We start from the raw sequence: 72,089 nt of genomic DNA, 5'->3' as shown, positions 1-72,089 counted from the left end.
GTTGTCATGATGAATCTGTTGTGGGATAGGGTGAAATTCTCCGACTAATAGCATACATTTTCTCTCATAAGGATTTTTATGACTGGACGACCAATTATATATGGCGAACACTTATAGGCTTCATCCGTCATCACCAGGATTGTTTGTAACGTATATTCTGTGCTAATTCTCATGTAGCAGATGAGCCGTGGAGAGAGAAGTCCATAAAATATCCTCATTATTGTTGTAGTAGTCATTAAATGCTGCAGGAAGACGAATGACAGTGACACTCACCCTCCAGCTCTTTAGAAGAGAAATTGCTTCATCTCTATCATGCCTTTCACATCAACAATAAGAACTGTGCAATCTGGAGGTGGGTTGCAAAACCCACTTAGCAAGTGCTGTATTCTCTCCAGGTGCTATAGGTTTAAGACATAATCATATAGCGAATAAAAGAGCAGCATATGAGTAATTTAATTTGGTCTCTTTTTTTCAAATGAAAAATGAATTGAAGTAATGGAAGTATTTGCTATGAGCTGTGACAGTATAGAAAGCTTGGCACTTGAATGAGTGGCTCACATTTAAGAGTAATGGAACAATAGGGCTTTTCACACTCGAAATAGCTAACCCTGGGTCATTTGAAACCCTGGGTAAACTATAGTCTTGGCTTGTCTTGTATCCTGCACATAATTTACTTGGGGTTAACAATTAGTCCTGGGTATTCATAAGCTGGCGTTTCACACTGTACAAATCTACCCGGTTAACATTCCTATTTAAATATTTGCACTGTGCACTCCAGCACTGTGATTCTTTCTATTATATATTCCTGACTTTATAATGAAGTTTTCCCTCACTGAACTTTTCGGACTATTAGGGTAAAAATAAAATGGCCTCTTCTTCATTCCAGTTGACACACTTTCCAGCATTTAACATTTTTTGACTCAAACACTTTACTCCATGATTTACTTAGCCTCAAGCCATCCTAGACTTTCTTCTTTCAGACGAATATAATCAGAGTTATATTAAAATGTGTCTTGGCTCTTTCAAGTTTTATAATGGCAGTAAATGGTGGTCAAGAATTTGAAGCCCAAAAAAGTGCATTTATCCATCATAAAAAGTGCTTAACACAGTCCCGGGGGGCTAATAATCAATTGCTACCTGGAACAACACTCTTGTGAACGCGCGTATGACAGTTACGCTTTATTGAGTTTTGAATATGGATATATTTGTCACACAAACACATTGATTTGCTTCAGAAGGGCTTTATGAACCCCTGGAGCCATGTGGAGTGCTTTTTATGATGGGTGGATGCACTTTTTTGGGCTTCAAAATATCAACCACCATTCACCATTCGTCTGAAAGAAGAAAGTCATATAGACCTAGGATGGCTTGGGGGTGAGTAAATTATGGGGTAAATTTCATGCGTGGGTAAACTATCATTTAAAGGGCATTGTGAAAATCCCTAAAGACTACCACGCTCTTTGACCAACATAGGCAGGCTCTATGGGTCCAGCTGACTACGGTCCACCTGCTTAAAACACACTTACTTTGATTTACCTTTAGCAAATAGAGCTAATGTCCTTGAGTACTCTTAGATTCTGTGTCATGTGTCTCTTACATCAGCGTTTGATGTGGGCAAACAGTGGGGGTGTCGAGGATTCAGCAAAGCCCTACACCTATGTCCCCAGTGATCGTCACATCTCCAAATTCCCAGTTCCTCTGAATCGAAAAGCTTTAGTCTTATCTATAAGGGAAAGCTTAGCAAAATGATTGGTTGGACTGGAACAAAGGAAACATTTGACAGAAAGGAATGTAGCGCAAAGGGTATCCCAAATCCCAGATAAGATATTTCTTCATCTTGGCTTTAAGATATGTACACAGCTGCTTCAGGTTACAAGTCTTCGGGGCGGGGGGTGGCCATTTGCTTATCTTATATGTTCATGAAGGCTGTGGACTAATCTTGAGTTTACATGGGGAACACATATGATTAAACAGGGAATTGCTGGATTTGCTGAGAAGGTCAGCACTTCTAAAAAAGGAACTGTAAAGATTCCTCAAATGCATTCAGTTTTTGATGTGGCTTTCAAGCGTCTCTTTGCTGTACAATTCCTTCATCCACAAAATGCAAAAAGCCTTTTAAACTGTTAGAAAGGGGGAAAGGGATATTTCAAAAACAGTAAATTTTGTTCTTTTGAACTTTCCATTCAATGAAGAATCCTGATAAAAAAACAAAAAAAGATTAGACAGCAAATGTTTTAAATATTGATAATAATAAGACATATTTCTTGAGCACTAAATCTGTGTATTAGAATGATTTATGAAGGTGGATGTGACACTGAAACTGGAGTAATGACTGCTGAAATTATAAATTATAGATCAATACATAAAATACTGTATTTGAAAATAAAAACAAAATATTATAGCTCATTCTTTCACAATCAAACAGGAACCGTACATAGTTCACTAAGATTTGAATTCTGCTTTAAATAAAACATTCCACTTTTTTTCTTCAAAACCTGTGAGCAAGAAAGCCTTATTGGAAAGACAAAGATGGCAGTCATCACATGAAAAGATTGTAATTTGGTGAGCAGTGTAATCCAGTTACACATTTAGGCTTTGCTGGATAAACATCTGAGGTGGATCGGTTGTTGCTGCCCAGGGAGTTGATTGTGAAGCCAGTTTAGTAATGACTTGTTTCATTGCCATGACAGCCTGGCACAAGTAAAGACAGTTTGTCCCCTACCTTGGCTGTCTGAAGTGATTCTCAGACCCAAACGCACACTCATCACGCTGAGACCAACCATCTCCCCTGAGTCCACATGCAGACTTTGCTTAAACAAATAGTGAATAATTGAATAAATCTAAGAGTTTATTGCAATATGCTCATTGCTAAACACTGAGCTGATGTAGATTGCAATACATGCAAAACGTATAGAGTATTTTTATGTATCAAATTAAAATCAGTTTATGTGCAATTGTGATGAAACATTTGACTGGGAACTAACCGGCATCTGACCGCAGATAATGTTTGTTGTCAAGTAGAACAATCAGAGCTCTTAGATTCTCAGAAGTACCTCAGCATCACATGCAAACACATAAACACATCTCACCACTGCACGGTTTTTGAAGCATAAGTGGTAATTTGCAACTGTGAAGGGGAGTGAAAGTGGCACTTCAGTGGGCTTTGACCTCATCAGTCCTAAGGGTGTGATTTGATGCCATTGTGTGTACGAAGAATAATAATTTGCTGGTATTCTGGGGATTTTGGGTCTGATCTTTCTTGGTTTCTTTTGCTTACCACCAATATATCCCCGAGTTGACTCACAGGAAACGTTCACTGGCTCTGTCCTGCTCATTTTCCTTTTAATTCTCTCCTCACCTTCTCCTCCTTCACTCTCAGTGGGAGCTCATACTAAGATGTGGCTTCAACTACAGAGTTTGTTTGTTTGCCTGTGTTTGAATTCTGTTTATTTTCCACCTGTTTTTATTTACCCCAGAAGGCACACAGTAGAAAACTTCCCCCTTTAGAATGCACGAGTCAAAAATTAGTCAAAGAACATATCATTTGTGGTGCAATTAGATGGATATGATACTAATTTTATATGTTAAAATAGCTTCTGCTAATTATTATTTTTCTTACTAAATATAAATCTAGACATAAACATGATATTCAGCATTGCTTAATATGTTCATAATTCTGACCAGCTTATCAAAAATATGTGGACACCCACACTTTGGATATTCAAGTAACTTCAGTGAAGACAAATCTAGTTCCTTTTAATTAAAAAAAAAAAAAAAAAAAAAAGTGAAAAGACACCTTAATTGAGACATCCCTACTCTGTCAGCTGAAAAGATCTCAAAGAAAATGATGAGATGCATGTACTTTTTGAACCACATATTTGTATGTGTGTATATATAACTGTGTACATTATATATAACTATTATACATTAAATACTTATTTGCTGAAACTGAACTGAAATCTTAATTGAAACGTGCCATTAAGCATTATTTATTCTCTCCTCACCTTCTCCTCCTTCACACTCAGTGGGAGATCATACTAAGATGTGGCTTCAACTACAGAGTTTGTTTGTTTGCCTGTGTTTGAATTCTGTTTATTTTCCACCTGTTTTTCTTTACCCCAGAAGGCACACAGTAGAAAATTTCCCCCTTTAGAATGCATGAGTCAAAAATGAGTCAAAGGACATATCATTTGTGGTGCAATTAGATTCAGTCTTAATTGAAACGTTTCATTAAGCATTATTTATTCTTAAAACAAATGTTTTTTTTTTTTTTTTTTCAATAACTGAACATGTCAAGAAGTGTAAAGAAAGAAAGGAGTGTGAGATGCTGCTACAGTATATGCTTTAAAGTATATGTACTACAAGCTAATAATAATAATAATAACAGCAAAATATTAGTTATTTACTTTAAACAAGTGTTGCAAATTTTCTACATTGTACTACACTTTTTATATTTGTATATACAAATAAAGAAATAAGTAAGGCTTCCAAAAAAAAAAAAAAACCTTTTCACATTAACTACAAAAGGTCTAATTCAAGATAATTGTGTGATTTAGTGAACATGTCCAGTTTTAAATGACTTCACTTTTGAGAACTGATTTAATTGACCTAGTTTATAATAATACATTTGAAATGCCCAAGCTAGAATTAGGTTAATAATTAGCATAATTAGATACAACTGAGATTCCAGCTTGTATTGGCTATTTGATATTATATATTTGATAATCACGTCTTTTCACTGATCATTTTACTCCCTGATATCGTATATTGGGTCATGTCTTGTGTAGGGGTTGACAAGGGACCGTAACAACCCCATTTGACAAGTCAGAACATTTCCAGAAGTGCTGATTGTGGAACAGACATGCCAGATTACTATCTATCACATCAGTATGCATAGTGTGCCTACTTATTAAGAGTTTGAAGGATATATGTTTTAATTAGCCATACCTCTAGCGATTAAGACCTGAGAGACAATTATATTAACTAAAATGTTAATTAAAGTCACAAAAAAATTCTTAATTGTTTTCACACCGCTGGTCCTCTGTGAGTCCAGAAATAATTCTCAGAAGCTTTTCCCCAATCCGGCATATGCTGGCCTAAATATGCTAACTCCCATGTCACAACGGCTGCTGTCACACGTAGCACTACCTGTTCTGATATGGGAACACAAAGAATGTCAGGACATTTCATACTGCAGAACTGGAACAAAGTGGAAAGCTACAGAAAAGTCACTATTGAGCAGTTATGAGGGATCATTTGGTTTATACGGTGATGTAAAAAGGTTAAAAAAGATTAATAATATTCTAAACACAAACTTAATATGCAGCTCCACAGTACAGTAAAGGCATCAGATATCAATACCATGGTTCCCTATCTGTCGGTCACTACGAGTTATGTCGTGACGACATAGGGGATTCACTTGGGAGCCCCAATCACCTCTGACTTTAAGATAAAACACCAATTTCATCTTTAATTTGTTCCTGGTTGGCGTTACGGTGCTGCAGCGGTGTCCCTCGCAGCAGCGATTCCCCTGGGCACTTTAACTGAAAGAGCAAAATTCTAAAAGAGCAAATCACGGACGGCTCGCGTCTTTTTCAATTTGCCGTTCCGTCCATGTCCTCTTGGTTGCGGTCGTTACCTGTTTGCGGATGACGGACACGATCGTTGTCTTCAGTGTCTGGGCATCCAGCGCGCTGAGGATGCGTTCGTGGATGACTGTTGCGCCTGTTGTGGGTGTATGAGCATGATGCCACTGCGATCTCGCCTTTCTTTTCTGAAAAGATTGGCACCCTCTGCCGCCACCTGTCCCGGTCTCTCTGGCTCGAGCAGGGGACCGCCGGCTGGCACTCTGGGAGATCTGAGGGTAACAGTAAGAGCTTCTCCACCGGACACGTCCCCACGGACCTCTTACTCCTTATGCAGCGATCGTCCCGTCCGGTTCCCAAGTGATTTTGCTGGTTCGAAGATCAGATATCAATCGCAGCATCGGGGGATGGGCTTTCATCCTCCGAGGATGAAGGTTCGGCGGGGCTGCCCCCTGGACCAGGAGTTGACGGCCATGCTTGCCCGGGCAGCCGTGAGTATCGGGCTGGAGGTCAACAGACCGCCCAGTCCCAAGCCCTCACGGTTGGATGATTGGTTTATTGAGCGGGTCGCGGCTCACAACCGCATTCTGCTCCGGTGCCTTTCTTCCCGGAGGTGCATGAGGAGCTGACGAAGTCATGGATGGCCCCTTTCATGGCCAGAAGCTGCTTGTCTCCCTCCTCCGTCCTCACTACCTTCAATGGCGGGCCGGCTAGGGGGTATGAGGACATTCCCCAGGTGAATTCCCCAGAGCAGTTGGCCAAAGCTTACAGCGCTGCGGGCCAGGCTGCCTCTGCCTTGCATGCCATGGCTATCCTGCAGGTACATCAAGCCAAGGCACTGAAACAAATGCACGTTCCCGTGCTGAATCGACACCTAAGAGCCTCTCGCCCCCCGCATCCCAGCCGGCCCCGAAGTCCTCCAGGAAGTCAACAAAGCGGCCCTGACGTGGGCAACCCGGAGATGTGGGATTTTGCTCTTTCCCAGGAGACGACGAGGACAGCGTTGCTCCTTCCCACGGAGGAGGGCCAGGTGGAGAATCCTTTGTTTCTTTTTGTTTCTGTTCCCACCTTCTCAAAGAAAGAGCAATTTCATTTTTCTCCGGGTTCTCAGGTTCGCGGGCTGACAGTGTGCGACGCGCTGCCTCCCCACTCTCACTCTCGCCCATGACCCATCTTGCCAGCGGCCAAGAGAATGCGGTTGGGGGACGCAGTGCCTCTGCACGTGCTTCTAGCCAGTCCACCCAGGGATGTAGGGAGTTCTGCGAGGATGGGTCAGAACGCAGTGCCTTCTGTACCATCCAGCCCTACTCCCCTTCGCTGCACCACTGCGGGTACGTCGATTGTTACTTTGGTACCACTTGCACGGTATCTGGGAACATGGCTTGCGCAGCCCACCCTGTCTCGCTGGCACATTTGCACATTTCGACTCGACTACACGATTCAGTTCGCCAGGCGACCTCCCAAGTTCAGTGGCATTCTCGAGACTTTGGTGGCAGTCCGAGACGCACCTGTCTTGCGTGAGGAGATTGCTGTCCTCCTGGCAAAGGATGCAATCGAGCCGGTCCCTCCAGCCGAGATGAGGCAGGGGTTTTAAAGCCCCTACATCACCAAAAAAGGCGGTGGCCTTCGACCAATCCTGGATCTGCGAGTCTTGGGTCAGGCCCTGCACAAGCTCCCATTCAAGATGTTGATGCAGAAGCGCATTATCAAATGCATCCAACCCCAGGACTGGTTTGCAGCGATCGACCTGAAGGACGCTTACTTTCATGTCTTGATCCTTCCTCGACACGGACCGTTCCTACGGTTTGCGTTCGAGGGTCGGGCATGGCAGTACAGGGACCTCCCCTTCGGGCTCTCCCTGTCCCTCTGTGTCTTCACGAAGGTCGCGGAGGGCACCCTTGCCCCAATACGGGAAGTGGGCATCAGGATCCTCAACTATCTCGACGACTGGCTCATTTTGGCCCGGTCACGAAAGCAGTTGTGCGATCACAGGGATCTGGTGCTCCGGCACCTTAGCCAGTTGGGGCTTCGGGTCAACTGGGAAAAGAGCAAGCTCTCCCCTGTGCAGAGAATATCTTTTATCAGTGTGGAGTTAGACTCGGTGAGTATGACGGCACATCTCACGGACGAGCATGCCCAATCAGTGCTGGACTGCCTGAGTTCCTTCAGAGGCAGGACGGTGGTTCCGCTGAAACAGTTTCAGAGGCTCCTGGGGCATATGGCATCCGCAGCCGCAGTCACGCCACTCGGGTTGCTTCATATGAGACCACTTCAGCACTGGTTGCACTCACGAGTCCCGAGAACCTCCTTTCTCAGGGGCTCGCCACCATATGGCACCCACGTCCAAATCTGTTGAACCTTCATGTGTGGCTCCTGGACGGGACGCGTCAGACTTGAGTGGCCTGCCACAGACTGTGGTAGAATCCATCACTCAGGCTAGAGCTCCTTCAACAAGGCAAGTCTATGCACTGAAGTGGAGTCTGTTCATGAACTGGTGTCGTTTTTCCTCCTCCAGTAAAGTTCCCTGGATGGCGAACCCTGGTGGAGTTCCTCCAGCACCCCCAGTGCCAAGCTGTAACAACAAATAGGGAAGACTTGAAGCTATCTTTCTGAATGTTGGAATCCCTTCTGTTAAGAAATTATGTGGGGAAAGGACAGCAGCTTGGCTATTTCCAGCAGCGATGTACTCACCTCTGGTCCCTGCGGGTACCAAGGTCAGCAAATTTGCGCTGGGGCGATGGGAAGGTTGCGACCTTTGCGTGGCATTTGTCTGTCACACGCTTGCTTGTCAACATTTGCAATGCAGTAAGATTGTGACGGGGTTCAGGTTGTGGCGCTTTCCATGGACCCCTATGTCGTCACGACATAACTCGTAGTGACTGACATATAGGGAACATCTCGGTTACGTACATAACCCTTGTTCCTTGATGGAGGGGACGGAGACGTTATGTCCCCATGCCAAAATCTTGAACCATCGCTGGTTGCCAGGGACACGTTCTCGGCTCCTCAGCGGAAAACCTGATGAGTGGATGCACCTGTCACCTATTTATACCCGTATGCACGGGGAGTGGCTCAGGTATGCAAAATCCACTAGCCAATATTCATTGGCGTTTTCTCTTAAAGTCAGAGGTGATTGGGGTTCCCAAGTGAATTCCCTATGTCGTCACGACATAACGTCTCCGTTCCTCCATCAGAGAACGAGGGTTACATACGTAACCGAGACGTACTTAGGAATATACCAAGGCACTAAAATATTACCATATTCAAGTGCATTAGACTGTAGTACCTCAACATACTAAATATCACCATGGCAGTACCAATAAATAAATAAATTCACAAATTCAAAAATTAATTCAAATGAAACTCAAAAACATGTTATATTAAATAATACAATGCGAGGGGTGAGAACCAGAAGGGCATAAGTTAAATTTTTGGTGAAATGGAGATATATACATCAAATGAAAGCTCTTAATGAGCTCTTTCTACTGGCAAAAGTATTGTCATCCATGAGTGTACAAATTTGTGTTATAAACAATTGAAATCAGTACACAAAGTCAGATCAAACTGTGGTAAAATTTTTGTTTTGGCCCTTCTGGTTCTCACCCCTCAAATGGTATACTGTGGTACTTTTTTGTTATTGTTTCTAATTCCTATTTGACAACAAACAGTATATAAGTTAATATTAACATAACATAATAATATTGAATGGTAATATAAAATAATAAATAAATTTGAGACTTGACGTATAAAGTTGGCAAAAAGGAGCTCTTGCCATTATGAATTCCAGACATGATTCTGAGAGGTCAGACGCATTAACAGTTTAAAAAGAAAGAGAGAGAAAAAAAAATTCTGCTGCTGGACTTGTATCCTTACCGAGCTTTGAGGTAAATGTTGGTCCTGTGTGACTGTCCCAGGTGTTCTGTATGTATTTTGTGAAGAACAACAAAAACTGTGCAATATTGTTGGAGCACAAAGATAAATTTATCCCTGCATCCCTGTGGGTGAGGGACACAGAGCAGAAAAGCAATACGGCCCTGAAGCTTTGCAAGGATCCTGCTGTGAGTTATGGAAGCTAAGCTATTGCTAGTTTCCTGTGACACACCATAAATCATGGAACAGGTTTGAACTTTTTTATTTATTTTCTCCACCTTCGTATTTTGCCCTCCTGCAGCTACAACCAAGAAGGAGCAACTTCTGTGGAAGGGTTTGACATGTTATCTGCGCAAAAATCATCATGGACAATTCCAGAAGCCCTTTGTTCTAACTTCCACCCAAGGTCAAACACTGGATGTTCTCCCATCGTCCTTTTCTCTCTCTTCGCAAACTCTCTCTTGCCTTTGCTTTCATAGTATCTCAGCATTTCAGGCTTACAAGCTTAACAATCAGCTTGTAACAATCAAACAACAGTAAATCTTCTTGCATTTCCTGTTGAAAGCAATCCTTTAAAGCAAACAAGACGAAATCAGACAGAGCAGTTACAATTCTTAATTGAGGGCTTAGTGCTGAATGACAACACAAAGAGAATAATGGCTTATGCCACTGATCGAAGGAAAAAAAAAATATTAAGCAGGATTTATTTAGTTGCACAAAGCAGAGTACATTAACATCACAAAGAATTATTTTAGCAAAATGCAAAAGGCTGCCATTTTCTATCATTTATTTGACAACAGCTCAACTTTCTGTCATTTCAGGCATATAATATTAAACAATTATAAGTAATAAAAGCAACATATACTTAATAATAATAATAATAATAATAATATAACAATTAGTAGTTAGTATGTACAATTAGTAGTAGTAACAGTGTTACTAATATAATAATTATTGATTGCAATACATAATAAAAAAATGTGTACTTGTTATAAAATAACTGTGTAGGAAAATACACATGTAATAAAATATAATTAATAAAATATGTATATATTGTAATTATAATCAAATTATGTGATGATAACTTTACTGCTAATAGGCTAATATTTGCTCACTTGTTCATAAAGCACTGTTAAGCACTATAAAAGAGATAAAGTGGAGGTGTGATATGCTTCACACCCAAACACCCACATACACAAACAGTCAGAGAATCTGTTTGTTGCAGATTGCCCCTCGGCTATGGAATACAGATACACAGCTGCTATGAGACAATGTGACCCTCTTACAAAATCATTTTGATCTTGAACCCTCATTGACACTGGAATTGATTTTGGTAAGTATGCATTGTTGTTTTCTCTGATTAGTTGTAGTGTTTCTGACTTTTACACAGAGAGTTCACTCCTATTCTGAGCGTGAATCTGTCATATGCAAAGATAGGTTTCTAGGACTTTTGAGCATTTTGTGTAGGTTTGAATCAGCCTCCTCCAGTCTTCTCTATCTCAGGTACATCACAGTGCACCCAACCACACTTAATGCTTGCAGCACCAGTGTCAGGAAGGAACTATTGATTCATAGTTCCCAGGGAAGAATCTGACACTTTTTGTATAGATCCTTGAGATACGAGTCAGAGCGGCAGTCTGCCCCTCCCCACCCGCTCCCTAGACACTGAGGAGAGACAGAGGTTATAGGAATCACCCAGGCCCTGTTAGTGGCACCTAGAGGGCCCAAAGGGTGGCAGGATAATCACCAGAAGAGTCAGGCTAATGACAAGTAGGTTTGGTTGAGAGAACTGTTTAAAAAAGGCCTACTGATCGAAATAAGCACCACATGATTCCAGAAAACTACTCACAGTCCTTTGTGTGTAAATGCGAAAGTTATCTTTATCCGTCTTGTGCTTTCTGTATTTATCAACAAAGTGTAACTTCCCTTTTTCAGCGTTGCTGGTTCCAGAAGTATTTTATCCAACTCATTTTCCCCATAGGGATATTGAAAACGTCTCTAAGACATGAACCGAGCAACCAGCTACAAGGTGAATAACAATAATGCAAACTTGGATTTGGAGAAAAATGTTATTGAAAAGCTGACAAAAAGACAGAGGTACAAGACTGTGTTCTTAATGGAGGAATTAACTACAATCCCATGAACCCGAATGACAAGGGACAAAATATTCTTATATATCCACCTTATTCTTGAACGAGGAAGGGGCGAGATTTCCAGTTCATTAGCCGCTATAGGGGAAGAACAACAACGTGCAGTAAACGATAAAACTGTTTGCACTACAAACTGGTGTGTTCATTATTAAGATAATACATTAAAACAACAAGGTAAGACACACCAATTTGCAATATCAAGCAGCAAAACTAGCTGTTTTGTACAGCTAAAAATACTTTGACGCGGATGAGACCGGAAGCTAGACCCATAAATATTACAAATTGCCATGCCCATTTTTTACGGCAATAATAAGGTGAATAGAAACAATATATTTTAGGTTTATATAGACTATTTGGTAACACTTTAGTATAGGGACCAATTCTCACTATTAACTAGTTGGCTATTAGCATGCTTATAAATAACCTATTGGCTGTTTATTAGACATTATAAAGCACATATTCTGCATGACCATATTCTACATCCCAATCCTACCCAATACCTAAACCTAACAACTTTACCTTAATAACTATTAATAATAAGTTGTTAATAGTGAGAGTTGGACCTTAAATTAAAGTGTGACTGACTATTTAAATATTTTAGTGTTTTGAAAGGCAAGGGGCATTCGATTACAACATTTGTGTTGCTTCATGGGAGTGGGCAGGGCTCAGCAGACTTTCGGTGTGGTTTGCTTGCTGCAAATCTCTGATTGGTGGGATTCTTTACAGCATCATAGTTAATGCAGTTTTTCACAAGGGATTTCACTGTTAAACACGATCATTTAAAACTTAAGTTCAAATAATGTTGCACTCTATAAGATGGTTAAGTTTCAAACTAAACTTTATACAATCCACACAGGGCATTTTTCAGAAACAGTAAACCGCATTCCAAAACAATCAGACGCGTTGGTGGAAATCTGGCGATTGCAATTGGCATGTATCTGTAGACCACTGGTTGGAAATCACTAATCAGCTAACAAGCGGATGCCACCCGCTGCTAGTGTGCCTCCGTTCGCACGTAATCTAGTTCTTTGACAGAACACGTCTAGAGACATGACAAGAAAAACTCATGCAGAGTGACAATTTTTCCTACTCGGAAGCACAGATAGCCATATCCTTTCTGACAATAACACCGGCGGAATAAACCAAAACCAGTATTTTTAAAGGGCATGTGTTTTAGCTGCTTGTTAAAGAGGACACCCAGCAGGATTCCACGGAGGATAGCTAAGGGCTACGGTTCCACAGGGAACGGTTTGTCATCAGAGGCTATTTCCTGTGCTTCACTTCATTTCGGCAAATGTAGTCTTCCTGCATGGCGAGAAGAGCCTGCAGCAGTGCTCTTCTGTTTATTTCCAAGGCCCTTCAGGGAAATTGGTGTCCAGTCTCATTCAGGTGGGCTGAAGTTCAGTTTTATGTAAGACTATTTTTCTTTTCATTCTTTTTCTTTTTTTTTTAACAAAGTGCACATTGACCTTTCAGTGTGCGGCTACCCTGGGAGAGGAAAGAATGCAAGCCTCTCTGCTGGGAGACAATGGAGAGACCTACCACTGGAAAGCACAGAAGCCGCCGGTGAAAAGCTCTGCATGTCTCTGCGAGTGCGAATGCAATTCATGTGCTGCACTGCATTCGTATTCAACCTTTGTTTTTCCATCATGAGCCGTGTTACAGCGGTTATCCGTCGCAAAGCGCCGATACATTGTGTTCACACAAATTTCTTATCGCCATCGATCATTTTTATAAAAAGAGCATTTATTTAAAAGTTTTTGCTTCTTAGATTGAAGCACATAATAAAGCAACAGTACAATGTTCATAAAATATAAGTGTGATGCTGTAATATTTTCCTTACATGTTGAAATACTGATATTTGTATGTATACTAAAATAAGAACTTTTAAAATTGTACAAATAGTTACCATAAAATCGACATAGAAATTAGCCATTTCTCACTGCGACAAGACAGACTGCTATTTTCTCACCAAGGAGAATAACATAAGCCATTAAAGAGAATGAGAAATGAAGAAAACTGAAAAAAGTATAGTCATAATGATATCATCATAATGAAACAAAAAAAAGAGAGAGAAAAATTTACATAAACTGATCGGTGTAAGATTGATCCTCAAGAGACATATTGTACTGTACATACGTTATAAGGACTTTAGCTTGCTTTAGGATATAGCTTTCAAGTTACAAAAAATGCACTGCGTTGCAAGAGTGTCCATTATTTAAGGCGATTTTTGAGCTCACAGGTCTTTCTTTGTGATTGTTCGTAGATGGAACTGGGCTGAAGGGTTTTTTTTTTTTCTTTACTTTTTTTTTCTTTTATTCTAGATGACAGAAACACACTGAGTCTATTTTTGCTGGATCCATCTGCTTCCAAATATATTCATAATATATATATATATAAAAAACTAAAAAAAAAACTAAACAAAACAAGAGGACCTGTTTGGACAATATCTCCAAAGACAATATGGAGGCGCTACAGAAGTTACAGAAGTCTTAATTTGCTGACGTTCACTCCAGATTACTTAATAAGGCAACTGTTTTTGTTTTTATTTCTTCGTGAGCTCATTCACAGTATCAGCAAATCCATGTCTCTCTGTGATCCACATCCATAACCTCAAACCTGTAGGAACCTACAAACATCAAAAGTGAAACGTAACGTTCTTCAGTTCTTAAACAACATTGTCACATATTTCTTCATTTCATACACACAACAGAGACACGTCCACCACAGATGTGTCTGTGTGTCTTTATCTTTTTTTTTTGTTGTTTTATTTTGTTTTTGTAAAATTTTTATTTCTACCCTTCTGGCTCCCCCATAGCACATTGTGATCGTACCTATGACACTCCCAACATCTAGTATACTGTGCGTATACTTACAAACAACCTAGAGTTTACTATAAAGTGAAAAACTCATGGAATACTTATAGTAAACTTCACAAAACACACAATTAGTGGAGGAGGGCCGGGTGGGAGGAGATGAAAAGGGACCTATTTGAGCGAACGTTAAGAGTTGTCATCAGCGGAGTCTTTGGTGCCGTAAAGATCGGCAAGTTTCTTGAAGCGCGGCCCCCAGCTTTGGAGGTAGTCGTAGTCCAGGTCTGAATCTGTGGTCACCGACTCCAAGGAACTGAGAGAGCCGGCGATAGAGCCTCTACCTTCATAACCGTAGATCTGAATGGAGTCATACGGGGGCGCTGTGGGGTCATTGTCTGCGTCAGAAATCCGCGTTTTGATGAAATCATCCACGTCTACGCTGTTGCCAATGGGCCTCAGGCCGGGGCGCATGGGATACTGCAGCTCGGGCTTGATGTCCTTACGGGGCAGGAAGCCGTTGGCACCGTCTGGGTTCTGTAAGGTAGCAATGTCAAACGCCTCGGTGTCCTCCTCGCCACCTCCCTCATCATCATAGGTGATGATGTTCTCCCGAATGTCTTCCTCCTCAAATACGATCAAAGGCTCCTTTTTCTGGCGCCGCAGGGCCACGAACAGCACCACGATCGCTGCAGACATGCAAACAAATGTCAAGCCAATGCTAATAGCATCTCTCACTTACGCTGGAATCGCTACGATGCTTCTGTATATAAGTAATCACATCAGAAACTTTTTTCTCAAATGTAGTTGCTGGAAAGATTTGACTCTGAAGATGAAGTGTTCCCATTAAATGCAATGTTTTAATACTGCTCTTTGATAAGCGCACATAACTTGAGTTAGCTAGTATGTTTTAAGAAATGATGAACTGTAATATTACAGCTCTTGAATATAACTTGACATTCTTTACACATTAGAATAAATACAAAATCCCTCCTAAGATTACTAACTTTAAGTGTTTTTTCCCCTTTATTTGAAGAGCTCTTTTCCAAAACGCTATAAATCCATTTTAATAGTTTTCATGAAAATTAAATTTTTTACCTAGACCCATACATTTTGTTAATATTCAATTTATCCTGTCAAAATGGTCTGTTGGCTCAGTCTGAACATGTTAAACAATGATTGTTAAATGAAACAACAATATTGTCGATTATAAATTCAAAGTTTATTTATTTATTTTTTTTTAATCCATCCTTTTTTTCATAAAAATGTTGGTTTATGTCTTTTTAAAAAAAGGTCGTCCGGTGACAGCTTCTCGGCCTGACAGAAACCGGTCGCAATTAATGCGCCACCTGAGTGACGAACCTTCTTTTTTTTTTTTCTTTGTCCAGTCGGCGTTTTCTACCCCCAGGTGTAGGTCTCACTGGCTCATCCAGACCATCAAAAGTGTTATTAGAGTTTAAAGCACTCATTTTGAAGACTGAGCACAAACAAACACTTCAAAGTGTCGCCATGTTGGATTGCATCGAACAAATTCTAATTGGTCGAGAGGACATATCGCATTTAGGCTAAAAACAGGTTCGGCGCTTATAGCGGTTTAGAATGGAACTGCATCTTGCAGTACATTTTAAACAAAGAAATATAGCGATTTGGCATGAAACACTGATGGAGCAGTGAATAGGTCCAGTACACAGCAAAATGGCATGACAAACTCTTTTTTTTTTATTTGGGGTTTATCACGTTTTGGAAAAGAGCTCTTCATTTCTTTCTCTATTCCTTTATGGCTATATATATATATATTTTTTTTTTTTGTATTTGTATTTTTTTTTTCAACAGGTGTATTTGTATTTGTACTTCAACAAGTGACAACTTAAGTTTGCCTTACAATTACTCTGAAACATTCGTCTCTCTGACAATTTCAAATATTACTTAAGTAAACAATCATCTTTACAACGTACTTAGGCTCAGAATGCTTTAGGAAAACAATTCCTTAATCAGTTTATAGAGGCAAGCAAAGTAAATAAATGATGTTCTCTGTAAACTATCTGTTGTATAAATACTTTACACTTCTGTAGTTGTATGAGTGTAAAATAATTCCATTGTGTTTTGGGGTAAAATGCAAATATTGACATGCATCAGGTCTCTATAAGATGTTTAAACCAACCAAGCTAGACCTCTATTATTTCCACGTGGTTGCTTCGCTTGTGTATTCATATACAAATATAATTAGGCTTACCCAGTAGAATAACAATACAGGCCAAGATGGCAATCAGAGCTCCAGTGCTGAGCCCTGCTGACAGGATGAAAGGTTCCACATTGCAAGAGAGGATGGTGTCTTTGCTGTCGCAGCTGCACACACGGATTATAAGAGTATTGGTGCTGCTCATCGGGGGTACGCCGTTGTCATTGATCTCGATGGGAAGGTGATACACATCCTGGGACATTCTGCTGAAGCCCTTCCGGATCACAAATATGCTAGCAGTGCTATCTGTGAAAGCAACAGAGGAACATTGATGGAATGTTTACTTCAGCTGATGAGGAGGTTACAGGATTTTAGTAAAACAACAACAGAGTTGTAAATGCGCTGAATAGAATTACAGGAAAGTTCTCCGTTCCCTGGAGTTTAGGTGCATGAGAACTACCCACAGCCACCGGTGAGAGTCAATGAGGTGTGAATCCTCCAATATTAAATTCATGTTTAATATTGAGAACATTTATCAGCTTTTGGAAGTGTAATCAAAGTTAGAGCGGAGGGAGCGGTATTGGTTTTATTTGCAACTGGGAGGGATGGATCAGTGCCAGCGCATTTCCCTGACTCAGTGCAAGGTCACGCTCAAGGCATAGATGGAGTGAGTTCATTTAGGGGCCTGGGGTTTAGTCATTTTCACTCCCTCTGGCACCACTTTCTTCAACCTTCAGTGGCTCTGTCAGGGAAGGCCACTAATGATATGGCTACAACGCTCATATAGCATGACGCCGTGGACAGGCTCGATCAATCTAATGTTATCCATTATAATTCTATATCATATTCTGTCAGTGAGATTACCATGGGCTATGTGAAGTATCAATTTGCAACATTTGAACTCGAGAGAGCTCCTCTGGGTCCTTGTTTACGATGTTGTGCTTTTGGGCCACCTTTATTGGCAAATGCTGTACACTGAGAACTCTCATGGAAGCCTTCATTGTGCCAGGAAGGGAGCATGAATGTGTTGATCATGTACGCATGATGTGTGACAAAAATATTGAGTCTGATATTATAAACACTTTTTTTTTCTTTACACTGTCAAAGTGAAACCAAATCAAATTCTTCATAAATCATTATCTGGAAAATATTCTATGGAAGACTTTTTCTGCCACTGAATATTAAAAAAAAAAGGTAATTGTGACTGTTTATCTCACAATTCTGACTTTATAACAACCGAGTAGGCACAGGACATCAATATAATGTCAGGTTGACGTTGGACACGACATCGGACTGAAGTTGCATTTTGGTTGAGAATGAAAATCGGGTTGACGTCAGTATTTGATGCCAATTTGATGTTGACTTGAGCTGACATTGAATTTTGGTCACCTGACGTCAAGACCGATGTAACCAAATATAAACGTCTTATGATGTCGTGTGCCTGCTGGAAGCAATTGCGACTTTACATCCGCTGACTTTAGAACTTGCAATTGCAAGTTTATATCAAGCAATTCTGAGTAAAAAGTCAGAAATGCGAGATAAAGTCGCAATTAGCTTGTTTTATTTGTTTTTTTTTTATTCAGCAGAAATCGACTTCCATAATATTCAAATAATGTGTTTAAAAATTATGGAATAAGTTATTTTAAACTTTCAATTAAAAAATAATACATGTAAGAACGTGTTTTGACTTTTTTTAAAAACATAAAAAAACAAACTTGCAGACCCTAACTTCATGGCTCTAAACGGCAGATATTTACAAAAAATTGCAATTGCTGGATGATGATTAATTCCCTCATTTAAATGCAGTTGGCATTCTCAAAACCTTGCAGATCAAAACCAGATCTGATGCATTTTTACTTTTTCATTATTACTAAACAGATAATATTCTATACACTTAATATTTAGAGTTCATGCACATTTATAATCAGCAGGCCTTCATTACGTCCGTCTGATAAGAAGAGCAATGTCAGAGCCTCTGTGCAGAGAGTGAAGCATAATGGAGCTTCAGATAAATGGGTGGGCAAAGCTGTTGAAAACTGTATCCATTTGAAAGGCTCCGGATCCTGATAAAACCAGTCAATCTGAGTAGCCTAATCTGTCTCCCTAATATTGTTGGCTTTTGAAATGGCCTGCTAAAAAGTGCTCATCTCCTTTCTCATTAAAGCAGACAGAATGGGAAAGACAGTCATTTCTCTCTCTCTTTCACTCCCTCAACTTCTCGGTTCACATCGGTTCGCTTTATTAACCAAGTAAAAAGCCTAAACAGATCTGTGATTGTAAACATTCACCCTTTAAAAACAATTAATGCATATTTCGCTCACTCAGGCAATGAATATGTGGAGTTACTGGAATCAGCTATTGGATTTCATGATATTTCCAATCTATTGGTGGTCAACGAGAAATATAGCCCAATCAGAAATTAGCCAATGGAACAGAGCAGCTCAGTCAATGACGTCAATTTGTAGGCCAACCTGGAAGGCTATTTCGCTAAGGAGTCCCTTGAGATGTTCAGAAAAGCAAAGGTTTTCGATTTTTGAGTAAAATGAGGTCTGTGGCAAAATACAGTTAAATTACAATGAGCTACAGTTTGATTCTATAAGCACAGCAGCTTCCACTGTTTTTAGAGTGTAATTTTTGTAAACAAAATCGGAAAATCTGAAGTAATTCTAAAAAACGACTGGAAATATCAAATCCGATGTATTAAAAATTCTAAATCTCTTCCAGTTATGACTCGAAATTCAACAGCTCTACAGGTGGAAACTAGTTTAGTTTGTTAGCATATGTTAGACTACTAGCATTATCATATCATAGAAGTCATACTGAGCAATCTAAAATAACACCAAAGCTCCTTGAAAGCAAAGTAAACACGATTTACAGTTTCGTTGAAGCATACATAATTCATCTTGTAATCTACCAAGAGCCACCACATAATGAGTTCATATAAAAACAGCAAATTCCCCTCAAACTGAGCACCGCCCAGTCACGACGACACTCCTCGGAGAGGCTCCTCAACTGGCTCTAACTTGAGGCTTCTTGTTTCCCAGCGACTGACTGACTCTCAAATTACAGTAGGTGGGGCTCTCATATATGTTCTTCAGACCTGTGTCTACCTGTTTGAGGAAAGACTATTAGACTAAAGTATGGTGGTGAAGGTTTTCTGGGCACACCAAGCAGTATGCTTGAGAAACAGATAGAAATGGGGCTGCCTACCAGCTGGGCCTCACCCACGTTTCGAATCCACAGATGGAGAAGCTCAAACGAGAGCGACGCTTCCATAATTAATAAGAGAGGAAGTTGACTTGAGTTTGCCCACCTCATCATGACCTAATTATCAACACGAGGTTGGCTGGGTGACATCGCAGACACTCACTCCTACACATGGATAAACTCATTTGGTTTGGAAAGAGACTAAAAACAAATTGTGTTTTCAATTGGCGTATTTCCTTAGGCAGTGTACTTGGCTTGAAAGAAGCAGTTATTCAGTGCAAATTATTCTGTTATGGGGTGTTTTGTGTGCCACACACCTCTGTTGTCCTTGAGGGAGAAACTGTGGTTGTTAGCGACCTCAGGGGCCAGGCTGAAGTGGAAGTGCTGGCGGTGGGCCATTTCATCCTTATCTGTAGCACTAACTGTTTCAATGAGCTGTGGAGCAGAGGGTTCAAATCAGGTCAAGTTAAATTGGTTAAAATCACCAGGGCATGCCTTTAAATAAATGTATGCCTATTTTATCTCTCTTTCTTTTTTTCTCTGTCACTCATTCAAACTTGCAACTGGCCGACAAAAAAAGCGAACAGTGAATTGATTAAATTTAGACATGAATATAATCTTTTATAGTGTTCATTTAAAAGTTTTGATAGAAGTTGTGACCTCTTTTAGGAATTAGCTAATTCATTAACCGTTTCCTGTACCTATTTAAAAGAAGTCATACATTTCACAGATACAGGGATCAAATAAGAGACATTAAGTTATCTAAGCCAACATTTCACCACTAATCTATCTATCTATCTATCTATCTATCTATCTATCTATCTATCTATCTATCTATCTATCTATTTAACATTATCTGGCAACACTTTACAGATTATTCACTAATGTTTTAAAATTTGGAGTCAATACAGTATACATATATATTTTTATGCTTTTAAAAGCAGTCTCTTATGATCACCAAAGCTGCATTTCATTTTTTTTTTTTTTTTAGATCAAAATAGAGTAAAAAATGCAATATTCTTAAATTTGTAGTGTCACATGATCTTTCAGAAATTATTCTAATTCACAGATTAGTAACTTAGTAACTTGATGCATCCTGGCTGGATAACAGTAATTAATAAAATCTTACTGATCTCAAACTTTTGAATGGTAGTGAATGTGCATATGCATTAATAACATAAACACTCTATTAACTAATATTAATGCATCTTACTGTAAAGTGTTGCTAATTAAGTGCTGAAACATATTTAATTGGTCCTCAAATAAACAATTAGTTGATTTACCTTTCCAGGGCTGACATTCTCACAGACAAGCACTTCATTTTGTGTGGCAAACTCTGGAGCATTGTCATTCACATCTTTGACTTTGATATTGACTCGCACTTTTGCATCTTGGTGATGGCCACCTGGAACAACAACATAATTCAAAATGAGACACATTTTTAAGATTTATTCCTTAATTCAGTGTGCTGTAAAAACTTTAGTTAGCCCTTAGTGGAAGGACATGAGTGACAAGACAGATCCACAGTTGTCACACTTGAGAATGATTCACTTACATATCCTATTGAAATGATCAGGTTTAGTAAATCCCTTGATATTTTGTTTTCAGACACAAGCATCTTCCACATAACAAAAAATATATATTTTCGATGTAGTTTTCATGTTTTTAGACATTATTTTTTGATGATTGAAATTATCAAAGACAGTGGAATGAAAGGGAAAATGTATGACATAGAAACTTTGAATTTAACCAGAACAAACACTAACTGCACCTCAAGGAAATTACATGCACAAAAAAAAAAAAAATATATATATATATATATATATATATATATATATATAAAACATTTCAGGGCCAATTACACAGTGTTCTCTGAACTGAGGGTATCATTTGAAGTTTGAAGAGGTAATCTGTGGCTGTCTCCTCTGAAATCATGCAGGAGGCCTGGCGACACTACAACCACATAAGAGCAGGGTGGAGGGAGAGCTGGGGAGCTTGGTTAGGGAAAAAATGAGAAACACGCAAGGCTACTCTGTTATTTAAAAGCCCAGAAAAGCGCTGAGTGACCTACCAATCTCTGCAGCACTGACAGAGATGTTGTGCCAAGTCTGTGCTTCCCGATCTAAAGGCCTTGTGGTCTTAATAATGCCGTCCTCAGTATTAATGGTGAAAAACTCTTCCAAGTCTGTGTAGCGTGGAATCATATATCTGGGATGAAAGAGAAAAAAAAATATATATAAACTTTGGGGGGGGGGTGCTTTGTTTGCTTTTAAACAAAGCACTGATCATACTGCTGTACTGACAAAAACAGCCAAAGCAAAAGTAATCTGATTCTTTTTACAGGAAGTGGTTGCTACCTGATTGGGTTGTTCATGATGTCGGTGTCTTTGGCATGCACACGGCCGACCAGAGTGCCTGCTGGGGCGTTTTCCTCCACCTCAAAGTTGTAGCTGGGAGCCATGAAGGTCGGGGGCTCGTCTGCATCTTCTACTGATATTTTCACAATGGTAGTATCTTTGTATGGACCCCAGGCAGCGAAACGTGGATCCACATGTGGGTTGGAAGCTTCTACCTTTAGTGTGTATGATCGCTTGGTCTCAAAGTCCACAGGCTGAAAACAAGAGGTCAGGATACAATTTAGTTATTCACTTTGATGGAAGCTGTCAATAGAGAAAAAAAAAAGTTTTTTTTTTTTTTTCAGGAATCACTCTACATGTTCGAATATGAAAATGACCCCTGTGTCAATTGATTCTGGACTACATGGAGAACCGAAGGTGAATTAAAAGATAAATGAGTCTGAGCAATAAAATAACCATTAATAGATTACCAATAAATCAAGTGGAATGAAATAGGAAAAGAAAACACTAGAATATAGCTAACCAGAAAAAAAAAAAAAAAAAAAAAGAAATAAAAGGAAAAGTTTAAAAGAAGCAGACTAGAGGGCACTGTTGTTATACATTTGGAAAGGAGACTTAATCCACAAAGAAGCTTGAATGAGAAAGCATTCGAATATCAAGGCTCTTGCAGATGTCTTTCAGTCACAGATTGCACTTTTTTACAATTCTCAAATGGCACAATTCTAATGCAATTTAGGTTCAAGCATATGAAACAAGATTGAAAAAAAAAAAAAAAACACGTTCAAAAGCAGCCAGTCATTTGGTCCGCTCGTGTCCTCCTACATCGCCAGTTTTCACACGTCCTCTTGTTTTCTGATTAGCCTGTCTCACCCGTCACACCTCTCGGTCACAAATTACCAAGTGAGAATTACACATAAAGGGTACATATCAACTCAAACACACACTCACACGTACACATGCCGGCTAGCTGTGTGTTGATTGGATGAAAGTTGTTTTTCTTGCTTCCTCATTCTCTTCTCTCGCATTTTCTTTTCTTTGGATCTCTTTAATGGAGCTGCCAACGCTGGAAACAAGTATGACCCAGTTCTTTCCTCCAACAGGTTGGAAGCTAGTCTCTGTTTATCCTGACAACAGCAGTTCCCCCTCTTTCTCTTTTTCCCCTACTACAATCCTTTATTTGGCACCTAATAATTCCCGTCTGAACCTAATCAGGAGCAGATAATATTCACAATAATGCTACGTCTCCTCTTAATATTCAGCCTGCGTCGCCTGCCCGCAGTTGAAACAGAATACTTGATTAAAACCCTGGCAATTCCGTCAGTAATTTCGACTTTAATTTTCAACATGCTTTGAAGAGCAAAAGGTGATGATTTCCCAAGAGGTGTATCAGCGAGGCATTGTGTTATTGAGTGAAGCAGCATTGCATCAAGCTGATTGTTGTTGGCATGCTGTATTGTCTGTTCTCTCACCCTTCTGCGTGATTCATTCCCTCCTTATACCCTTCTCGGCAATCTGAAAAAGCACTGCTGTGGCCATGACGTTTAAAAAAACAAAACAAAAGCGAGGCTGACAAAATCCCCCTCCAATTGTTCCTGCACCATACAAACCTCCTTTACACAAACAACATTCACAATATGCTGACGCTTCGCCGGATTACACAGCTTAAACAGCAATAATTCTTGACTGCATACGCTTTCCTTTCTTCAATATGCTTCCCTTTCTAATGATCATTTCGTGGATGATCACTAGTGATCTTGTGGGGGTGAGATCACCAGCAGGTGGCAGTGTTAAGGCTGCAGGCTGGGTCTCTTTGGCTCTCAGGCTAAAGCTGGTTAGTGGCTAGCATGCTTCTCGGGGCGATGTGAGATTTCTCTTGGCCACGGGAGGTGGGGGTACGGACAGGCGGCAGCCTAACCCGAGTGGCTGTGTAATTGTCTGTATAATCCAGGGCCTTAGAGCAGGGGAGGAATAACCCGGGCAGCACGGCCCAGATGAGCTTCCCTCACACGGATGGAGAGAAGCAGCCATGAAAGTCAATGCTCATCTCTGACAAAATAGGGAAGGGATGGGCAATGTCATTGCAATTACAGAATGAAAATTGTGAAAAATCACTTCCCAGTTTCCCAGCAGTCCTGCACTTGCGCTCACAACCTTGCATATTTGAGCGTCAATGCAAATAGGAAAACAAATGAAAAAAAAAACAAATAAGCTAAATGCAAATGATTCCTCAAGGAATGGACAGAAATTTATAGTAATGCTACCTGACAAAGAACACCACTCCCTTTCTCGCGTGCACACTTGCTTCCATTTACATTCACACTTACGTAACTAGATGCTGCATTTACACATACTTCTTTGGTGCTCTCACACACTTCACCTTCTTTAGTTTGACGACTGCCTCCTGGGTCTCTGAGTCCTTGGTGATCTCGAAGAGGTTCATGCCGTCTCCCTCCAAGATGCGATAATCCACCAGTCCATTCTCTGCCAGATCGGGATCTCTGGCCTTCAATCGACCCACCTCCTCACCAGGAACCTTGTCCTCCGAGACCGCCATGGCGTAAACACCTGTGAAGAAAGAGAGTGAGTCCTGGGAGCTCTCAGAAAGGGGTGGGGGGTGGTAGGAGGTTATATGGTTTATAATATCTCTGAGTCACAGGCAAGACAAATCATGATCACACTGCCCACTCGGGAATGGAGAGCAGGTTCTCTGCATGATACCGGTGCTACCTTCAGCTAGCTGCCTGGCACCTGTGAGCTCTTAGCTGGTGAGAACAGGAGTGCATGTGTGAAATTTATATGTGCGTGCTCGAGTGAGCCTGTACGTGTATGTGGGTGGGTGTATGAAGACTATAACAGACACCTGCCTGAGGCTGGAGCTCGCAGAAGGACCATATGGCTCCACTCCCTGTCTGCTGAGAGCCAAAGGCTTCAACTGCATTTATAAAAATAACTCCCACATGGGGAGGAAGTCCTCGCTAAGAAAGGCCAGGGCGTGCAAAGAGGTCTGCTTTTTCAATCAGACCCTCGACAGAACCAAAAAAAAAAGTGTTTTTTTTGTTTTTTTTGGGAGCTAAGTTTGCAGCGAGTCATGTGTCAAAGTCTGTTTCAGATAGGGCAAACAACTCTGGGAATCAATATCGAACCTAAAAGAGACAGCCCACTGCTCAAACTGCATTTTTCGGAGTGAGCAGAACCACATTAAATATCTGAAGCTCAGATTCTCACCTGTGCTCTGAGCTAAAGTGCTGTCCACATTAAAAAATCTATCTTCCTCCTGAAATGTTCCATCATGCAGTCGGCTCAAAACTATCGGTGAGGTAGATTTAAGGATCTGCTGGCCTAAGCTACTCATTGTGGGCAATAACCTTGCAATGTACAGTTTATTTTGGTCCATGAATAACGGTTTCTACCAGCACCAAAAACAGGGCTTGTGTAGGAGCTGGAGCACTGGGACCATGCTGCATTCCGCTTAAGTCAGGGAAAAGCTTGAAGGCCCTTTGCTACCGAGCCCGAGGCTCAGAGCGCACAAAAAAGCAAAAGCTCGGAGGAGATTTATAGGGCCGATTTCTGGAACAAAAGACAGATAAAATCTATGTGCTTAGTGTGCAGTTTAATGTCACATCGGCAACACACAAGCACTAGCTCACACTAGCCCGTTCCTGTTCTATTCTGTATACGCAAACACGGTAAATATTTCATCCAGCCTTTCACGCTCGAGAGACTTGATGTCATCGTGCTCGTGCTGAACGTTTAAAGAACATTTGAATAATTAAGTTGTGATATTTTCATGTTAACATCTGTAGCTCATATTAGCAGATTCTGACTTTGTCCCTGAGGGCTTGTCAATGTTAATATGTGGTTTGAGGATTGAAGTGTGGAGAAGAAAGAGCTGTACACTGGCTAAAAGCAAACTCTCCTCCCTTGGCGCATGCATAGCAGAGGTCAGAGTAATGTTGTGTGTAGCCAGCCAAAGAGCAAGGCATGGTCATAGTGACAATAATAAAATCTGACAAGGATATAGGAGGACAAAAAATGATGGATGGAAGAGAGATGGAGATAGGAAAAGAGAGAAAGACAGGGAAAGAGGGAACATTCACAGCTGGAAGAATACATTTTCTCACCCTGAGCGAACTTCGGAGGGTTGTCATTGACATCAGTCAGGGTGATTTTAACCTGAGTGGTCCCTGACAGACCGCCCATGTGTCCACCCATGTCCTTGGCCTGGATAACGACATCGTATTCCTGCCTGGCCTCCCTGTCCATGTTGGGAAGAGCTGTGCGAATGATTCCTATAGACACACATAAACACAATATGAAGTAAGATGCACCCCAGACCATGCATTTATGACCATCCATTCATTGATTGATTTATTGTATGTTTCATTAACATTCATGAGATGTATTCCATCTAACCAGTTGGAATGGATTTTTGCAGTAACAAATAGTGCTATTTTGAAGTGAAAACCCTTTAAGTTAGATGCCCCCCTCAGAACTGGGGCAGAAAGCCCCACAATTTAATATTTCAGTGAATTAGATGCGCATTTGTGTTGCTCATTAAACCTATAGGCTAATTCATGGAATCATTTAAATGAAAATGTATAAATCATTGTTATTACAACAATCTGTTCAATTAAAAGTTAAATTCAGTTGCATGATTATATTGTGATTTGATCTGACTGTCATTTATTCATTCAACCAATCTGTCAAAATGCTTACTTTGCATGGAATAAGTGATCTTATTAAAAAATATAATATAATATATATATATATATATGTATGTATGTATGTATAATAGAAGATATAGTTTACACATCTTTTGTGAACCAAATTAGCAAATGTGTTTTCCTTAATGTACTTGATGATCGTCAAGTTACATTAAATGCATACTGTTCTTAAGGGGGCATCTTGTACCCTCTTCTACATCTCCTACCGTGTGCACGTCATACACAGGCAGTTTTTATCCAGTAGGGCAACTGATCTCGGTCTTACACTTCAGGATAGTGCTGTAGAATAAAATTCTAGCTTTCAACTGACACTTTTGCTCTTCCAGTCATCTTTCAGACCAGAAAAATATGTGGCTATTTTGCTCATTCTTGTGGTTCTTGAAGCATTTAACACAAATGCGCTATGAATAGTCGCATGATGGTTTTGTTAGTACCACACAGATGAGCAGCACGGAACAGGATCGAGCAAAACATCCAGCTTTAGTTTATTAGCAGCATCTGCTCCATCTCCTCTGACTGCTGTAGGGGTTTCCACTGCCACTGGGACACTGTAGGGCTAATGTGACCACGGGTTAATTTAGCTCAGAGAACGCAAGGTGCTCTCGCGAAGCGTGAAAGGACTACCCTCTTCATTCCCAATCCTCATACTCTGGTAATTGAATTGAAGCCAAACATGACTTGAAATTGCACATGATGCATAATTGAATGCATGGCTGGCTCCACAGAACTAACACCAAACAAGTGAAAATATCATTACTGATGACTGTACCTGTTTGTGGCTCCACAGAAAAGTAAGGCTGGCCCTGCAGGATGCTGTAGACCAGCCTGGCGCTGTTGCCGTATGTGGGGTCATCGGCGTCTGTAGCTGTGACCTTTATCACTGAAGTACCTGAAGAGACAGCCATGATAGAGATCGCTTTTCGATATTGCACATATCTCACAGTCTAAGATACACCTCCCATCGACATTCAAAACAAAGATAAGAGAGAGAACAGCAACCTGGCTATTTCTCAGGTTATAAAGTTGATCTTGAATAACTTTTCTTAAAGGCAACAAGAGTATTTCAGAGTCTAAAGCTAGATGATACAAACCGTTGCCTCGGGTTTGTGCATGCAATGTTTTGCCTTCAGCCGGACTAATTTCCATGAAATCTGATTCTGTTTACACACTAAAATCAATTTACCCAGCATGTTTACCAACTTGTCTAAAAGTATAAGGAATTGACCTGGACAAAACTAGCCTTTCGAGGTTCCCAGTAGTATTATGTGAGCTGTGAACGGGGGGGTATCGGGGTAACAGATCGTTACCCCATGACAGAAGAGCATTACTGATGATGTATTGCATAGTGAAAATGCAGTAAACACAAACACATGCACACAAACAGATGCAAGCACACACGCACACACACACACACACACACACAGACAAGTCAGCAGTCGCAAAACAACAGTTGCAACAAGAGTAGCGACTCACTTTCTGAGAGTCAGATTTCAGCTCTTTTGAATAATGCATGAGGAACAAGCTGTCAGGCGTGGGCTCATAGAGAAAGAGAAGAAGCTGACAAATATGCTTTTCCAGAGGCTCGCACTCACCAACATTGGACATCTCAGCCACTCGCGCATAGTAAGGGCCATGAAGGAACTCTGGTGGATTGTCGTTGATGTCCTGCACCTTGACAATGAACTCTGAGGGAGGCTCTAGGGGTTTGTTGGTGTCTCGAGCCACAGCTTGGGCAGTCAGGGTGTACTGGGCCTGTTCTTCTCTGTCCAGTGTCTTTGTGGCGTGAATGTTGCCCGTTTTGTCATCAATGACAAAAATAGTGCCTGCTCCCTCCCCTGAAAGGATGTATTTAATGTTTCCATCTCCTGAATCTACATCCGAATGAAGCTGGAAGAAGAGAAAGAGCATGTGAGTGAGAGGTTTCCATCAACAACGAGCAGGTCAAACAAGAACGCTGACTCAAAGTAGAAAGCTTCTTGGCTGGTCTTCAGCGATCCATGATAGTATCTTCTCTAGAGTATCACATTAACACACTCATATCTTACAGTAATATCCACCCTGATGGCCAGCTGCACTGACAGTGAATTCAGCAGGGAAACATTCCTCTCCTAAATGCGAGTCTACATTACTCTCGAGCGAACTTCATCGTTTTATATTAAAATGCGACCGAACCTCATTTTCCTAATGTATGACTGTTTATATGTTGCAAGCAAAGTGTATAGAGCTGATGCGAATCAAGGGATGTTGATTATGCTGGTTAAAATGAAATTAAACTCCTGACACAGAATATCCCCACTCAATAAGTCTAAACCTCCACTTGGGTTCAGGTGGGAATTTAAAGGCCAACATACTGCAGGTTCGCCATGTAACTATCCAGCAGGCCCATAAATCGTCCATTTCCCCTATGCAAGAACCATAGGGGACTGCACCGTTATTAAAAAGGAAATCCAATTTATAACCTTTAATCAAGTGGGCCACTGATTGCTTTTGTGGAACAAATGGAGGATATTGCAAGGACTCTGTCTGTAATAAGAACCCCGATGACTTTCATTCACAGTATAACCTTAAGAGAAAAAATAGAAGGGGGGGGGAGATGGAGAACGGATGTAGAGAAACAGACGTAGAAGTTCCTTGTTTCTACTTACCCGACCTACTAAGACGGGATCTGGGCCTGTGTACTCCTCAATGACAAAGAACTGGTTCCAGACCCAACCTCGTTTGGAGCGGTGAAGCACCTGGCCCTCTTTGCCTCTCTCCCTGTGTCTGTGCAAAGAGAGATGGCGGCGGTGGCTGTGCTCCCGTGGCCCTGAGCCCCTGTGTGTCGTTGCCGCTGTAGCGCTCCATAGTGCGGCCCCCAAACACAAGAAGAACACCTGCAGTCTCAGTCCCTCCCACATCCTGCCCACACTGTCCACTTCCTCTGGGCCTTCCTGTTCACACCCCTCCTGTGGGTATCAAGGTCCAGAGAGAATTCTTGAAATGGTGTCCGCTGTATGGTGTGGTCTCTAAAGGGGTTGAGGGGGACAGGAGGAGACCTCACTGGATTTGGCTTCTGAGATTCATCACAAAGTCATACTTTTCCACTCTTTCTTCCTCTCTGATTCTGAGAAAAAAACACATGAGGAAATGTAAGTAAGGTAAAAAGGTCTAAATTGTCGGCATAAAACCTGTAAATACACAGGATAATAGTTTTATGATAATAACATATTTAATAACACTTTGACACAAAAAATATTCTGCACTATTACTAGATTACTAATCAAATGAGAACATTTGTGGCATTGATCATGTGAAAAAAAATCTTTGTAAATGTCAGATATTCTTGTTTCCGCTGAAGCACAAGATGTTCTTTGGCTCAAATCATGCTGGAGAACATGATCATCAGGTTTTACAAACACACCTGGGGAGTTCATGCAGCTTGAGTGCTGCTCTCATTAAAGCAAAAGGGGACAAACCAAACACAGATACATTTTGAAATTCATGTTAGTATTTCAATTCAACTTCTAGTTTAATTGGTATGCTTATATAATTTGTAATGAAAACAATTCATTAAATTAGAAAAATGGTGCTCTAAATCTTGGACCCCACTGTATATAAAAATTGGCTATACAACGTGGCTTTTGTCAGACCACACTGGAGTCGAGTTAAATTGACTGTGCTGAAATGTATTAATTCATTTTGTAACAGTGTACCCTGAATTAATTAAGCATCAGAGGTTGTAAGCCCATTTGCGCCTATTCAATTAGACATTACACAGTCAGCGGTCTTCCAGCAAACCATTGTTATGGTAAGCTATTCTCTATGTTGCAGGATATAAACCACAAGGTCTATAGGTCTCATAGCTGTTTATTTGAAAATGTAATGAAAAAAAAAAAAAGTTTCTATTCACTTCCAGAAGATCAGAAACAGAATAAAGAGCAGAAAATGAAGAGAGAAAAAAAAAATACATAAACTCCTTCTCTATAATTCAAAGGCTTGGGGTCAGCATGATTTTTTTAAAGGAAATTAGTACTTTTATTAAGCAAGGATGCTTTAAATTGATCACATGACATTAAATACAATTATAATGTCAAACATATTAAGCAGCACTATTTTCAAAATTGATAATAAGAACCGTTTCTTGAGTATCAGATTACTGGAGTAATGGCTGCATAAATTTCAGCTTTGCCATAACAGACATAAATTCAATTTTAAAATAAATAATCATAAACACATTTAATATTAATATCTCATAAAATTCCTAATATCAACGTCACACAAGACCTGTTCTCTCACAGCTGTCAATGCCATCATTTTCCAGATCTTGTGTAAACACTTGTCATGTTACACATCCCATAATTAACCACTTGAGGTGTTGGGTGAAATCCTATAAAGTCCGTTCATCGCTCTCTGTCTGGGTGTAGGCGGATGTGGTACGGGAGAGCGGCCCGCCGGGTATTTTCTCATCCACTGAGCCGCTAACAACCTTCAGCTCTGACAACAACAGCCACGTTAGGCCGCTGCACCCACACACACGCAGCGCCATCCTTACCCTAATCATGGTAAGTCAAATCCTCACTTCACACACATTCAGAGGAGGGGTTTGTGAGAGTGCGAAAGGCACAAGACGGGTGGATAACTAAACCTAAACCTAACCAATTGCCAGTCTGCAAAGAAAAGCCCATAAATATTTCCCAAATAAAGTGCATCCAGTGGAGAACTAGGAAAGTGGGTGCCTTAACTCAGGCAGATCTCTGTACTGTCAGGCCCTGATTACATTATATTGCTTCACGCTCATCTCAGTCTTGGCTGTAAATTGGTATTGGCGCTAGAGAAAGAAGACATTCTATCCCCTCCTTTCATTATTGACCGGTCACCAAAATGTCAGGATGCACTGCTACTTGAAGTGATTTTACAGCCTCTAAAGTCTTCCTCTCAAGGGTGCTTCTTGCAAGCACTAGGAATCCAGAGCATTTACACCAATCAAAGTAAGATTTTTATTTATTTATTTATTATTAAAGAAGTATCTCATGCTCACCAAGGATGCATTTATTTGATCAAAAATACAGTAAAACAGCAATATTGTAAAATATTTTTACAAATTAAAATAACTGTTTTCTATTTTATTATATTTAAAAAAAGTACCCTAATTTGAAGTTGATATGTGCATGACTGAATACTGTATTCAGAAACACTTTGATAATTGTGTCCCATCTTTCTGTTAAAGTCTTATGTATCTTAATTTCAGTTAAAACTATGGTGTAACAGGTCTTCAACAGCGGGTGATTTGTGACCCCTTGGGGGTCCGTGGTGGTATTGCATGAAGTCTGCACATTACTGTTTGATCTCAAAAAAGTTTTTGTAAAAAAAAAAAAAATGAATATATGCATTATCCAAAAGCATAATATTAAGTGAACTTCAAATTAAGAGGTTAATGTTGTGCTAAATGTTCATTGTCTCTCACTCATTATTAACATTTACAAGTATATGACTTTACATTTGACAATGATTATTTTAATATCTTTGTAATGTACTTTAAGCATAATAGAGTATGTAAATACATTTATATGCCACTATATGCATGTTGTTATAGGCCGTTTTATGCAATATGTAGCAGAAGGCCCCTGTTCCATCTCTCTCTCCACCAAGGGATCTGAAAAAGGTTGAAGACCCCTCTCCTACAACCCATAGCATTCTTTTCAGAATAGTTCAGCCTTTTCTTAGTCACCGGGGGTAAATGTTCTTTGTCTCAAACACCAAACCACTTGATGATTTATAAAAACATTGAGAAATTACAGTAAATAGTCTAACCACAGAGTGAGTTATTCTGGCCCTTACTGAAACATTTGTATAACAAACCAAGTGCAGAGTCACTTTCAACGTCAACTCAACTCAACGTCTGTAAAAGTGATACCGTTATTTATCAGGCACTCTTATCAGCCAGACGTCTAAGTGTGTCTCTGCTGAGGGGATTCAAGCTCTAGCATCTTAAAACACATTTGATGGAGGAAATAAAATAGTATTTGTGTGTCTCTGGAACAAAGAAAATGCTAGCGTGTACTGTTACGACTAATGGAGGGCAAGGGAAGAAAATGCCTCAGTGTTTTGGAACCACAAATGATCACCCTGCCTCACAGCCTATAATTACTAGTTTAGTGGGATATATTCAGTGGAATATATTACACATGCCTTAAACTAAATATTGAATTCTGCACTATAAAATGCCAAGACCTTAATCATAATGCTGAGTTACGGATTCAGTTGCAACTGCGAGAGCCTTGGGATGAAATGAAGCAACTGAAAAATCTGAAAGGCACTGGAAGTGATCCTCTGGCCCAACTAGTATAAAGATATAAAACAAATAAACGGATGAACGGGTGGATGAATAGATTTCAAAATCCTTAGGAGACATGTCAAACCGGATCCAGGAGCTCTGTCATGGCCTATTGCAAGCATTCAGATGTCTGAGAAGAATCTAATTTCCTATCAAATTTTCTCACAGCGGAAGGATCGAGAAAAGGAAACGGAGAGCGATAGAGAGGAAGGGTTATGGAATGACACTTGAAATCAAACAGAAGTGAAGCTATTTCTGTGCAAGACTGAGACCTGAGTGAAAGACAGTTATTCTGTTCTTTGCACAGTATTTTCAGTTAACAGCCACTTACCCTGTTGTTTTCTGAATTTTAGCAGCTATCGCTAAACGAAAGCAGAAAATTACCGCAATTCACCTGCAAGCACACTCTGCTTCTCTGGATCTCCAACCACAAACTTAGTATCTAATGAAAAGTGGCTTGAGAGCAAACTCTAATGTGACAATAGTGTGGTCAGCTCTACTCAATTTTTCACTCATTTTTTCCCCCTCTTTCTCTCTTTTATTTATTTTTTTCTTTTACTCTCAGTAACATTCACTGTTGTAGAACTGGGCAAAAGCACACCTGGGTAAAAGTGGTGTAAAGCAATAAAGATGATTCATCTCCATATATATTTGATATACGCTACTGGCTGCTTGGATCTTAAGCTTTGCTTTCACATGAGTCTGTGAGATTGTATTTGCACACATACACATTTGATATTACACTAAAGTGCCATTTGCGCTTTGAAAATGTGCCATAGATTACCTTCCCCCCCTTTTTTTTCTGTATAGGTTTCCCCTACCAAGAGTCAGTTGTGAGGTGTTATTTTACCATTGCCAACATACATGATTGTTATTTAGCTGGCAAAGTGAAATACAGATGACCAATATGCTGTGTAGCAATTTAAGGTAAAGCAAATTTAGTAGTTCAGGTACACTAGAATATTAGCATTACATCACCTATGAATTGTAAGTTCATTGTCACCAAAACATCATCACCATTTTTACAGTGAATTTCTAGCAACCACATCTGTCTTTTTTTTTTTTTTTTTTTCAGAATATGGGTATGTAGTAATACTGTCACTCACACACTCAAACACTCTCTATTCTCTTTTCAAAAGTATATACTTGCATGGTGATTCATGTAAAACGACCCAGCAGTGCCTTTTGCTTTGCTATGCAACTCCAGTTAATGTCACTGGTTTTTGATGGTCTGTTTAAACCAAGTTACACTGTACATTTGAATATATATATCCTTTTTTTTTTTTAATATATATATATATATTTTTTTTTTTTTCAAGAGCTTCCCACGAGAGATGTCAAGTACTGCCTGCTGGTTTGGTGGCTGGCTTTTACAGATTTGTTGAAGAAACTTGGGTGTCTTCTACCCTGATGTACTGTATATTGAAGGGAGGCATATCAGCAGCATCTAGTAAGTGGGTACACTTTATTTTGATAGTCCACATTACTCAAGAAGCTATCAATAAAGTACGAGTAGTTACATTATGGTTAGGGTTAGTAGAATAAGCCGACATGTACTTGCAAAGTTACTTAGTCAGCAGAAGGCCTGTTGGGGGACCATAAACATAACAACTGGTAGTTGGCATGTTGGTGCAGAGTTATGTATAGTCTAAAGTGGACTATTAAAATAAAGTGTTACCTTATTTAACCATCATCCTATGGCGTTAATGGGTACACAGCAGACCCCACTGTATGGCTGGAATAACAGTGCTATATCTCAAGACTTTAGCCTGGATCAACAGAGATTAGTGCTTTTTTCACCTCCATTGAACCTAATGAATTACAGCATTCATAATAGTGCATCATAGGTTTGATGTAGAAAACAAGAATGCTCAAAGTTTATAGCACCACTAATAGTACCATAAGGAAGTAACACCACAAAATAATGACAGGACATACAGATTGACCTGCCTGACAATGTACAAATGGCTGACTTAAGGTGCATCTGGAAAATATTTGAAGGCATAATCCAGTCAATGGGAAGCCATGCTTTTGAGAATTCTGCATGAGGGCAATATTTCCCTACACAGATTTAGTAGTTGGTCACTTAAATCTGAGGCATTTACCAATAGAAAGATGTTTTGGTTTGAAAGTTACTTCTGTGTCAGCTGTACTTCATATCATTATATTGACAACAGACAATGGACTTTTTATTATTTTATTAATAACTTACTAATGTGACCGCACCTTTGTAGTTGCCTCTTTAAAATTTTGTAGAAACACTGAAACAATTACAAATTTTACCTTTAAGTAGGCTTATACAGACAGTGTGAGTTTCCTTCTAGCTCTGTATTTTCAAAGCCACTGAGACATTTGAACTTTTGTGAAGGTTGCTCCTCTCTCATTCGACCCCTCCATCTTCACTTTCACCTCAGGCACTTAGGGATCAGCTCTCAAGGCACAAAGATCTAAATGTCACTACATCATAGAGAGTGCTCATACAAAACAAACCGGGTCAAGTGTTTAGCTCCATCAAAGTGCAATTTTAAGGATCTTAAGAGTCTCATTCAAACATTCACATTACAGTGGTGGACTCACCCTAAACAAAAGTGTGATGAAGGCCAAAAACTTTAGTACTTACTACCATAATCCCACAACTAAAAGTATGATATAAAAATAATTGCTTTCAAATGACTAATTGCTATTTGAGGCATAGAAACGAGAAGGCTTTTAAAAAGTGGCAATGTAACAGGAAGTCATAACCTCTAAACACTACACGTGCTCGTGATAGACCTGGGAATTGAGATGCGTATCTATTCACTTCAAAGTTCTGCCATCAAAGCCTTTCCTGATGCTGTCACGGAGAAAAGAGCTTTTTGGTTTCTCATTACCCAGCAGTACTTCCCCTGGTCAGCGATTGTGCTCACAGGGCGAAACCTGACTCTTAATTGCCGTTCAATTACAGAGACTAATCGGTGGAGGTGTTTCGCAAACAAAAATCCCTCAGCCTGGCTCACTGCAGTGCATGGCTAAAGAGCTGATTTGTATTCTAAAAAGGTGACTAATTTTCATGCCTCTTTCTCCTTTCCTGCCTCCCGCACTTCCTCTGAGAGGTCTGGATTATGAATATGCTAACAGTTGTGGCCAGGATTCTTAGTTATGGAGGTGAGGGGAAGCCTTTGCTTTTGCCGCCTTTGAGATGTTGATGCTGCTGTTGCTGCTGCTGCCACCGTGCCATGTTAGTGGAAAACCTCAGCTACTAACAGCAAGAGAACGACGGTGGTGGAGTCTCGTAAGTTGGACTACAGAGATGAACGCCCTTACACTTTCTCATGATGTTATTTCAGAAGAGCCCAAGGCTTGGCCACTGTCTGTTCTGCAGCACGTGCCCTTGGAGAAGAGAACTGAGTATCACCTTACTAGGGCAAACAAGGCTCAGCACTCTACTTATATTACCTAGAACAACATGAAGGTTAGATGCCTAAAGGCAACAGTGTGTGCCTTGTATTCCCTGCATACCTCGATTATCCACTCTGCGAGGCGTATTCATTTCCAATAGAACATCAACTTCCGTCTGACAAGTCAAACACAGCTGAATGTCCTGAAACTCTAAAAACGTATACGGCACCATCCCTAGCACTCATTACAGTGTGAGGGTCCTTGGTGTGTCCCCATAAGCAGGTGTGGGTACATTTGGTGTGGCTTGTGTTTGAGGCGCTCAACCAAGCTTTCGAAACTCATTGCAGCTGTAGCCATAATTATTAACCACAAGAATCAGCTTTTGCACATGCCTGGTAATGATAATTCCTCTCATTATTCATCTCTGCTAACACATTATCCCCTGTTTATTCATGCAAGCACAAATATGGGTGTATTAATAGCAATCTGTAAATCCACAAAAAACTCCACTAAATAAATTAAATAATAGCAAAAATGAATGCAGCAATAAGACTGCTAATTTTCATGAATAGATGTTTAAATGTACTGAAAAATTAATAATTTCCTCCTGCATGTATTGTAGATTATGGCACTGAAACCGAAAGCAATACATGAATAATATTTGAGCAATTATTAAGGAAATTGAGAACAACTAAACAAAAGTTGACGGATAATCAGTTCAAGGAGACGTACATGACAGTATTAAATGGAGTCACTGGGGTCTATGGAAAAAAAACTCATGCATGACTGACTTTAAAATATTCAGCCATGAATGATGATTCCTGAGTTCTATAGCCTCTCAATTGACTTCTTGGATGTCATTTAACATGGTTTCTAATTATTTAAGATAACTGTTCCTTTCTTCTTTTTCCCCTCTTTACACATCAATAACATCCTAATTATGTCTTCAGTTATTATGCTATTCCAATAAGCACTTCATAGCTTCACTGTATATCCAGGAATACTAATGACTAGGTTATAAAAACACTGACTAACGGCAGCTGCATCTCCTCAGAGCTTCAATCACCCGCAAGACACTTCATCCATTATTAAAATGTACAAGGCTAATAAAGACCCTGTGTCTTCTCTTTTGTCTCACGCACAAGGCCGCAGAATATTTCTGTCAGTGTGGAAGACATGCTTGCATATTTTTCTTTTAGCAGCTATGTTACAAAGAGGTGAATGGTGAGGCGCTGCCAAAGCCTCTCATTCCCAAACCTTTTCATTTCCTGGAAAATGGAGGACTAGTCATGGTTTTCAGACAGCCCCGTCCCGGAGGATCCGGGGAGCAGGAAACTGTGGTGTCTGGAATTGATTTGAGGCAAAGGGAAAATAAAATACTTGGGATTCTTGAGGTTTGGGGGACAGCAGGCAAAAAGTTGTGGATCCTACCAATGCTATTGTAGGGAGACAGTGGCTTGAGCGAGAAATTAGACTATTATGCTACTGCGATAAACTTGGGTGGATTTAGGGAGCCATTTCAAGTCCCAGAGCCCAGACAACTTATCGTATCATATCATACCTTCATTATTTAAAGTCACTAGGCATATTTCAATAACGTTCCCCTTCGGAATTTCCATGTAGGTTGTTTATTTTTTTAAAACCACTCTTTCTACCGCTTGTGTCTGCAAGCTTCTTCCTTGCTGACGCCACTTGACTGACAGCTTTATTGTTTGACTTTTTCAGAGATGATTGAAAAGTAAATGGTGCATTGATAAACATCACTCGATTTTTAATACCTTTTCACCAAGCGTCTCCTGTGAGGAGAGGTTAATTCATTGAATTGGTAAACAGAGAAATTAAACCTCAGTGCCATTTCAATAGTGTGTGCAACCAAAAAGGAGAGAGACTGAAAATGATTATCCAGCTGCTCTGGCATAAAAGTGCATGCAACTGAGAATGAAATGGAGGCATGTGTGTCACATTAAGTCAAAAACTATATAATAGTCTAAAGCTGGGTTAAAACCGATCCAATCCCACAATGGATTGCATACATATTCCAGTTTTTAGAGAATGAGTGCAAATTGATTTGCTTTTGCTCATTTGCATAGGCTGTACAGGATATAGGCTTATACAACAGTTTGTTCTGGTCCTCGAATCTGATTGGCTGAGAGGTCTTTCAAACCATGAAATACTCCCCAACATCACCATGGGAATATATGTTTACTCACTGTTCACTATCTGATCAATAAATATACAGATTAAATACATGGAAAGGATGACTTTGAAATTTTCCTTAAAAGTCTCTGAAAAGTGTAGACAGTTTTCTCAGCTAGGATTAGGGCTATCAAACATAGCAAAAATACAAAGCAACATGTTTAAACTCACAATTTCATAGCCACTGAACAGATCTCATTCATGGGTGCGGGCAGCAGAACCGAAACTGTCTCTACACTGTAAAAAAATCCAACTTTTGAAAAGTTCTACTAACCAATGTAAAAAGGTAGCCTGAATAAATAACTTTTAGGAGGAGAAGTCAGTTTAATTTTTTTGTGTGAACTGAACAAAAATACTCTAAACATGTCGCTAGCAAAAGTTGTTTTGTTTACCTTACTTAGATACTCAAGTATTTGTTCACAACATATCCAAATGTTCTCCTAACTTTTCAAATTGAGTCATCTGAACAAACAATTTTACATTGAACAACATTGCACAAGTTCTCAGCATGCATTGCAGCTTGAAAACATTTTATGTTAATTATTATTAAAACATTATCATTGTTTTAAATTGTACTGGTTTCACTTACGTTGCTGCTGATTTTGTCACTGTCAGTTAGCTGTCATGTGGATCAGAGTTAATAGGTGTGTTTGACTTGAAGCGGCGCTGCGCAGAATGATCAGTGTATGACATCAAAGTACCGCAAGAGCGAAAAGAGAGCAGACGGATCCTGATGCTTTCGAATCGCTCTCGCTGCTTCAAGTCAAACACACCTCATATTTTTACTGATTTAAAATGTGTTGATCCTCACCATGGTTGAGAATCGTGTGCTGAGATACTGTATATGCACATCTCATTGCAACTTGTTTAATACATTTGTATAACATAAATGTTTGCTTTTAATATGAGGCAAATACTGCCCATATTATGTAGAAGGCTTTGAAAATAAACATAAATCTAAAAGAAAAAAGATTGTTAAAAAATATTATGCTAAAACATCTTTGGTTGCTCTAACATATCTTTTAACACTCAGTAGACTGACTTTTATTCATTAGATGAACTAAAGTTTTTAAGTTGTCGGTTACTGGTTGAGTTAACTTAAAAAGTTGATTGTGATAGGTTGCCTTATTTTTTTTTTTTTTTGAGTTAGGTCAACTTTTTTTTTTTTTTACAGTTTAATGGTTGTTAAACAAACACAGAAGACGTCAAACTGATGAGCAAGACGAAGCGAAGAGGAAGGGAGGGTTGAGGGTAAACAACATGAGCAAAGGGAAATCAAAAATAGAGAACATAAAGCACTGTCAGAGAGCACTTCACTGCGTCCAATTTCCTCTTATCAATGATGAAGACATAGACTCATTTGAACAGAAGGCTGTGACACTGAACCTATATCCCTAATCCCTTCACAGAGAGGTGTATTGTGGGGGGCTGGGACTTCAAAAATGATGGCATTTCCCCAGCCTATTTCTAGACCAAGCAAACATTTTAAAGTCCTAATACCAGGAAAAAGAAAGCAAACCAGCTAACAAACACAACTACAATAGTGTGAAACTGCAGAGTCTGAATTTTTGTCCTCAAAAAAAAAAAAAAAAATATTAAGCCGCTTTTGGACCATTTCTAAAGGCATTAGAGAGAATGCATCTGTCTCTCAACACAAGCAATTTGAAGCTCAAGCTTCCCTCTTACTATGGCTTAGAGACCTTGAGAGGTGGTTAAAACAAGGAGATGCCTGTCCTCAATCCTCCGACCCAATCCGCCCCTGTCATGCACTGCTGACTCAACAAAGATACTCTGTCTTCCTTAAAACATCTGCTGACAACTACCTACCAGCAGGACCCCTTTGAGACGGCCTCAAGCCACAGATTAGGTGACAATGATTCAAAATAGGAAAAGGCAGTGATATAATAACGCAGAACCTTGGACCTGCAGATCAGCAGGGAGTAAACAAAGGACAATGCAGTCAGGGGAACACAATTGCACTATCAATATTTGCAGGACCAATCTTTGTTGAAACCAGGGGTTGTAAATGATCACTAACTTTCATATCTGCAACTGATATGTCTATCATTAAATGATAGCCTCATATATCTGAAACTGCACAGCTTCATGATAATGAGTCATATTCCAGAACCAATTTGAAAAAGCTCTTTTCTGTCAGGGCCACTATGCAGGAAATTACCCATCACCCATGTCAATGCTCTTTGTGATTAGGTGATTAGGGACACTTCTGAGTACTTAAAATCTACAAAAAATTTAAAACTTCATCTGTGTTAAACATATACAGTAAAGGTTTGGTCATGGATTTTTTTTTTTTTTTTTTTAGAAAAAAGTTATTGGACTGGCTAACACAGCTAGCTAGGGGTTAAACAGTTAAACAACTTTAAACTTAAAAATAACCAGAAATCAACTGTTTTTAAATTAAAAATGTTCAACTACTGACCAGTTTAGTAATGACTAATAATCCTTTTTCATATAATTATGTAGAAATCTTGAAATTAATTAGAAAATTAATTAGATCTTTAAACTGTGACTCTGCTGCCCTGGCAGAGATGTGCTTATCAGCCACTTCTCATTATTTTCGGAAAATCTCAAAGGTAATGACAGCAATAGTAGGGACAGTGATATATTTAGATTTGTATATAACCTGGACACAAAAATACCAAGACAAATTAAATTATTATTTATTTATTTATTTTTTAAGTTCTTAATAAAAGGGGCAAAGGAGTTTTAAATAAAATGTAATATAGATGAATTTAAAAAGACTGCATATGAGACAAGTCTTATAATTAGAAAAGATATAAAAACACATCAAAAAGCTATTAAAATCAATCATTTACAAGAAAGACATATCTGTTTATAACAGCTGTGTGGCTGTATATTTTAACAGAAACTGTCCATAGCAAGCGATTCACAGGAGTTTTTCCATTATTTACATTTTCAAATTGCATTATTGGACTTTGATCTCTGCTCCGGCAATGTTTGTTGGCCATAATGGACGTATAAGTAGCATACAATTTTATCCATCTGTTTCAGCAGTAAGTAATTTTATGGAAAATGCAACACTGCAATTTAACAAAGTGACAGTTTGGAGCATTGAAAGTTAGAGTTTCCCCTCCTAACCGCTGCACCACTGTGTGTCTGTCAATCACTGGTTGTGAACCACCAACAAGTTGGATCTCCTCTAGCTCCACATAATTATTCAATGGAAATTTCAAAGAAGTAACTATAGTTACAAATAAATGTAATTTAAAAGCTTTAAAAAGACTGTTGTGCGATATCATCACTATTCTTCAATACCATAAGCAGTCCTAACACAGTCACAACAATATCAAATCCATATCAAATGCTAATTCATGTCACATATCTGTTGTACCTAGCTGAATAACCTTTAAATCGCTGCAAGGCAGAGGACATTGCCTTATCACCAGGTCTCTTCTGTTGAGGAGTATCTTCCCCAACCAATCCTTCACTGAATTGAGCATTACTGCCTGTAAGTCTTTCCCAGTGCTTTTTCACCTTTACATAATGACCTTTTCACACACATCCAGACACACGTGAATGTGCCTTGTGGGGCTTTCAAAGGCAGTTGACACAATCCACCATTTCAAGAGCAACACAAAAGGCGGCTCGTCTGCCTGGTTGGTTCTGACCGGAGCTCCCAGGCCCCAGTGCACAACGTCACGCTTACTGTGCAGCAGAAGAAATTAAGAAGATTGTAATTTAGCAGGTATCAGAGGAAGCAGGGCAATCCTCTCTTTATTCTAGCAAGTTGGAAAATGAGATTGTTAATCCTCTGGGGTTTGCATTTGTTTTGTGTCTCTTAAGTTTGATTCCTGTGGGATTTATGAATCATTATAATCCCACGACAAGGGAGTTCTACTTTATTTATTAATCCAGGCCTTGCATTTATGTAGTACATGTAGAATATATTTCGTTTTTTTCGTTTTAGTTTTGTTTGTACTGATATTCAGAAACTACTCTATTTTTTCATTACCTGTATAATACGTATAAGTCATTTTTTGAAGTTCAATACTTGAATCACTTGTCAAAAAACTTTTATTCTGAAGGTACCATTATAGACTATATTCTGCCAGAGCATCTGTTGTTTGTAGACTAACTGTTATGTTTCAAATTTGAGTGTACAAATTTGATCAAAGTGGCACAAATATCAGCAATTGCTTTGAACTGCAGCACTATATTGATTTGTCATTTTTGTATCTCAGTTTAATCAAAACTCTTGCTTACAATCAATAGTTCCAGTGGGTCTGAAAAACACCCGTGGCACATCAAAATCCAGGAAAATCCTTCTAGGGGGAAGAATTGGATGGCTGGGAGGCTGCTTATCTATTTATAGCAATAAACCACAAACTAGTTGGGAGAAAATCTGTCTTCTACCATTGCAACAAGACAATAAATCGAGTCGTTTAACCTGCGTGGCTTGAAATAAACTTATAATCTCTGTTTAAAATCCAGAAGGCTAAGTGTTTTGTTTCGATGCCTGATCCTTTGGTCAATGGTTAAAGACAACAGAATAATTATCATCTGCACTCCTCCATAAATGTCACCAGTGCGCTCATTTATCCTACTCCGGGGCCGGGGTCAGGGGTTAAGGCTCAGAGGGGGGCTAACTGCTGCAAATGTTGACATTAGCATCCAACTCCCAGGACATTTGCTTAAATCAGGCATTTCTCCTATTTTTTCCCCCCCCTTTTTTTCTCACGTTGTAGACGGGACAGGATTATTGGCTGCTGACAGTCATGACATATGGCAAAGCCAGGCTACAAGTCAAAATCAAAATCACACCATGCATTATTTCTAGATCATGCTCTAGATCATGAGTTTCTTAAAACTGCAAGGTTGCTAAAACAGCTAGTCAGTGCTCATTAATGCAAGTTGCTCTGTGAGAGTGGTGTGCATCTCAACTGTGATGAGAGCTGTCACATCTTGATGCAATAAAATAATGGGAGGGGAACGCTTGCTTACCCACAGGAGTCATTTTCTGAACGCTGGTTTGAGGATGTGCATTCTTTAACCACCTGACATCTACATGCATCACACATCAATCAGTCAAAATAATTAAATCAACAGCTACACCCTACTAGATGCATGGGGAAAACTGAATCAAAATATTGGCCATGCTAACATCAAATGTTTGACAATACATTGTTATGCAAAAAATAAAAAATAAATAAGTACAGACCATTTGAAATTCATATCCTAGCATTTATATCAGCAAACAAATAAATCAATTAATTAAAAAACACAAAAGAAACCAGATGCAATATCATGCACAAAAACATTCCCAAAGCCAGCCAAAACAAGAAATTCTTCTTTGCTTATTCTGAAGTTATATTAGTCATCTTCACACTCTCAAAATGCCATTTATAAAAATCCAGTCTATGAAAAGGAGGACAATGTCACCGAGGAAAATGTCAGTCACGTAATGGCAGCAGTTCTCCCATGAATTCCACAGTCTGCATGTGTGTGAATCCTTTTGGCAAACCTTTTTTTTTTTTTTTTTGTGAGGGTTCCACAGTGACTGTTTGATTCACAAAGGTCATGCTGTGAAAAAAAATGTACAATTCTATCCTGGCAACTCATGCAGAAAAATTATTTAGTTAAATGGAAGGGTTTGCCTTCAAGCCTATAAAGAAGCAAGTCGTATATACGTAAGTGCTGTGCCTAACAGGACCAGGGAATCATTGTGGTGTGGGCCAGGTTGCTAAGTATGTGCAATTTAGGATCATATTCTTAAGGTCTTGTGTTTAGGTTTTTCCTTTCATTTGTTACCTATACATGCAAGTCACGTCTCTTTCCAACTGAGATGAACACTAGTGATAGTGAACCATTATTTCTTTTCACACAAATTATGATTACAGGGGCATATTGCTGATTAATAAAGACTTATTTTATATTATGTTACTGGAACAATACAATGTTATGACCTCAAAACAATTTTACTATGGTATGTGATTTGTAACCTAGCCTAATAATTTTGATGTTTGCATCACCAGCTTCATATAGTTATGGCTTTTTAACATAGTAAACTCAAGTGGTAGAGCATAGCACTTCTGATATTTATTTTCAACCAACCAATGCAATAAAACATTGCCAATTTCATCTGTTTTGCATAATACTGAATGGCACTCATTGGACATTTAACTTTGAAAGAGTCAGAAGCAACGTAAATATCAATTTGCGGAAATGCCACCACATTTATGTTTTTATTTATTTATTAAAAAAGAAAAACATAAATACAAAACTACTCTTTCACAGAGCTGTACATTCAGGTGCTACTACTTATCACAGCCAAGTTTGTTCTGCAAAACCTTTCTGACAAATACATCACATACTAAGTGCTTGTTATGACAAACTGAAGAAACCCTCAGTCTTTCAGCCAATTATAGAAAGGAAAGTATTGAGAGAAACTCACTATAGCCTTCATCCTTACACGTCTCTACATGCGAGAACAGTGGTTGAAGATGAAGAAAGGTTAAACTATTAAATGCTGCATGCTCTGGGTCACAAATGGCTCCTGGTGACATATTGAATTTCATTTAGTGCTACACTAGCATCAAATCAACTTTGGGAACTAAGAGGCAGACTCACAGTCACATCTCTGAACTCGCTGAATATCAATGATGACCGCTGATTCTGTACAGTAATGAGAGAACATGAGAAATGGTCTCTCAGCGGGGAGTATTGGAGGAAGGGCACCGGGGAGTTTGAATTAACAGACATAGCAACTGTCAGGAAATATGACTGGCCTAACTAATACTGTAAGCAGACGCTTTGTCTGAAAAATCTAATTCAATCTAGGGATGTGCATGTATTTTTAAAATTGACTTGTTGATGGGTTGCCTAAATTGCTAGACGACTAATCGACTACATAATTAGGCTGGTTTCACGTTCACTTGACCCCAAGTGGAATGCATTTCTTGTACATAAGATGCGTTCAAAAACAGCTAGATGGAGAACAGTGAATTGGACTTTTTTAAATTGGCATGATATCTGAATGTGTATGGCTGTAGTGGTGAGGGGATGAATTTTAAGACTTAAAATGTTACAAGGTTTTATAAACTGTCTAACAGTTAACATGCTGTCTAGGACATGACACTGTCAGCATGCTAATTACCGAAAAAGAAAACCTTTTAACTAATTGGTTGTTGACTAAACCTAGACTTTTCAAACTTGTTGATTGCACAAACCGCCTTCTTGAAATATAAAAGCAGCCATATATGGCTGTGTCCAAGGACCCATTAATAAAATAAAATAATAATATTATAAATATCTGTCAAATAGTATCTGGAAAACATTTAGTTAATAATTATATTAAATGTGGTGTTTTATACTTTTCCTACCACGTTTTTTTTTTAAACATTTATACCTGAAGAGGAACATACAATTACAATGGTCAATAGAATAAAATGTGTGATTTCTGACCCATCTTTTTTGAAACCAGAATGTAACAGTAACATTTTAACTATGCATTTTCACTTATTTATTTAAATTTTTCACATTTTTTTTTTTGTATTAAATATTTCATGGATACACTTGCATCCACGGATCCCATACTTTAAAAACCCTTCAGACTGGACCATTATTTTATTTTTGTGTTTTTAAATCTCTCCATGTTACCACGCGCAGAGCTAAAATGATATGTTGTTTTTATTAGTCAACTCAATTGGAATAAAAAGTCAGATTTGGACACATATCTTTAAAGCTTTTGATACAGATGTTTGTCTAGACTTGCAAATGCAAGTAGAAAGAAATCTGCCAGCACATATATCCAATCACAGCTAATTGAGTTTTGCTGTTCCCCAGCTGCAAGACTGCAAATCTTAAGGCATGAGAAGGGTAATTATCAGCCTAGTCGTGAAGCCTGGCAGAGCAAGTTATCCTCGTAATTACAGCAAGTAGGACCTCCGATCAGCCGTCTGCTTTAAAAAAAAAAAAAATGCTCATATGCTCCTTCACATAAACATGAATACCTGCCAAAAAATAACTGAGGTACATATTTCAAGTATAGGTATCTCTTTAACTAAGCAAATATGGTGTGTGTGCATCAGACGGCTCTGTTTTGTTTTGTATTGAATGTGCTACATTTTTAATGTAAAATATCTTGTGTGGTACAGCCCAACCTCAGCGAATCAGGACAAAGGATGAAATTGGGTTTGGGCAAACATGGAGCACGGGCAGACAGATTAGACTTGTTTACAGGGTAAATATGCAGGTCACAGCTGTGTGGAGCCGGTGCCACAGTCTTCATCTTTGCCACACGTGACGGAGCATCCTGCCAGACACTACTGTTATTTGTGGCAGAGATGTTAGACAGAACTAAATTACTCATGTTCAAAGCTGTGTGTTTTCAGGAACTATGAGGAAATAGTGAATAGATTTGAGATGGGCACAATGTTACTCCCCCTCCCCCTTCTCCCTTTGAATTTTCAATGTCTTTGTGAATATTGCATATTTTGTTTCATAATTTATTATCTCTGTCCAATTATAACAGTTTGAAAACTGTCTGTTCTGAATAGCAATGACCAGAAATGTCCCTGGGACCAAAACACAACAAGTGGACATCTTGTACGGCACCGTAAGAGAATATACGAGTCAAAATACGATCAAAGCAGTGCATTAAAAAGCAACCTTAAAGGATTTGTCAAGAGACAGAACACTCATCTACAGTTCTAGCATCCTAACAACACCGTCTGGGCCTGATTTCCAGCACTTCAAACCAGACAGGGGGAACAAACTGCATAAATAAGCATCCTCAAACACCACGCATGGCGCCCAACACAGACAGCACAAAAAACCAATAACTGTCGTCCAATCTCCTACAGACATGAAAAACAATCAAAACCCAGTGCTTCTGATAGGATGTTTATGTGAAAGTGTGTGTGTGAGAAAGAGAGAGAGAGAGAGAGAGAGAGAAAAAAAACTTGATTCCATCTGCTTTTCTGTGGGGAAATGGACTCAATTCATTTAGTAATCAAAGGGCATTGTTTTATTAACATCTAAGGCCTCGTTTACACTGCAGGTCTTGATGGCCAATTCTTATTTGTTGCCTATATTCTATATATTATATTGCCTATATATTTTTTTGGCTGTCCATTTACCGTCTCCACACGTGCTTCCTCCTGAGAATAATATGTGATATATGTGCTGAGCAAACGAGTCTCAATTAGCAAATTTTAAAAAGAGTTATTTTTTATTTTCACATTCACCGTTAAAAGACCTTCAAAATGATGTATGATTTGTAGGAATCGGACAAAAAATTACTTCGCTACACCCGTTTGAAGTCGATAGAGTCAGCAAAGTTGATTATTAGAAATATTAAAGTTTTCCTCCAGTTCTTTCCTTATTAATGATTACTATATTAATAATCACAATATAGTTATTTTTAATTTCATCTTTGCTATTATAAATAAGAACAGATGCAAAAAAAAAAGCATAACAAATAGCCTAGAAAGAAACAAATAATGCATTACCTTTATCATTTTACATCTAAACAAAAGCATTTGTTTACGAAAAACAAATACTCAAATGTAACATCACTTCAGTGTGTGTTCATGACAAATAAATGTATTATTAAAACTACAAAAGCAGTTTAATGAAGTGCAGTGAGTGATTCCCTCTTTTCTTTTATTGTTATATTAACATTGAGACAGATGGCCTATATTCTGTAATGCACAAATCGAATATAATGTCACACATCAGATGTTTTCTCCAACAGCTCCCCAAGTGTTCACTTAAGACAGAACCGATTATGTTTGCGTGAATACTGAAATACTGTAATTCTGTATGTGCATTTATTGGGATCGCACGCTGTCAGAAGCGCCGTTATGCGCACACTTTGGATGACAGTTGGCGAGAGGAGAAAAGGTAATCCTCTCAGAAAATGTACAAATAAAGATTAATTTTAGATGTTTAATTACTATTTGGAGCATTGGGATCACTCGACGTGGGCTTAATGAACTAATTTCTGTCAGGGCCACTATCGTCAAATGATAGACACTTAGCATACAGTTTGGTTTGGCGGTATGGTTCTGTTCTGGGCAAAAACTCCCTGCCCATCCATGCAGCTTGTCATGAATGAGCGGAGAGAGCAGCAATAATAACCCCCCAAGGGTTAACAGAACAGAACCAAGCAGATCATTGATGTACTTAATTACATTCAGTGTAACACATAACTCAAGATTAGGGAGTCTGATTCAACAGGAATATCAGAAGCCAAGTCCTGACTGTGGCGAAAGGAGGAGTTGGGGATGGAGGAGGATAATTGCTCCCGAGCAAGCAAAAGCTGCTGAATAATACTGAATAGTGCTTATGTAGGGATGCCGTGATAGCTGTCGTATTCCAGGGCTCGCAAAATTTCAAAATCCCTGATAGCCCTTCGGGCAGGTACTCTTCAGATTTTGGTAGCCCGAAAATTAATTAACTAGCCCGAATTAAAAAATTACTATTTTCTTTTCTTTTCTTTCTTTCTTTCTTTAATATAGAAAATCAGATAGGAGTTTAAATGTCAATCAAAAATATTTTCAATACACAAATATCAACAAATATGAAGGCAGGAATTTTATTTCACTATTTACAGGGTATCTGCAGAATTTTTTAAAATATTTAATTTATGACCCATTTTAAGAGCTGCACAAGTAAAATGAACACAGAATGAGCGGGGTTGGACAATGTCTATGGTAACATACAGTTTTGAGCCATAAAATTACATGATTTACAGTTCAGATACAGGTTTCCACAAAAACAAAAATCTTATACAACAGCGTTTCAGGCTATAGGCCGTTTTTATGAAAAGGGATCAATCAAACATATAAATATTACTGTCTTAATTGTTTAGATTTTTAGAAGGCACATCAACTTCTTTCTCATTTACAACTCTATGTGTTTGTTGCGTAAAAACACGAGTTGATATCTGCATTGATCTGACCATAAACAGCAAGAAAGGCTTTTTGGAAATGCAAATTCATTCTCTGCCACGAGGTGGCGCTTTAGGAGCGCTGAAATATTGCGGTTTCCCCGGAAACGCTGCACACAAAGCAGCTCAGAGCTCATAAACGCTGCTTTATCAGGAATTATAGGTAAAATGAAATTAAAATGCCAACGACACGTTTCTGAGGACAGTCGGTTCCCTTCAGATACATTCACATAAAGACATCCACGCAGCGTTTTGACTTGAAACATGCAGCGCTCATATTTATTCAATGACATCATTGCCTTTTGAAGTTTAATCCTTCCGTATCGCGACTCATGTCTTTCCGTCCCCAACTGTAAGACCTCTTGAAATTATAATTAAGACATTTCTTACACCATTTAACATATTTAAAACTTTTTATGGCCTTAATTTTGATACAACTCACTTTCAGAGTTTTTAAGGACCCGCGGGAGATCTGTATTTAAGGAGCCCGTCGGGCAGGCAGTGATACATTTTGGTAGCCCGACTGGAAAACACAATAGCCCCGGGACGTCGGGCTAGCGATTTTGCGAGCCCTGTATTCCTATAGGTAGATGTGATCAGCTGAGAGTCAGCTGATGCAAGCTTGACTCGCGTGACCTGTCAGAACTAACGTTATACGCTTGATTTTTGTGAAAGCCTCATATTCGACTAAAATCGAAATTTTTCACTCTTTTATTTATTTTTTTTTTATTTTTTTGCCTGTAGCTCAAAATAGCCCGTGCACATTTACACTCATTTTGCCAGCACGGGTCACATATGACATCATTAAACCGCGGAGAAGTACCAAATTGTCGCAGTTTTAATGACGTTTAGAATGCAATGCCTCAGAAAATCCGATCTGCCTGTTTACATGACAGTCGCATTGGCACATATCTGATTTATATCTGATTTATTTCCACATATGAATGAGGCCTGAAACCGATCTCGAAATATCCGAATGCATGCATTTTTTTCCTGTTTACACGGTCATAGAACACATCCAATCTGTGTCACATATGAGCAAAAAAATCGTAATTGGGTCACATTTAACTGACAGTGTAAACGGATGAAAACAGAGATTCACTAGCAGAGAAAAAGAGTCAGACGGCGAGGTCACCTTGTCTAACTGTGTGACTCGCCTCTATTCACCTCTACCTATACATATTCAGTGAACTGTTGATAAGAAGACATTTTCAAAGTCAAGCCATATTCTAGCAACTGTGCTTTTCTGCTTCATGTACGGGAGACAACAGCGGCGTGAAATGAGTGGCTGATGAATGGCTATCCTCTTTTCACAGCTAGTCTTCTATTCTGGTTTTTCATTTATTTTCCAGGCCATTTTTTTGTCCTCCCCAAGAGGAACCTCAAGTGAGGGTGCAGCTCAAGTAATGACTTCCAACCCGAAGCATCATCAAAACCAGCATCAAAACCACCTTCTCGGTGAGAAGGCGATTACAGATGCATTCGAATCAGGATTTATATGTGTGCGACTACAACAACAAGAGGTCAAAAAAAAAGAAAAATCACAAACTTTGATTGCATTGGTAATATATGTAAAAGTGGAGAGCCGCAGAAGCTTAAGGAAAGCATGGGTCAATGGAACGCTGATATTCCTGGCACCACTTCTCTCTCTCGAGGGTGATGTTTATGGATAAGCTCTTGAATATGTATTCCACAGATTATGAGATGTGGCTCAGAATGACTGTCCTTTATTTCCCCTGAAAAAGGTCAGTGACCCTCCGTTGCTGGCGATCACCTGACTCGAGGCCAAATTAAATCACTCCACTTTTCCTCCTTGACTGTCATTTATTTTGAAGAAGAGGCTCCTAGTGCATCGTATTACCTGTTTGAAAACCCGCAATTGAGGGAAATTCAATATGCTTTCAACATGCATTTAGCCTCTGCGGGACCGGTGTCAGATTTGCTATTGTGTATATCTGATAAAAAAAGCAATGTTTCTCCCGGTATGCTCATCGAATTATTGCAGTTCCACCTATCTGACCCTAATTTTGTAAATCATTAGGTTTTTATTATTTGTCTATAGTTCTTCACATCAAACTGCAAATGATTTTCTCCACTCTGGTGCTTTCTAATAGGATTTGTGCAGCAGCATATTTGATTGTAGTAATCTATTTACAGAAATCTTTAGAAATGAAGAGAGCTGAAGAACAAGCTGTGAAAATTGTAAATTGCTATTAAATGAGGCTTTGTGCCTGCACAACATCGATGCCCCGTTTGCATAGCCGAGGTGCATTCTGATAAAATCATCATTAATAGAAAAGACGGCCATGCGACGAGCCTAGCGATACATGGGAGATAAACCAATATTTAGATAGGCTGAGAGATAAGTAAAGGACGCTTGAGAAACTGTCTGTCTTCAAGCCAAAATGAGCATTAGTAATGAGATAAGCCTGAAGGTAGTCTGGCACCTTTTTTAATTCCTGAACTTTTCGGGATCACAATTTAGCAGTCAATATAAACCTTGTGATTAATTAGCACTTGAACTTTCATGCTCGTGGTGCATTATGGGTGCCGGGAGCTAAATGAAAGAAACATCATCTCACTAGATAAGGCATCGCCCCTTTCCCTATGATAAGAAAATACTATTTTTCTTCGTTCCTTGGCTGTTGTCATTGGAAAGTGACCTATAGAATGCACTTTTTTATTTATTTACTAAGTTATCTATTTATTTTGCTCTATTTCTTTCTGCGCTCAAAAGCTGCGAGCAGCTGAATGGTTATCTTGATAAGAGTAGGCCCTGAGCTGCATGCGTTGTGACAGCCTCCAATGAATATCAAGTGACGTGAGTCACAGTCTGCAGCCATTCCGGAGGGGATAAAAAAAACCCTTCCATTATAATCGCCGCCTCCTTTTAAACAGCCATTACCTTGGGGCGCAGTAGCCAGAGGTGAGGAAGGGCCGCTGACATACACCCACTGTCGCCCGCCAAATTAAAAGAGGCTCTGGCCTGTGTTCGTGAATACTAAACGCATCCTGAAAAGCCGAATGTGGATCTGATTCATCCACTTGGACGGCCTGAAGAGGACAGGATTCCTCCACAACCTTCTGTGAGTATGATAATAAAAAACGAGAATGAAATCAATAAGCTTGAATTATCAATAAACACCGCTTTAAAAGGCAACAAAAGTGTAAAGAGTCACTGAAAAAGGATGCGGGAAGGGCTGCTGAGAGGGAGATTTTTAGAGGACGATCTGGCTTCTGTATCTCACCCACTCATGGACGCTCCGTTAATCGGCAGCAGTTGAGCCTCATTCATCAAGGCAGTGGCTCTCAAACCCCGCTCACACCCCTCACTCACGGGGGAGAGGCAGATGTAACTCCCAATGTGTGCTCCATACTGTGGCTAATGACTAAATCTGTCATTTTCAACATTATAAAGGTTTTTGTTCTTTATGCTTACAATCTCCAGCATGCTTGATTAGTTGTGGTATGCTGGATTCAACGGCTTCCTGGCCATTTTGCCCAGAATCCCTCCATCTTTTTTTTCTGTCGCTACTTCTCTTATATTCAGTTTGGTCTTTGAGTGGATTTCTTTTCCCATGTCTCATACTTTCCACAATCATTTGCCCAATTATTAAGCAGACTACAATATGGAATAATTCATGAAAATGAATTATTCCAGTGGTTTAATGAAAGTGAGCCTAGACTCGCATACTCTGACTGTATAGACACAGTAATCTTCCATATTACAGTAAGAAGGGATAATGAGAGAATATATTACACTGAACACTCATTGTGTGTAACTTAAAATATAAGACACTATTGGGCAAGCAACTTTGAAACTGTAGATTGCAAAGTTAGGATTTAAAATATATACAATTTTTATGAAGAAAAAAGCTTTAATTTATAAACGAAAGGTAGCAACATGTAATATTTTTAAGAGGATTCATTACTCTTGGTGTTCAAGAACCATTTCTTATTCTTATTATGTTGAAAAAAAGTATGCTGCTTAATATTGTTATGGAAACGGTGATGCTTTCCCCCCAGGATTCACTGACAAACAGAAAAGAACAGCATTTATTTGAAATATAAATATTTTTGTAACATTATACATTTATTTAAATATCTAATTAAAATGTATGAAAAAAAATTATAAATAAATACTAAAACCTAACTTTTCAACAGTACTATTTTATTAGGATTATAGCATTAAAATGACTTAATTTTACAAGAAAAAAAAAATACTAATAAACTAATTCAATTATGAATAAAAGCAGAAAACAATTTTAGATAGCAGGTTTAAAATAGTAATAAAACAGCATTTTAATGTAGCTAAAATTAATAATTTATTTGATCAGATATTTCAATTTATTAAAATGTGAAACTGTGAAAAACAGAAGTATGATTTTAGTGAATCAGTTCAACACTACACATGCAACAGGAAACAGAGCTTGTCTGAGTATTGCCTCAGCTCATTCATCTGCAGGCATAATAAAATATGATGAAAAATACTTTTTTTTTTTTCAAAACTGCACTGAGTGGAAAAAGTTCCTTGTTAGTGTTTTGAAAAGAACTGAGCCACAAGATGTAGTTTGCAGTGTCACTACTTTTAGCTAGTTACTTAATAAAACTAAACACACATTTGTGCAGTTTTATTCTCCTCTCTCCCTCATTTTAATACAAAGTCTGTGTTCAGCAGAAGTTCGGAAATAAGCACAAATCGCAGGCCTACAATTTTCTTTCAAGGGGTGCACAAACCCCATTGCATTTCTCCACAGATTTAAGTGTCTTTTTAAAATTTTATCCCTGGACTCAGTGAGGTGCCACTAGCCAGTCATAATCTGTTATTGTGTGCCTGAAACCATGTGTGATTAATTTCTCTTTTAAATGAACCGTCCAGCCCGGTTTGGCATTGGGGCCATGATGGAGCCGCACTATAAATGGTTTATGTCATGGCTTTTGTCAAGCGCCTTTCCCCCGCAGCCTCGCTCAGTAATTGAAAAGCCACCTCCGACGGAGGGACTGAGCGACTGTGTTTGCTGCATACTGACGATGGAGGCTGAGGGGAAAATGGTCCGAGTGGGTCTTAGCACCTCAGTGTGAATAGCTACCCAACAGGATTTCCAGGGACACCTGCACTGACCCATAATGACCCACCGGGCACCCTCCGTCCAAGCAATAATGTTTTCTGTTCAGGCTGGACGGGAGGTGGAATAACTGGATGACGGAATGAATAACAATGTTAATAACGAAGCTCTCGCTGAGCTTTAGTGTTAGTATCAGATGCGTTCATTGTGAATTTGATTTAATCTCAGAGGCGACTATATCTGTCAGCGTGGCCTCAACAGGCATGGAAATCGCTCTCTTTTTCGTCCCTCTCTCTGTTCTTAGCCTCAGGATTTGCTTTGCTTGCATACAGAAGGGTTGTGATAAATGATAGCATCTGCCTGCCTTCTTCACCACCTGCATTTAAAAATTCCTTATATAGGTGCTCACTGGGAAGAGGTTGGCACTACGCACATTGCAAGTAGTAAAAATAAATATTTCATTAAAGTGTTTTGAATGCATAATTGCAGTAACGTTTTTCATAAACGTTTTCTCCCTTATATACCTAAACATTATACACATTTACACATTGCATGACCTGATCACAAGCAGTGAGCTGAGACAGATTGTTATTTTAATGAGGTACTAAACTTCAAAATATAATTATAGACTTAACAGGCACTTATACTACTACATGTATCACTAATTCATTTTTGTTTTGTTTTTTGAAAGAAAGGAACTGCATTTATTTAATCAAAATTACAATAAAAACAGTAATTTTCTGAAATAATAGTTTGAATATATTTTACAATCTAGTTTATTTCTGTGATGGCAAAGCTGAATTTTCAGAAGGCATTACTCCAGTCTTCAGTGTCACATTACTAGGAATCATTCTAATATGCTCTGATGACATATTTTGAAATCAGTGTTAAAATGTTGTGATACATTTTTGTCATGAATCTTTCGTGAATACAATTATTTATTTGTAATATAAATGTTGTAACTTTAGAAATGTCTTTACTGTCACTTTGAACAATTTAATGCATCCTTTCTGAATAAAAATATTAAAATCTTAAAAAGACAAAACAACACAACAACAAAACAAAATGTACTGATTTTGAAAACTTTTGAACGGTACATTATTATTATTATTATGTATAGAAAAATAGAATAGAATAGAATAGAATAGAAGCTAGTGTCGGGCGGTATACCGGTTCATACCGAATACCGGTGTTTATTTTTCTTATGATATGAATTTTTTAAATACCGCAATACCGGTGTTATTTAAATAACGTTCGGAACGCGACACTGTTTGAGGGGGGTCTCTTTTCTATACTATTGCATTGTGGCGAGGACACGTGTCACTAAGCCTGAAAGCTCTGAAGCTGTAGAACTAGTAGAACGTGATGACACACCTTTACAGTCTATGGATGACACCGAAGAACTCATCCACAATATCCACCGCCCGCTGCCATCAGCTCCCGCATCTCACACACACGAGCGTGACTTTAGCACTATATTAAGCAACTTTCAGACCCTTTTAGCAGCTTTTTTTCCATAGAATATACAAACTGACAAACCTAGCGGCTTTTTTGGATAAACCTTAGCTATGGTTCAGTTGGAAGATGTCGCCAGTGCTGCCCCGCGAGCGCGAGGTCTGACTCTCCCGGCGCAGTGTCGCCTCTCTCGGCGTCTGTTCTGTGGAGCGAGCGGCAGAGAAGCACCGCATTCAGCTGGCCGTACCGCAGCAGATTCGTCAGTAAATGAGTACAAAACAGCGTTTCCAAGCACCTGCCGCTAACTGACTGTTTGGAATTATAAATATGAGCATAGTTCATCTGTTAATATTATGCACTTTTTTTTTTTTTTGTTACTCAGACGCAGGCAGTGCGCTGCATGAGACAAAAAAGTAATATAGCCAAAACCACCGCATAGCCGCTCTTTAGTGTAAAGTTAGATGCATGTTGATTTTATCAGACGATGTCGCGATTATAAATGAGTGACTCCTGGTTAACATGTATTAATGAGTCGTGTTTAGTCACTATTTAGTGTGGAATTTTTGTACAATATTCGCTCATCATGACAGTAAAATAGGGCATTCTAAGTCAATCTACTGCAGTTTTTCCTCTCAATCAGTAAACACCTGGTCATGCATGATAAAAATAAATACCATCATATACCGTGAAACCGGTATAATTTTGAAAAATACCGTGATAAAGTTTTGGTCATACCACCCAGCACTAATAGAAGCTACCCTAAAATGTCTTAAATCAATTATAAACACAGCAGCATTTAAAAACCTTATTTTAGCAGTTAACCATCTGGGTCACATTAGGACAAATTAGTGTTTACACTACAAATAGGATGTGATCCATGCATCTCAGAATGGAACGATCAGATACCAAAATCTTTTGGACCGTATTTATCACTGACACATAACCACTTCTGATTATCTGAGATTGATCTTAAGACTAGTTCTAAACATTTTCTGTGAAGTCGCTTTGAAATCACACGCAATGTTTTAAACGCTATACAAATAATGCTTGACTTGACCTCAAGGTCAGGCCAAAGGAAACAAAACATGTCTGCAACCAAGAGTTACTGCTTTCTCTATCCATCCCCACTTCCAGTGACAATATGCCATGCCCCAAATAACCCTCAGAAGCAAAGAAACACCTCCAAGTTAAGAAGTTATAGAATTGTCAGCTTACATGCCACTCAAAATCTCCCATTTACTTTGCTTCAAATGCGGCTCGGAGCAGTGCTTTTGAAATCTCCTATTTGTGTGCATTTGGTGACATGCATGCCTCTATTCTGCATTAAGACACTTCTGAGAAACAATGCACACCGGCTCACACTGAACTGTCCGCATAAAAAACACAGCAGAGTTTTTCACTGAAAGCAAAACAAAACCTTTCGCTCTTAAATTTCAGCAGTAACTGTTCTGCTCAAAGCTCAGATTTCAGAAGCAGCATGAAGAAATAAAGTAACTCAGAGTCGAATTACTTTAATACGTATATGTATGGTATGTAACAAGTGACATAATGTCAAGGAGTGTATGATGCAATTCATAAGCAATGGTTTTATACTCTCTAGGCAGCACAGTCACTGCTTTTGCACTTTCATTGGAGCATTCTCGAATGTTACCAAGGAGAGCCATTGAAACACAGACAGCTGTCAGGTCAACAATCACACGAGTGGGCATCAAAGAAAAGATGGTTTGCTGTGGGGTAAAAGGTGCATACAGAAGGTGAATGGGAGAATGGCAAAAGAAGAAAGCGACTGTGCGGATGTGAACAGGTCTTTCCGGCATAAAATGAAAGACAGTGTTTTACATGACAGTTGAAGGAGGAAAAGCTTGTTTGCTCTTCGTGGGAGTAGTGGGTTGATTTGTATGGATGGTGGTCTGTAGTTTAGGGCCCCCCATACACCGCACTGTCCTGGCCTCTCAGCAGGGGCCGGGCTTCTCCATTACAAGCCGGTTGGGTTTTACGATGCCAGCCTAACTGTCATGTTAATGAACGCCTTGCTGGCCTTCACGAGCCCTGTGTCCTTGTGGAAGTGACAAGCAGTGTACAGCCCTTTACCGTTCTCACTGAAAAGGCCATTACATCCTTCTCCTCCAACAGTTGTAGTGCTAATGTTTAACAGCCTAATTAGAAAGGGAAGCGGCTGCTTTTCTTAAAAGACTGTCCACCCATGGGCCACCCACAATGTCAGGCAGCTGGAAATAATTTCTGCCTTACTGTAACCTACAAAGCCCAGAAAACAGGGGTCAACAGGATGTGGACACCCCTACATTAAATTATAACAATTAAAACCTCAGGCTGGACGAGTCCCTGAGGCCCCAAACTATTTACTACAGAGCTTGTCCGTGACAGAAAGAGGTCTAAAACGAGCCTTCCTGACACAACAGAATTTACAGAGGTGTGAAATTATGTGCAATTTGGCATTACAGTTATCCAGCCAAACCTAAAATGCCTTCTTAATGCGAGAGTGAAGAATGATTCAGAGAGGATATAAGCAATGGAAAAGCTGTTGCATCTAAGGCAAACAGCCCCGTAAATAGAACGACAAAGTACGTGCTACAGAGGTAGCACTGCAACGCTGGCAGATTCCCGAGGGTGCTGGATCCAAGAGTGTGAATGAGTTTACTGATGCAAACCTTCATTGACAGGCACTAAACAAAAATGGGGCGCTAGATGGAGGGACAAACACACCTTTTCTGGTGCATTCTGTTTTTGTGGTCTTTTTCCCACATTATTCTCTTGTCTTTGAAATCGAGAATATATTTTATTTCATTATTCAATTTTTTGTTGTTGTTCATTTTACAAATAAAACATACAAAAGTATCAATCAAATAAATTAAGATGTTTGAAAATAAATGACCTGTGTAATCCATTAAAAAATAGAATGTATTTAATAAAATAAGTTCAAAATGATCAGAAATCCACAAAAGGTCCAAATATTTACCTTATCATTTATAAAGTTACACAAAGAGAACCATATCCTACTAAAGTAATCTTGTTTATACGTGTAGTTGGAGATTTAATAATTTTTCAAATGGTAATAAACCTTAATATATGCTGAAGTACATTTTAGATGTTCAAATCAAAAGATGAAGACAATATTTACAGAAAATCAAGATAATCAGCAAGATTTATGTTTATCCAAACCTAGTGAGCATATCTGTACATGTTGTCATGTAGAAAAAAAAAATAATAATTTCTAGCATTGATTTAGCAGGAAACAAAAGGGGAATCCGTACACCAAGTTCAAAGTCCAAAATTATTGAGAAAACATGTCACAGGAGATTTTCATATAAAGTGACAGCAAAGTACAAAAAGTGACTGTGCATAAAAAAAAAAAAAAAAAGAATAAATCCTAACCCCAGAGCTCATTTAGTAACATCATGTAAATGTTTTCAAAAATAGTTTCTCAATATGTCTATAACCCTTGAGTACTTGTGAAAACTTTGAGGCTGGCTGAGGTTAGACGGTGGTCAGTTTTGAAGCATCTACCTCCTGGTCTTTAAGATCTCGCCGGCAAGGCTGAAGACTGAATCCGCCATTGTGACTGCCTGATAAAGAGATTAGGGCACTGTGAAAGGAGGCGGGACAGCATCGCCGTGCATCTGAGATGCTTAGCTGAAAGGCCCATTGTAGGCCCAGTACACATCCTGCCTTCCCAGAGTACTTGACAACCAAAACAGCCAACAACAGAATTCCTGTGTCAAACAAAACGCTCCTTGTCTACCCAAAGGTTTATCTGCCTCATTTACAAATGTATGCCTTTGTGACCAAACCGCTTCCCATTAACCCAGCCACTAGAAGCAGAACTAAATAAATTATTCACTCGTTCCATGCTATTTTTGTTGATCTCAGGGTTAAAAACGAAAATGACACAAATAACGTTTGGAGAGATGGACTGACTGAATGCCCCTCTCTTTAAAATGTCAATAGGAAGGAAAGCCGGGATCCGAGAACATGTGCTGGGACTGTCCCGTTACTCTTTTGAGTGCTTTTTCTCTTTCGCCTAAAAATTTAATTAGCATATCAAGTCAAAATAATTTATACATTATAGAACACCAGATGTTCCAAACCAACTGAGTTCATGCACATTTTTTCTTTTTCTTTCTTTCTTTCTTTCTTTCTTTCTTTCTTTCTTTCTTTTATTAAAAAAAAAAAAAATTATTCATCCTTATTGATTTAGCTGAAATTTCCCTCTGAGGAAATGAGCTCTTCAGATAGTTAAATTTAGCTAAATACATGTAATCAATCATGCATCTTGTCCCATTATAATTCCCTGAAAAACTAAGAGGTATAATAGAGAAAATAATATCATTTACATATCTTTTCAAGTCCTCAGATCCTGGCAGAGAAAGGGCCACATCACAGCCTGGATCTGGGGCCCTGCGATTGGCTAAAGTAAACAAAATTACTGATTAGAAACCCCTGGGATTATTTTTGCATCATAATTCATTCGAGACAGATTTCCATCCAAAAGTTAATATGAGACCTTGGAGATCGCGGATACACGGCTGTGAATGCCAAGGACTACAGAAGGTTATCAGTGCCGTACTTGTTAAAGTCCCGGTAGTGCAAGCTCAATTTATTCTACTTATTATGTATAAACACAAAAATTGGAAGCCTTTATCCATATCCCTCGCCTGAAATATTGGCCCACCAGGTTATTCAACAAATTCTTTTATCTTTCACATCATCTGTTCCATAAACCTAGTTTTCTCTCACCGTTTGGGAGTTGTTGTTCCTCGCAGCCTTTTCCCCTGTTCTTTTGGTAACTGAGTTGTAATTGGCCTGCTTGTTATTCACTGTTGACAAAGCCCCAGTGCTGCTAGATTTGGACCTCTTGTTTTCTCTAAGTGAACCAGCCAGACGCTAGCATTGTGGCCAAGTCTTTAGAGAAGGCTGCCCATCAGATGGTCAGTGGAATGGAACATAGCCTGATTCTTCACACACCATTTTGTCAGCTTAGGGATTAAAAGGGATGAATATTTTATCAAGGCCACCAAAATGGCCAGGACCGCACAAAACTGAAGAGCTAAGTGCGGGAGGTGATGAGTTACGTCTTTTTCCATCTCTGCCAAAAGAAATGACCGTGTCCTCTGAGGACCAAAAAAAAATATATATACAAAACAAACAAAGAGCTCTGTTGAAAAGAAACATCCTGTGCGGCCATCCATAACCATACACATCACACGTGTCAAATTCATTTTGTTTTGGTGGATTTTCTCCAGATAAGATAAGGGGAAAAAATGGTAGTAGAGGAGAGATGAGTGACAGAAAAAAGGCTGATGAGGTGGTAATATAACATGGAAAAAGCTCAGGTTATGGCTGAGTGGAGGCCAGGGCTCTGAGATGAATCCTGACGAAGGTTGGCGGAGATAGAGGGAGCAAAAGAGTGGGCAGTGATGAAGAGAAATAAGAGATGACTGACTGAGATAGACGGGGGAAAGTTCAGACTCTTTTCTCGCAGCCGTCTGACATTTACAGGGCCAGTTTGGAGGAAAGAAGCTGGAGGAAGCTCTTGACCTCCACTTCATTACAAGCCCAAAAGACCCTCCACCACATTAAATATTGAGAACAGGTGAGACAGCAGCTCTGAGGAAATCCAACAGAGTAAAAGGACAGCAAGCAATGAGGGATGCTGACAAGCAATGCGCTTTTCCTCCCTCTCTCCGTCTTTCTCTCTCTACAGCAAACTTAAAATCCAATTTCATGCCTCATGTCTTAAAGTGAGCTAATTTTAAGAGATTCCCCTTTCACTATTTTGTTTCTGCGTATCAACAATCTGCAGCAATATTCATTACCATTAAGTAGGAAACAATAAGCTACTTGAACGTTGCTATGAAAACTCGCGTGATGGCGTAGCGCTTACAAACCGCAAGAGACAACTAGCTAAGAGACAAATACCAAGCATTAGCCGCTGTCATCATGACTGGCATTCTCTGTCTTTTTCCTTTTGTTCTGGTAATTTCTGGGCTGGTGAGGCAGCAAATAAATATTTAAAGACAGGATAACATAGCGATTTACGCACCCCACGCATTCAGAGACAACCCTGCAATACACGTCGAGCGAAATTACAATGATCAGATTGTGAGTCAAGGTGTGTTCTTCCCCATTGTTTCATTACCTTCCAAGACTTAATTAGACAAAAGAACAATGAGTATATATATCAGTAAAAAAGTTTAATTGCGCCAAATAGTACATTGCCAATAGCACAGTGAAGGATAAAAGGAAGAGAGTTGGAGTAAGTATTAGCGTATTATGCAAATGCATCACCATATGCCACCAGATAATGAACCCAGAGCACTTAACGCTCTGATTGCGGGCTATGGGTGATCTGTAAATTAAAAGATGTTAGTTCACTTTCAGAAGGAACAGGAGGGGGTATTTGTGATCCATTTGTGCCGGTGTGCTCTTTCTGATTGGTCTACGAGGAACGCAGCCCGCGTTCATTGTCTTCAGTGTCTTGAATATTAGTGTTATTGTGCACTGTGGCTATGCTGGGCTTAAACAGGGGAAACCCAACAATTAGCTTTATTGCAGATGCAAAGAAGGAGTAATGGAGCGTGTCATTGCAGATCAGTTCATCCTCCCACCCCTTTCTCACTCCAAAACAGAAGAGTTGCAAACCTGTGAAAACCCTCAGTAACACTAACCAGATGGCTGGTATCTGGACTCACAAATAAGCTACTTGTTTACTTACAGGGATTCATGGAACGGCAGGAGCTAGTGCATAGAAAACCATATTCATGCAACCACATGTTGTCGTCCTTATAAAATATTCCTATGCTTCCAGTATCTGACCCATCATGTCTGTTTTACCGGTGTTATTACAGCTGGAATTCAAACTGAGAGGGAAACGGGGGTGGCACTACTGTCATAGGATACATTATTGAAGAAAAGGTTACGCGTCTCAAGTCTAATTGTGCTGTGTGGAAATGGGTTCAGGATAATGCTATCTGCTAGTTTGCGGCCAAGCAAGCCTGAGAGAAGAATTGGGCCTATTACTGGCCGTACACCTAAGACACATCACTTATGATTTTCTTTCTAAAGGTCAGCTCTGTGAGAAATCAGCAAGATTTGGTATTTTGGATTAATTTCAACAAAAATTATTTCAAGAAGTATTTTAATGACTGGGTCTATAGGACAAAGTGTCACTAGCAAAATTAGTCTCTTTAAATATATTTAAATATTATATAAAGTCCACTTTTATAACAGTGATAAGACTGAATACCTTAAGAAAAATAGGCTACAGATAATGCCAATCCTGAATGTACTATTACTATTAGTAAAGTTATGTGAAGTAATACCAAAAAAAAAAAAAATGTGTATATATATAAATAAAAATATAATCAGTCCACATGCTTGATAGACCCTCAATAAAATAAAAAAGTCACTTTTCATCATTTTATTTAATAATTGCCTTAAATTGTGTTGCATTTAAATGAGAAACATAAAAGCAAGCATGAGAACACCGGTGCACTTGAATCATTTTAAAATATGTGGTATATTATCCATGTATAGCCATCCGTAAAAGAATACAGTGAAAGAAGGGTGAGTTACATCATGGTCTTCAAAGGCAAAGGTTAAAAAAAAAAAGCAGTATGATGATATAGTGCTAGATCAAAGAGTGGTCTTGACATCAGAAAAAAGGTATTTCCAAACTGCTTTGACAAAATCTACTTGGCCTGTCACACTCCAGGCTATCCAGGGTAAATGAAGAATATTAACAGTGAAGCCTAGTCAAACCAGCATGCCATACTGTTGGCGGCAAATTCACAATGCATTCCTATTTTCTCATTCATAATCCAATGCATTTTCAGAACAGCAGGCTTCAGATTGCCAACATTTTAGTTTGAGATCGCATATCACACCAAATCTCATAAAACAACAAACACCAAACTGCAACTGGCACGTTGCGGCCGTAGTTCATATCAATTCATCCTCATATACCTCTGTATCACTAAGAACATCCTCTCAGGTATTATTCAATAGGCATCCTTTCCACAATCCCAACATCTCAGTACAGCATTAGTCGTGAGATCACAAATGATGAGTAACGTTTGTCATTGCACCGCCTTGTAAAGTAAAGTGTTAAAAGAATGAAAGGAAGAAAAGAAAATCACCCCCTGCTCTAAAAGTTAGCATATAAAAGGGTGTATGATTTTCTGCTTTGCTAATTGCTCTTCATAAGGGTGAATGGATGTATTCCACGCACCCACGCAGTGATTAGTACAACCACGTTCAGCATGAAGGCTGCTTTGTATAAATGAAGCTATAATTCTCCACTGTGTCAAATACTCTATTAATAATTCTTTGAGGGGAATTTTTAAAAATGAACACATCCAATTTATTCTGCTGTTGCCACATTTCTTCTACCATATTTCAGAGTGGTAATTGTAGACTCTCTTCATGAATCTTTGTAAAAACACTTAAAGATGCAGGCCATCGTATAAGCTGGTTATCAGATCAAACTAAGCACTTTAATCAGTCACCAGGAAAGACCTACTAGAAAGTGCAGGGTTCTCTTACAGCACCATGCAACCAGTCAGAAAATTGTATTTATGTTCCAAGGTCACTAACAGATGGCATGAGATTCCTGCACTGGAGACAGTTGGCACGAACAACTTGGCCCTGTCCAAGTGCCGGTATAATCATCATTATTCTGCGCCTGAGTAGAAACCACCACAATGAGACCATACTGCCGAGGAGGCTGCCAGCAGAATCAACACGACTGAATTTACCTAGGTGTGGAGATTAATTTACCTTTTTTTCAGCAAAGCCAAATGATGTGCAAAAGCGCTGTTTGTCTGATCGTAACTTTGCTTTTGCCTTTCAAAAGACTGGCTTTAATGAAAGCTGAAATGAAACACTCCCTCACAGAATATGGACTGATCAGAAGAGCTCTGTTCTAGCTGAGGTATTTATTCCTTTAATTGAAAATTAAACTCAGTACAGAGATCTCCCTGCCTTGTTTGGATGTGGCTGGTGGTGGAAAAAAAAAAAAGATCTCTTTGAGAAGCTTCACCAGTCACCATAACAAATGCCTTTATTTGTTGAAAATGACTGAGTCTCTTCCTCTATCGACCCGCAGTGATGTGGGACTGGAGCAGCGCAGCACCCAACACAATGCAAGAGCAAGATACCAGGGCTTCATTTTTTCTCCCTGCACACAACTCCAAGGTGGTAATGTGACACCAAAGGTAACAGAAGCCACTGACTAGAAAGATGTTAATCCTGACAAAGTGCCACAGCATTAGCCAGAGCCTCTGCTAGATTGAATTCTGCATCCCTGGGGAGTATGAGCAACACAGACGGTGGCGCTCAATCTTTTTGAGTGGTCCTCCGAGACAAAACTGTGGTAAGCAAACTGGGCCAGGACTAAAAAGAACAACAGCACCCTCTGTTGAATGAATGTGAGCGTACATGGTATTCTTCAAATATTATTAGTGTCATTATTATTATTATTATTAAGAATATTAATACTAACACATTTTTAATGTTATTTTAAATGCATTAGTTTTGGATTGCTGAGATAAAGATATATATATATATATATATATATATATATATATATATATATATATATATATAGAGAGAGAGAGAGAGAGAGAGAGAGAGAGAGAGAGAGAGAGAGAGGAGAGAGTTTCCATATCTCCTGTTAGGCCTATATCTGAGATATAACTGCCACAAAGTAACAGACATATTTTACCTATTGCATTGCATTGAGTCTGACAACTAAATAGCACAATTCTAAAAACATTTTAATGTCAAAATAAGCCTATTTTGACATTAAAATCCTAGACAATGTAACTATAACCAAAATATGATATATTATATACAATAATAATAATAATAATAAATAAAAGCTTAATTTGTAAATGCAAAATCCACGTTTCAAGGCCTTTCCTTAACAGTCAGATCCAAACATACAGTAATTCGCTTCACTTAATCGCTCACAGACTTGACTAGTTCTACACGTCCTACCGAGGAAATACAGAGCTGATATTGTTCATAAAAGATTTGTGTAATGATTCATGGTGTGATTCTCACAGTGGGGGGTATATGACTGTTTTTATGCCCGGGGTTGTGCTCTCTCACCACCCGCACGACTCCTTCATTCCCCACCGTGAATGCTGAGGCGTTTGTGGATTCACTCCAGCGACAGGCGGCTCGCATTCCCTTCTACAAGTAGCCTACCAGAAACTCGTGATGGGGGGAAAACCCCATTACTTATATCAAAATAATAATAAAAATCGATTTAACTTCTCGTTGAATAAATTAATAAATAAACAATCCGGGGACACCATTCCTGTACAATGCACCCGATGAAATCGTTATTATGGATATTAGGCTACAGGCTATTAAAGCGGCATGGAAAGTTGTGCCCCACACTCTCGATGATTGACAGTCTTATAATAATGCAAAAGTTACAAAATTAAATCTGATAATCTGATAGGTTAATAATTAAGTCCTGTAACCATTAAAAAATAAAACCACAGCGTATTTCTGCACTGCACATATATTGGCTATTATAGCCTATATTTCATTAACTTGACTTCGTGAATTTTTAATTCATTAATTAATTAATTTTTCTGCTCAGGCTCAGGCTCAGGCTCAGCAGAACGCAGTGCATCTCCACCATGTTGTGCTCACGATCTGAAGAGCAGCTCAAAACTAAAAGTTGAGCTACTCGCTGAGCCATAAGCAAGAGCTCCATGGTCCAGCAAACTGTCCACGAAAGCAAATCGCTCCTCTGAATGTCATCTGAGGCGCTCACATTTTAGCCTACTACAGACTAAGTGTGCATGGTTTACAATAGGTGTGTGCAGTCACTGCAAGAGAGCTGACTGCTGAGGTATGGAGAAAACCTTTGGTGAGAATGGCTGACCTGTCCTCTCCATTCCTCAGAAGACAGCTTTTTGCAGTCCAGCGTTGATATGATGCGCATTTCAGTCGTAAACAGCAGCATCACTTCCTACCTTTGAACACTTTCAAAGACGACACCGGTTGTCCAATGATGGTCCCAACAGCGGCTAAACGCTGCCACTTCTTCTCTCTGACCAGCAATCAACATCCAACAAGAGCAGTCTGTGTATTAGCACTCCAGACGCAGGGTCCTCCTTGCCAAAGTCCTCTCCCAGAATTGAAGCAAAACATAAAACCCCGCTTGATTTTTTATTTTTTTATTTTTTTATTTTGTTTCTCCCCTCTTCCTTCTTCAAGTAAGTACCGAAGGCAACTGTTAAATGAAGACTGGTGAAATAAAACAGGTATGTCCACGATCAGTCAGTCAGGTGCAGCTGCTCTGCGCGCACGTTCGCTCTGCTCCTCCAACAGTCGGAATGATGATGATGACCGGTGCGATGTAACGCAAGGAGGATGTGTGTGTCTTACCGCCGGCGACTGTGTCGAGTCGACCCTCCTTCTCTCCCTGCGTTTCCAGATGGAAGCAGTTTCTCATCTGTCCTGTCGTGCGGTCCCATCTGAAGCGAGCGGCCAACGCAACTGTTAAACCGGCCTCTAAAATCCTCCTCCAATCAAAACAGGCGGATGAAAGCTGAGCCCCCACTGGGGAGTGAAAAACCCGCTCGTCTCAAAAAAATAAATTATATATATATAATTGTAAAAGTGCCACAATTCTCTTTGAAAAATCAAGCTAATAAAATGAATAAAGACCGTTTGCAAATCCACAATAACCCTTTTAATCTCGCAATCTAACTCTGTTGTTTATTTAGTTGCTATTTACTAGCTATAGGGGAGACCTGGGACTGCTGAAACACATTTTGTTCATTTGTTTCGTCTGTAACGCAGTTTATTTATGTATATTTGATGTAATATTTCCATATCTGTCAGCTAAGCATTACTCCTAAATATTTATATTACTATACAGCAAAGTTATGGGTGGATTTATTGTGTTAATCAATTTTACTTTTTAGTTACAAGATAATCATGTCCTCAAATCAATAAAATCAAATATTTTAATTGTATTTATTGGTATGTTTTTAACAAATAGGTGAAATGCTTTGGATATTATCAATTTATTAAATAATAATAATAAACAAATAGTTGTGACTTCTGATTGGTCAATACAATTTTAAAGCTGTTCTATGATGCAAAATATTGTAACAGCTCTGGCAGAAACACATTAACTATATATTTGCACAGTGCCTAATTAATCAACAATAATAATAATCTGTTCCCATTTTTTTATAACAATTTTATATAAGCAATAAGGTACTCAAAGCCATGCTGCATTTTGAATGTACAGGTGAGTTACAACTGACTATCCTTTCAAAGGAATACAATTTTTAAGGTTGAATACAGTGTTGCACACATAAAATTACAACGAAGAGCAGCACACCGCTCACAAAAACTAATTTTGCAAATAGGTCATTATGTTGTAAGACCATTACTCTGGTCATCATGTCAGAGCTTAATTGTAGGTTAGGTCTATAATTATGGTATCCATTACTGCCCTGCTAATTGGAATGTCTACTCTTAGCATTGTGCATTGTTGATTGAAATTGGTATTCTACCAAAACTGCAGTTTGACCCACTTCTTTTCCATTTGTGGCTTAAGGTTGAGGCAGGGAAGCGAATGTGGATCATGCTGAAAAATAAAACCTATGTAATATTGCTGTTCAGGATCCCATTTGGAGTCTATCAAGAGAAATGCAAAACACTCGGTTTAGATGGAGAGTTTAATGAGATGAAAATAATTTCCTTCTCTCTCTTTGGTGTTGTTTTTGCAACACCGTTATAATAAAGGAAGACAAAACTGATTGTTCGGTAAAAAAATGATTTCCTCAGGCATATTTATGACTTCAGGTTCCACAGTCTCAGATTGAGGAAGTGTTGTGGTGTTCATTAAGAGCAGCTCCTGGTCATATTCAGCATGTGCTTTATTCCTGTTGTTACGGCAAGAAATATCAAACATGATCCTCTCTCCATCAGCCATTTGGCAGGGGATATAGTGAACAATCAATTCAGTCAGATTATTAGCCCATCTAATAATTGAATTGAGCTGTCGCTTGGGTAATGGATTCACTGCTCACACGGTCGCTTCAGCCAAGACTGGTTTAAAGAAGTGTGAGAGAGAGAGAAGTAGCGGAGGAGGGCGGGGGTGTGGATGGAATAGAAAAAAAGCAAAAAGAAGCATAGCGACAACGTTGGCAGTGATACCTCAGGATGGCAGAGCAATCAGAGCCATGTCAGTTTTTAATCATGTTCCTTGGAGGCACAAATTAGCCGTCACATAAGGAAAACGTCTTGCTTTGCCTTTCCGTTTCACAATTGTATGTATCAACTTACAATTTTACATCTGAGGAGAGCCTGTCGAGGTTTCCCGGGAGGATTCCATGGCACGATTTATGCAGTTTGTCTTATTAACTTTCCACAAGAGATTATTCGACAGTGGTAGCATTGTTTTGAAGTAACACATTAAAAGACCTGCTAGACTAAAGCCACCATTTAATATGCCTAAAAAGCCAAAGATGAACATGTCTTTTATTGTTTTATCATTCATTCGCACAAACAAACGGCTGCCGATATCAATTGCTGGGGCACAGTTGGGTAAATAAAACCAGACACCCATGCCAATGTACGTCCCAGCAGCTGAATCAAACACGGCCTGGATTCCGACACACTTCAGAACTATTATTACTCTGTCTCTGTTGTTTTGATCATGTATTCACTGCAGAAACCGAGGAAGCAACCAGACACATGCACTCTTTGATATAATATCCATTTTGTCTAACCCTATTTTAATCCATTACGAGACACTGATATCTGTTGGTGGATCAGAGACCTGGCGGGGGTCTCGGCACAGAGCACGGAGAGGAGCTGATTACTCACTCTATTGCGGTGGGAGTTCAAATGAAAGAAAAACAGAACAACCTCAGTCACAGTAATGGAGTGGTACATCTGACACCTTATCAGTTGGAGGTGCTCATCAGAGAGAGCTCGCTTTATTTTCTTTAAGAGATTTTCCACAGATATGGTTGCGAGTGGGGTGCCGCCTTTCTACTTGAGGTGATTCTGGAAACATGGGGTCCTTGCTCTTTATCAGGTCGTGTCACATCAGACGAGGCTTGTTCTGTGAACAAGCAAACAAACAGTCGTGATTTTCTCGCTCTTCCTCTTAATCTTGCTTTGTAAAGTCTGAAGTTTTTCACTCCTTTATACTCACTCGTTTCTCACTTGTGGTCCACGACTTGAGTGTGTGATTTTGTTCCAAAAAAATCAGAAAAGACCCCGTAAGAAGTGTTACACAAAAATATGCCAGGAGCTTCATCTTCGTAATGAACCTTGTCATTCCAAATGGAAAATATACAAGCAGGAGGAAGCTCTATGAATAATTTAATGAGGAAATCATGAGGAAGGCCTTTCACATTACTGCAAATGATTACTTTTTTTCTGCTGATACGAGTCTTTATGATGAAACTGGCTAATTGCTGGTGCAGCTGGATGACAGTTTCACTCTCAGGCATATATGCTAATAAGGAAAGATTTTAGTGGTGTCGTTTAAGCGACAGAGAATTCTTTGAAAGAACACAAAGAACTTCTATAGAAACCTTTGTCTCCCAAATGACAGTGTGCACTGACACTTGCTTACTAAATAGACAATTAAAGCTTGAGAGTTTCTTTTATACAGGCTGTACACTGAAATCATTGCAAGTGTATGCAACATCCTTCAGAAATACTTCAGAAAGAAACAATTCACAGCATAAACTGTTAGACATAGTCTAGTTCAGCCAAAATTGAACATTCTGTTATCATTTACTTACCCTCATATCATACCAAACCTCTAATGAAATCCATACATTGAAAGTCAACAGGGTCCAATCCAATGTTGTTTTGGAGCCTATTGACTTTAATTGTCAAAAACAGTTGAAACAGCCTTTGAAATAGCTTCATTTGCATTCCAGTCATACAGGTTGGAACGACATAAGGGTAAGTAAATGATGACAGAATTTCATTCACGAGTGAATTCCTTTAATCTATTTTCACTTTGCCACTCAAGCAAAGTATTAGTCTCTATTTGCTGCTTAGAGTCCTTACATTTAAACAGGTAAAAGTGAGGTCTGCTTTAGACAGTTGGCAATGAGTGCAGGACATTTGCAGGTATAGCGGATATAATTGAATGGGGCTGTGCTGCAGCAGCTAATGGAAAGGAAACAGGCTGCTAGACTCAAATGGGAATCTTTGCCACCATACGGAGGGCTCCTGCTGCTATGGTGATATCCAGTAAATAGGATTGAGCCCGATGGGGTTCATCCACTGGATGCCATGGAGTCTCCCCAGCCCCACGGCCATGTGTCACCCACTAATCTGATCACAAGAAGCATGATACCCTGAGACCACTTCTGAGGGCATAAAAGGAGAATGATAACATGCTCCAACAATTTGACTGACTAGGCAATACAAATACGGTGTTGGCACAACATCATTAGCACTCATTTTAATATTTTGCTTACATTTGTTCTCGAATTAGTGACTGATATGGGATAATTCTTTCTTTCTTTTACATTCTTCAGATCTGTGCTTTAGGGTTATAGCAAACCAACCTCTCTCTTTTTTATTTCTACTTTTTATTAACAAGATGGCATTGCATCGACTTTATTATTTTGACATATTATCACAGACCAGCACACATGCTCTAACTTGTAGATCACAGATAGTTTTCTTTTATTGTTTCCAGCAATTTGGTTGTTATAGTACTTCAGTCTTGTGAGCATAACCCTGAAATGACATGTGAAATAAACTAGTTCCTGTAAGCTCTAGGTGATGTTGATTATACTTTGATGAAAACTAGGTCTTGGCCCCAGGCAAGC

General features: G+C 39.2%; 1 protein-coding gene across 1 annotated transcript; it reads right to left on the bottom strand.

Annotated features, from left to right (window-relative positions):
* Positions 1-13,330: 13,330 nt before the first annotated feature.
* On the bottom strand, positions 13,331-67,751 carry cdh11 (cadherin 11, type 2, OB-cadherin (osteoblast)). The gene is made up of 12 exons (XM_058780727.1): positions 67,236-67,751; positions 29,528-29,985; positions 28,475-28,769; positions 27,652-27,771; positions 26,280-26,447; positions 24,536-24,723; positions 22,159-22,412; positions 21,873-22,009; positions 21,085-21,206; positions 20,119-20,236; positions 16,649-16,900; positions 13,331-15,104 (listed from the first exon to the last, which is right to left on the bottom strand). The coding sequence occupies exons 2-12, from the start codon at positions 29,777-29,779 to the stop codon at positions 14,608-14,610; spliced, it is 2,403 nt and encodes an 800-aa protein (XP_058636710.1). The 5' UTR covers positions 29,780-29,985; positions 67,236-67,751; the 3' UTR covers positions 13,331-14,607.
* Between the last annotated feature and the right edge of the window lie 4,338 nt (positions 67,752-72,089).

The sequence above is a fragment of the Onychostoma macrolepis genome, chromosome 07, assembly GCF_012432095.1.
Source record: "Onychostoma macrolepis isolate SWU-2019 chromosome 07, ASM1243209v1, whole genome shotgun sequence".
NCBI lineage: Eukaryota > Metazoa > Chordata > Actinopteri > Cypriniformes > Cyprinidae > Onychostoma > Onychostoma macrolepis.
The sequence above is the reverse complement of the archived record's forward strand: the minus strand, read 5'-3'. Positions and strand labels throughout refer to the sequence as shown.

Bases quoted from the DNA above. Each gene is read 5' to 3' on its own strand.
- cdh11 (XM_058780727.1), bottom strand. From the start codon at position 29,779: ATGTGGGAGGGACTGAGACTGCAGGTGTTCTTCTTGTGTTTGGGGGCC. The intron at 28,770-29,527 runs GTAAGTAGAAAC...CTCTTCTTCCAG, and splicing joins ATCCCGTCTTAGTAGGTCGG to CTTCATTCGGATGTAGATTC. The intron at 15,105-16,648 runs GTAAGCCTAATT...GCATGTCTGCAG, and splicing joins CTGTATTGTTATTCTACTGG to CGATCGTGGTGCTGTTCGTG.